This window comes from Armigeres subalbatus, chromosome 2 (assembly GCF_024139115.2).
Source record: "Armigeres subalbatus isolate Guangzhou_Male chromosome 2, GZ_Asu_2, whole genome shotgun sequence".
Taxonomy (NCBI): domain Eukaryota; kingdom Metazoa; phylum Arthropoda; class Insecta; order Diptera; family Culicidae; genus Armigeres; species Armigeres subalbatus.
The window spans coordinates 253864737-253927364 of NC_085140.1; the positions used below are offsets into that span (position 1 = coordinate 253864737).

A 62628-nucleotide genomic window follows, 5' to 3' on the forward strand; every position below is an offset into this window, starting at 1 on the left:
GAAGTTACGTATTGCTTGCTACATAACGCTCTTGTAAAAGACTCCTTCGAAAGGTGTATGATCACGAAAAAGATCGCGTTCAAGGTTCAGGAGATGGAGCTGGGATTTGAACGACTCAGGATGTTAACTCCGGTAGAATTAAGCGAATTGTCATCCAGAGTATTGAGAATATTCCAAGGTCCTTACGACGAGCGGATCAATGAGTTAATCAAAACAAGCAATTTTACAAGCATGTTCAAATGGATAATCCGAAACATTCGGACTGCTACAGACACGGGGTCAAAGGTAATTGTAGCACTAAAATCAGCAGACCTAAACAAAGAACAATCCAATCATCACAATTTGCTGTTGATTTTGGGTCATTACTTGAAATATAACGGAGTGAATACTGACGAAGTGAAGGTCTTTCTGGATCAATTAGATCTCAATGTAGACAACAGTTTAGATTTGTATCACATCTTTGGACTTTGCAAGGTTTTAGTGAAGCAGCGTTCGACTTTCTTCTGTGCCGAATGGATTCTCACCTATATCAAAGACATTTGTCGGACTCATCATACTAACAACGCCATAACCGAAGCGATTGTCGAGCTCTATTCAGATATGGTTGTTTTCGTCAGTCCGCATGATGCGTTGTTCAACGATACCAATACCGTGCTACTGTCTTTCATTCGAAAAGCCAACAAACGAAGTTACTCCGTCGCATTGCAACGGAAGATTTACGATCAAGTTAAATACCTTATCAAGGCGTATCCAGATTACTACGAATCGTTCGAAGCAATCTATTCCAGGATGGTCAGTTTAATTGATGGCCCACACTTTGCCATCAAGATGAGTGCCGTGGAAAGTTTGCTCTATTTGTTCGACGACAAGTGGGCTTTCACAGTGGATACGGTATCGGCTGATTTCTATCGCTTTCAACTGAAATTATACAAATGTGTGACGTTTGCAATAGATGTTAGTATGGTTTAAAATAATCTGATTTCAATAATATCTCATAAATATCATCTCTTATTTTAGAACACCTTGTGCAAGGATGAGAAAGAGAATCTAATTTCTGCCTACATGCAGTTGATTTGTGGAACCATTTGTAAAAGCTACTGCCTCAGAAAGAATGCGACCTTGCATTTGGTGGAACAGGCTTGTTTGAACCAACTGACGCAGCGTAAGTTCCTTTGACGACCCATTTTAAACAATTTATTATCAACGGTAGTGATTCGTGTTCAAGACACACATTTGTGATCATACGTTATTTTTTACAGATAAAATCCACTCCATTGCAAAACTATTGAAATGTGCTATGGGTATCGACCCGGCTGCCTTGATCCAAGATTCCATGGAAGATATTCTGGACATGTGGATTTCCAAGGGACACAAACTTGCAGCGTAAGTGTTCATGGATTGGGGTATTTAACATTTTGTGTCAATTTGATAAATTATTTTTAAAGATTTCCTTGGTATTTTACAACCTGCGAATCACTGGATGAGTTCATCAAAAAGCATCAGTATGACATTGCCTTTGCAATCCTATCAAACAGACCAGCGGATTTGGCACAGTACTGTGATATTATAAAGCGGACGCATGGTGACGTTATCAAGGTGAGTTGATTACCTTTGGAAGTGACTACCTATAAGACAGAAAGATGATTCCATCTTGTCCACAACACAATCACTGTTTAATAGGCAAATAGAAATGAATTTTAAACCAGTCTAATGCGCAACATACATTGATAACCTCAGTGTAACAAAAACAGAAGAGTGAATAGAGTAGTGTAGGTAGGTAGAAGTTCTTGGCCAGCACAGCAGAGTTTGTTTACACCAGTTGCCCAATAGGGTGGCTCAAAAACACTTTTCAGATGGGCGCCTTTCATATTTATTTGATGCCCTGATGCTTGGTACTTCAGAAATCATGGGTTACTGTTTATATGGAAATGTGCAGAACATCGTGATTTGCAGTGACGGTAATTTACGATAAAGAACAATGATACTATTCAGTTCTTGTAGAATTAAATACAGAAAATGCTGAAAACCGCGAGAAGATTAGAGTTTATTAGGCAAAGATATTACATTTTACTGAGTGTTGTAGGGTGAATTTATTTCTTTTCAAAGGTAAAAGAAACGGGAAAACTCTAATCTTCTCGGGTTTCTGCATAACATTCTGTATTAAATTCTTCAAGATCTGGATGAGTATCATAGTTCTTCTTCCTAAGTTGTGCTGTCCAACTGCAAATCACTGTTTTGGATGTTTCGCATACATTTTTCCATATAAACTTCCGACGAGTTTAGCAAGCCAAACGTTGACCGATTTTGCTGAAATTTTGTCCAGAGCATCAGGGCATCAAATAGAACAAATAAGAGGGCGGCCCATCAAAAAATTGAAAAAGTTTTTCCCATACTAATTTGAGCCACCCTATTGCCCATATACAGCTTAGAGCGGGCGCTCGTACAACTGCTGCTGGTATGGAAGTTGTGGGTTTGAGTAAGAATGCTGTCCAATGAGCATCCGAAGTAGCTCGAAGTGGTTCCCATCCGGTTGGTTTTGTCAGCAAATGGACATGATAGGGATGGAATAACTTCGAGCTGCTGATTGGACAGACTAGTAACCATCAGCGTGTGATTGTACATTAACACCTCAGCGTGTCGCACCCACGGAGAGCTGCTGTCGTTGCATTTCGCTCCGGCATTTGGAGTTACACATTTTTCCAATCCTTCAGATATTCGTTTAGAAATTTTTGTCATAAATCTATTCAGGTAGTTCTTCGGAAATTCTTCCTGAAATACATTTGGGAATTCCTCTAGGAGTTCCTTCTAAAATTTCTCCAGTAAATCCTTCAAAAATTCTTTCGGGAACCCCTCCAGAAATAATTTATAAAATTCCCTTTGTAGTTCATTTGGATATTCCTGTAGGATTTTTTTCGTAAGCCTCCCGAAAGGCCTTTGTAAATTTCTCCAGAAATTTCAATGTATGATTCCATGCAGAATTCATGCAGGAATTATTTCGAAAACATTCTTGAAAAAAAATCATGCAAAAAATTATGAAAGAATGAAATAAGAAATCCTACAGGAATGTTTGGAGGAGTTTCTAACGGAAATTTCAAAGGATATCCTGAAGAAACTTCTTAATGAATTTTTAAAGAATTCTCGAAGAAATTCTCAAAACGAAAAAAAGAAATTACGAAGGATTTTCTGAAGAGATTCCTGAAAGAATGCGCAAAGGAAATTACGAAGGTCTAAAGAATTTATGTAACAATTGCTCAATAAATCCGAAAGAATAACTGAAGGAATACTTAAAAGAATTCTTCGGAAGAAATTCCTGAAGAAAATTTCGAAGGAATTTTAAAGAAATTTCCTACTGTTTTCAAAGGGATTTCTGGTGGAGAGATAGTACTGGTGGAGTTCTTGAAATTTATTCCGAAGAAATTCTTAAAGCTAATCCTAAAACAATTTCCGTAGGTGTTGTAGGTACTGAAAAAAAAGAAGGATCGTTCGAAATTTTCTTATAATCTCTTCTTTGAATTTTTTGAATTATTATGAAATATTATGAGGTAAATCTAAAGACATTCCTGAACTTAAGTCTCCGATGCAATTTCTGGAGCATTTTCAGATGAAACCCCAAGACATTCCAAAAGAGTTATTGAAGCAATGTCCAAAGAAATTTTTGCAGAAATTTACGAATGTCGGAAATTCCTACAGAATTTCATTTGAAAATTCCGTTTAGAATTTTCTTTTCGAATTTGTTTTATAAATTCGTTTGAACATTCCCCTAATTCTTCGGAATTACGTATGGAAAATCCTTCAAGAATTCTATCAGGATTACCTATGGAATTTGTTTTATCAGCAATCCCTCAGATATTACTTCAGGAAATCCTTGGAAAGTTCAAATTATTTTCGGAAATACCTTGCGAAATTTGACCGAAAATTCCTCAAGAAATTTCTTCGGAAATGCTTCTAGAGATTCCTTCGAGAATTCCTTCGCAAATTCTTTCAATTTTGTTATCCGAAATTCTTTTTACTTGTGTGGGGGGTGTCTATTGACCGATACGACCGGTTACGGGATCGGTTAGCGCGTCGTCAGGTCAACCGGAGAGAACGACGCCGGGTTTACGTTGGTGGCTCGTACCGGACGCCCGCATGCGTCGAATAAATTCGGTTTACCAGTTTGTTTTCTGGATGTTCCTCTGCAGTGGAAGTGGGGTGCTGATCAAGACTGGACAGTAACCATGGACATTGTTTCCCAGGCATGAGTCTGGGCAATCACTCTGGCAATGGCAAACTTTCACTTTGCAGATACTACTCACTGTCTCAGAAACCACGTGTTGACGGATGGTGCTAGTGAAATTGAGATCTTTTCTCGATGACATGCACTCTGTGTAGGCCCCTTAGTAGCGCGTAGCTACGAGGCAAAAGGCACACAGGGGAGCACCCCTTCAGTCCGATCTGTAGTCGACGTGTTGACTTTACTGGCTACTGTATGCATAGCAGGCTCGAAAATGCCGCTCCTTACAGGATACACTGCTCTGTCCTTCCCCACTTCACCAATCTTCCACCCAACGGTGGAACGTGGTCACGATGGTGACTGTAACATAGAACGAATTAGCACCCAAATATCACCACAAACCAATAATTTAGCTTTTACCTCACGTTTGACTTATTTTCTTGCACAGTTTTTCTTCGGTGTTAAGTTTTAGTTTAAGACTCATTTTCCTAGTATTAACAATTACAATTAATTACATGTTTGCTTTAATATTTTCTTATTGCTTGCTTTGTACTAGTGTTTTGCACAACACGACTCACTATTTGTTGCAACTCCAGAACCAATTTCTGTACTCAGAAAATAGTTTTAAGATAGAATAGATTAATTTCAAGTTAACTTTTCAAGATTTAATTTCAATTACTTTTAAATAGGCTTTACTTTTCACTAAATTGGATCTGAATTCACTGCTAGGATTTTTTTCTTTAAAATAGACTTTACTACTCGGGGACCGACACGGAAAAGAACGAGTATCCACTGGTTCATACCCGAGAGACCCAGAATTTTCTTTTTTTCTTTCATTTCCGGTTTCTAGATTTCTTGAAAAAAATATTCTTCTGAATTTGCTTTGATCACCCGATCAGATAACCCAGCTTTTTGTTTAACGCCCATCCTCACTTAAATCTAATTGATTGGAGCACTTTTTCGTAGACTAACTAACAGGCGCAAAATTCCGAGAAACTAGAGTTGTTTATGAAACGAATGCAGGGCCGTTTCAGTTGTGTCGCAGTCTTGCAAAATGTCTTGACCATCACCAGATGATCAGATATGAAAACAAAAACCACCACGCTTTTAAACGATGTTCTTTACTGACAATCACTGCAAGCGCATCGTGACATGTAGAAGCTGACACGTGAGTACCTTCGGTAAGCGTGACACCCAGATTGACAACCACAAGCTGAGAGCCATACGCTAAGAGAAGAATGAATTCTGTCATCAAAAGAAAAAGTAGAATCATGAAAAAAAATTCACAGCGAGGTATGGGATGCAGCTCTCAAAATAATTTTCAAAATTTCAAAATGATTTTTATTTACAAATAATTTATAGCATGAGGTTAGAATTTTGATTATCTACATTATACATATATTAATTTGATTGTTAATGACACTGAATTTTTTTCTTGAGATGATTCCGGAGATGGTATTACTTTTAATGTTTATTGAATTTCTAATCCAGCCTAATAAATCATTTTCAAAAAAATCTCTGTTTGTAATTTTTAAAATTATTTTCAATTCCATTGGCTATACCTTGCCGTGTTAAATTTCAGTGATTCTACTTTTCCTCTGATGACAGGGTTCATCCACTTCTCCTCGCGTATAAAGAGCATCAGGTCGGTCAGCTGTCAAAAGTGCAGGTGAGCACCGTTATTGATTGATTTTGTTGTCGTTTGATTGGACTGACGTCGTTTTTAATTGATAAATTGGATAAATCAATGTTCATTCACAAATTACATAACGCTAAAATGGACCTGGGGCTGAAAGCCCACCCTCTCGTAACGTATTTTTGGTTCTGAAATTGTATTTGAATGGCTCTAACTAAGTTTTTTACCAATTTGATCCAGACTATCTTTGAAAAAAGGCCAAATTTTTTATTGATTTTTTTCAAATGGATACAATCAAAAAATGACGCATCCTACAAAAAAATGTTATATATGGGTGACTATCGCAAAAATCAGTCAAAGTTTCTAATAAAGATATCGGAAACAATTCAAATTGAGCCCTACACTGAAAAAAAAATCAGTTTCAACAATTTCAAAATTAAAACTCGATTTGCGAAAAAACGCTTTTTTTGTTTGTATGAAATTGTGTCTCAAGATAGGTGATTATAGTTCCCTACCAACCGTCCATACATCGCAAGCTGGGCACTTTTGAAGGAAAAAAGTTTTTCTAACAAATTTTTTCTTGCCGAAATTATTTTCGGTGTATTTTTATCCGGTTGGGTGATTAGTTACGACCTAAATATTGTTACTCTGCTTGACTGTACAGGAATATTTAAATATATGTATGTATGTATATGTTAAATCCACTGGCACTCCTTGACACTGAGAAAAAAAATCAATTCCGACAAGAAAAATTTTTTGTTAGAAAAACTTTTCTCCCTTAAAAGTGTCAAGCTTGCGATGTATGGACGGTTGGTAGGAACATAATCACCTATCTTGAGACACAATTTCATACAAATCAAAAGCGTTTTTCGCAAATCGAGTTTTAATTTTGAAACTGTTGAAACTGATTTTTTTCAATGTAGGGCCTAATTTGAATTATTGTTTCCGATATCTTTATTAGAAACTTTGACTGATTTTATGATAGTCACCTGTACAACAACATTTTTTGTAGGATGCGTCGTTTTAATTGTATCCATTTGAAAAAATCAATAAAAAAATTTGGCCTTTTTCAAAAGATAGTCTGGATCAAATTTGGAAAAACTATGTATGTACTTTTCTTTTAATAGCACCTCTTAAAATATTGCACAAAAAGTCAATATCAATACAAAATTTTCAAAACGACTTATCTGCTTTTGTAAACAAAGATTCAAACGACGATTTGACGAATCTGATAGCTCTCCCATGCAAACCAACACCATCAATAGGTAGATGAAGGATTCCGCTACCTGTTGATGGTGTTGGTTTGCGTGGGAGAGCTATCAGATTCGTCAAATCGTCGTTTGAATCTTTGTTTACAAAAGCAGATAAGTCGTTTTGAAAATTTTGTATTGATATAAACAATAAGAACACTTAAATGTTCCCAAAAATTCTATTTTGGCTTCATGGCTTCGCTAAGTGGATTATTCCATTGCTGTCGAGCGTTGATTTCGAACCAAACACCGCATAGGTCAAGTGATCATCACGATAGTCAAGATGACATGGATATGACAACCACAACATCAGGAAAGTTTTTCCTATCATTCATGCTGGTGATCACAGGCAGAAGAAGTGAAGACACGGTGAGTGACCAAGCGCTAGTTGCTAAATGTCACTTACATGGTGATCGTTACACCAAGCATGTGAGATCCACATTGAGCATCACAATTGAGTACTTGACACATGACCTGGATTTTGTTATTGTCACGCTTTGCGTGACTTGTACGGTGACACTTTGCAGCACTGGTTGTGTGTATAGCGTTTGTTCAAAGGTTACAATGTAAGTCTTGATGTCTAGTCTAGTCTAGTCTAGTCTACACATAGACTAGACTAGACTAGACATCAAGACTTACATTGTAACCTTCGAACAATGTAAGTCTTGATGTAATGTTACAATGTAAGTCTTGATGTAAGAATAAATGGTGCATATGCCATAGGGTAATGAGCCACAAACAAGCCACAACAACTCATGACTTAAGAAGGATAGATTTTGTTTCTGGTGGGCTTGAGCACTAAAGGAATTATTATGCATCTCGAGAAAATATAGAATACTGCGGCGTCCTGCTGGCTGCTTCTCAGGTAATCGCAACAGTCACTAAACACGACAGAGTCAATAAAAATCTTACCCACCGTATGCACTTGTCATGATAAACACTCTCCGTGTACTCAGTGGACCTGGTTGCCTCACTAATACAATCGAGTACTGCTGTCATTTGGCGAAAAGCACGTGGTTTTGTTTTGAGAGGGAAAATTTTCCCTATCTTTTAACCCGGCGGCTATTTTGACGTCTACCTTCGCAGTCGAGCCGCGAAAGTCTAGAAAAAGTTAAGCGCGACAATAAACTGGTGCACGATGTGTCATGCGACTCATCAAATAGAACATTTGAATATATACGTCAATATTTCTGTGAATTTTCAATTACATTAATTTCTGTACTAATTTTCGAGGAAGTTCTTGTAAGAATTGCCGAAGAAGTTCCTGAAGGTATTTAGTAATTTCATCGGAAATTCTGATAGGAATCGCTTCACGAGTTTTGTTTTTAATTCTTTTTGAAAACCCCACGAGCTCCTCCAGAAAATTCATTTAGAAATAATTTACAAAATTTCTTCAACGAATCCGATATAAAACCCTCCGGAATTTTTTTCAGAAATTCATTCGAGTTGTCTCCTCTAGGTATTCCTTCAGAATTTTCTTACGGACCTTTTTCGATATTCCTTCAGGAGTTCCGTGAAAAATTCCTTTAAAAAATCCTAAAAAATATGTATTCCAAAACTTTTTAATTTTTAATTTCTTTCGAGAATTTCTTCCGAAAACATCATCAAAGAGATTCCTAAAACAATTTTCAAAGGAATTCCGGAACTAATTATTGGAAAATATTCCGAAGGAAATCCTAAAGGAATATTCAAATGAATGCATAATAGAATTTTCGATATGATTTTTGAAGAAATTTCCAGAAGATTTCTTAAAAGGATTTCCGAAGGAATTTCTAAAGAAGTTATGGAAGGAATTTTTAAAAGAATTTTCGATGGAACTATTGAAGGCATATTCGATGGAATTCCTGGAGGAATCTCCGCAAGAATTACTGGAAAAAAAATTAAGAATGTCATAATTTCTAGTGAAATTCTGAAATTATTCGAAAATTCATTAAGGATTTTTTTGGAAGATCCTAGAATTTGATCTTAGAATGATCTTACAAATAATCTGCGCCATGTATAACTTTCTTTTTTTTTTTTTTTTTAATTAATTTTTTTTGTTAATTATCTAATACATGCATATCCTTATTTGCTATGTTATATTTTAAGTTATTATTAATACATTTCAATTGCCTCTGGCAGTTAGAATTTTTCCTCTGGTTGAATTAAACCATGTAGGAATTACAATGTTTTCTACTTAAACTAAACCTAACCTAATTTATACTAAGGGTAAGGAGCTAATCGTTGCAATAGAAGATTGCAACGATTTTTGTCTAAAATTGAAATTATTTTTTTGGGCATTTGTTGCAATGTCTCAATATTAGAAATTCTATGGAGTTCATTGGTACTATACAACGAAGGCAATTCCAGAATCATTTTCAGAATTTTATTTTGAATCCTCTGAAGTGCCTTCTTTTCTGGTATTGCAGCAACTAGTCCATATTGGCACAGCATACAACATGGCAGGTCTAAAATTTGTTTGTAAATCAAAGTTTGTTCTTAAGACACAGTTTTGATTTTCTGTTTATAAGTGGATATAGACACTTAATATATTTGTTACATTTGGCTTGAAGGCCTTCAATGTGATTTTTAAAGTTAATTTTTGATCTAGCAGAAGTCCTAAATATTTAGCTTCGCTAGACCAATTAATTGGAACCCCATTCATAGTGACAATATGTCTGCTAGAAGGTTTCAAATAAGAAGCTCGGCTTATGTGGGAAAATTATAAGCTGAGTTTTGGAAGCATTTCGGGAAATTTTCCATTTTGCAAGTAAGTGGAGAAAATATCCAAACTTTTTTGCAATCTACTACAATGACACGAAGGCTTCGCCCTTTGGCTGAGAGACCTGTGTCATCTGCGAACAAAGATTTTGACACCCTGAGTGGTAAATCAGGTAAGTCAGAAGTAAAAATGTTATACAAAATGGGCCCCAGTATGCTGCCTTGGGGAACACTAGTTTTACAGGTAATCCTATCAGATTTAGAATTCTGATAGTTTACCTGCAGCAGTGAGCGATCTGATAAATAATTTTGGATCAGTTTAATAATGTACAGAGGAAAATTAAAATTCATCAATTTTACAATCAAACCTTCATGCCAAACACTGTCAAATGCTTTCTCTATATCAAGTAGAGCAACTCCAGTCGAATATCCTTCAGATTTGTTGAGCCGAATTAAATTCGTAACTCTTAATAACTGATGAGTGGTTGAATGCCCATGGCGAAAACCAAATTGCTCATCAGCAAAAATAGAATTGTCATTAATATGAAACATCATTCTATTTAAAATAATCTTTTCAAACAGTTTGCTTATTGAAGAAAGCAAACTGATTGGGCGATAACTTCAGAAGCCTCAGCTGATTTTTGTCCGGCTTCAAAATTGTAACAACGTTGGCGTTTTTCCCTTCATCTGGGAAGTATGCTAATTGAAAACATTTTGTTAAAATAAATTAACCAAAAGGATAAAGAGCTCTCAGGAAGTTTTTGATAAGTATGTAGAAAATACTCATCATTGGTGCTTTCATATTTTTAAATTTTCTAGTAATAGATCTCACTTCATCCAAATTAGTTCCCAACGAAAGGTCAAAAACATTTTCTTGGTTGAGAATGTCTTCGAAGCTTCGTGTAACCTGATCCTCAATTGGACTAGTGAGACCTAGACTAAAATTATGGGCACTCTCGAACTGCTGAGCAAGTTTTTGAGCCTTTTCGCCATTTGTTAATAAAATTTTATTTCCCTCTTTAAGCGCTGGAATTGGCTTTTGAAGTTTTTTAAGAATTTTCGTTAATTTCCAAAAGGGTTTCGAACTGGGATCCAACTTCGAGACATTATTCTCAAAGTTGGTATTTCTCAGAATAGCGAAACGTTTTTTAATTTCATTTTGCAAATCTCGCCAACAACTTTCAACGCGGGATCGCGAGTTCTTTTGGTATTGCCTTTCGCCTCACATTTTAAGACGGATCAGTAGCTGAAGATCGTCGTCAATAATAATGGAGTTGAATTTAATTTCACATTTTAGGAATTGCAATGCCTCTAGCTTTGACAATTAAATTTGTCAAAGATACAAGAGCATTATCAATATCACTTTTGGTATCGAGAGGAATATCAACATCAAAATTCCTATCGATATACGTTTTATATAAATCCCAATCAGCTCTATGATAATTAAAATTAGAGCTGATTGGATTATAAATGGCTTCTTGTGAGATTTCAAACGTCACAGGAAGGTGATCAAAGTCAGCATGAGTTACCAATTGGCCACACAGCTGACTTGAATCCGTTAAAACCAAATCAATTGTCGAAGGATTTCGAGTGGATGAAAAACAAGTTGGGCCATTGGGATATTGAATAGTATAATATTCCGCAGAACAAACTTCAAATAAAATTTTGCCGTTGGAATTGCTTTGAGCATTATTCCATGAACGGTGTTTGGCATTGAAGTCACCAATTACGAAGAATTTTGATTTGTTGCGAGTCAGAATTTGAAGATCAGCTTTCAACAAATTCTTTTGCTGCCCATTGCATTGAAAAGGCAAGTAGGCTGCAATGAAGGAAAATTGTCCAAAATTTGTTTCAACAGAAACTCCCAAGGTTTCAAAAACTTTGGTTTCAAAACGAAGAAAATAATTTATGTTTGATACGTCTATTAATGAGCAATGGCGACCCCACCACAGGCGCTGTCAAGACGATCATTTCTGTAGATGAAATAATTTGATCTCGTTTAATGGAGAGTCCTGGTTTTAAATAGGTTTCAGTTATAATGGCAATATGCACATTATGAACTGTTAGGAAGTTGAATAATTCATCTTCCTTACCCTTTAGAGAGCGGGCATTCCAATTTAGAACTTTCACACAATTATTTAGATCCATTAAACGGAGTCCGTTAACATTTTTTTGTATGTACTTTATACCAACCTGAACAGCTTCTGGTATGATGAGCTTTGGAAACATTGCATCAATCATGTGATGCAATTTGTTCAGTTAAAAATCAAAATCTGGAAGCAGTCATGCTACCTGAATCGGAATATGACCATTATTTTCCGTTGGGACATGGGTATAAACCCCATTTTGAGAAGAGAAATTTTGTCTACCAGCAGCGATGTTTGCATACGTAGGTACATTGGAAAATTGGAATTTACTGGAAGCGTTTGCTACCCGTTGACGAGCGGCAAAATTTGTTTGTGAATTGTGGTGAGTATGAATTGCTCGACCGGTAACCGGTTTCGAAATTTGAGCGTTTGAAAATTTCTACCCGTCGAATCTGGGATCCGATTGGAATTTCCGTCATCACCTTTTGCACGGGAATTCAAAACTTTTTGCGTGAAGGGCATTCCCAGAAATTGGATTTATGATTGCCCCACAATTTGCACATTTAAATTTATTGGAATCTTCTCTCACAGGACATGCGTCCTTGGCGTGAGAGGTTCCACCACAAATCATGCATTTAGCATCCATGTGACAATGTTTGGTTCCATGACCCCACTTTTGGCACTTACGGCACTGGGTGGGGTTTTGAAATTTCCCCAGGCCTGCGTGAAATGTTCCTATGTAACACGGACATGGGACATAATACAGGCCTTTTCCAAGCTTTTTCATATTATTTAGTTCACTTTTGTTACAAATGAACTAAATAAAATTCTTGAGAAATGCCTCTGGGAAGTACCAGAGTGGGATTTTTTATCTTAATTACTTGGACCGGTGAAAATCCAAGCAATTGAGAAATTTCAATTTTAATCTCATCCAGTGATTTATCATCACTGGGGAGACCTTTCAGGACGACTTTGAACAATCGCCCAGTTTTGTCGTCGTATGTGAAGAATTTATGGCGCTTCTCAGTTAAATACTGAAGAAGACGTTTGCGATCGTCAAAGGATCCCGGCAAAACGCGGCAGTCACCCTTCTAGCAATCTGAAATGAAACCTTGATCCCCTGAAGGTTACTTCAAAATCTCATTCCGAAGCCAGAAAACTCGGCAACAGATACCACAATTGGCGGAATCTCTTGCTTTTTCGCATGAATCGAATCACCTGGGCTAGAGGTATATTCGATTTGCTCAATTTCAATTTCATTGAATCAAATCGAACTGATTGCTCAGTTCGATTGGAGAAGACTTATTTGATACTAGAGTTAGAAGGAATATCTGAACATCTTCCTTTTATTTTTTTCCGCGCTTTGGCAGGACGGTCTTGAAACCTTGTTTCTTTTGAAGGAAGTGGAGAATTCAGAGACTCCTTCCTCTTGTTTTTATTAATACTCATTGCTGAGCGTGGAGGACGTGACCTTCTTAAGAGGTTTTTTTCCCAGAACGGTGTCCCTGCAGGATTACCACCGCTTGTCGGAATTTTACTTCCGCAAACGGGTCCAACGTAAAACGAAGGCACGGGTCCTTGCAAAGATCGTAACGGGATCAGTGGGTACAAATAGCGCTAAGAAGCACCGTTGAAATTAAACTAGCTTCGGGTAGTATTAAAAACTTCCTTCCGCAAAGAGAGAAAGAACCGCACAGCACGAAAGCACGATGCGGTCTGCCATGTATAACTAAAAACCGTGACAGCTGCTCCTATTCGTTATGTGTGTATTTGATGTATTTTTTTATAATTCTTAATAAAGCAAAACCTTGAGGATTTTGCAAAAAAAAAAATCTAAAGGAATTGATAAAATTATTTCCGAAAGAATTCTTACAGGAATTGAATAGAATTTTATAAGAAATACCTATCAGAATTTCCAAAGAAATTCCAAGATTTATCCAAAAAATCTTTCTTAAATAACCATCAGAAATTCTAGGAAAATCAGTTTTTTTCATAGCAATTTTGGCATATAAACATAATAACAGCTTAGCTCCGCCAGTTTATGCAGCACAAATTCTGCTGGGTTAACTAGTGTTCAATAAATTTCTAAAAGGATCCAATAGTTCTTTCGTTACGCGACCTTAAGGCCTGTATTCCAACTCTCGGAGTTCTTGGATTACCTGTAATGAAACATATGTTGGAGGCATGTCCAATTTGATTAAATAATCGCTAAGAAATTTGATGTGCGGACCGCTGCAAAGTGTGCAAATTCGAGCCAAAAAACGGACGCAATTCAACCACGGTATGTACATATCTGGAGATTACCTTAAAAAATCACAAAAATCCAAAGAATCTGATGGTGCCGACCCCTTTGCCGTTAGAATACTGGAAGTGTCCCATTTTGTCCAATTTCCCATACAAATAAAGGATTTTGCTAATGCATATGTTCACATCAATCGAAAAGACAGGGAAAACCTTGACTTGTGTTTTGGAAATATCATAATAGGCCTCCCATATATTTTTGAACACGGATAAGTGTCTCATTTTGTCTAATACCCCCTATACAATGCTTCAGATGATACACATTTAAGATTCGAAGAGATCATCAAACGAATTACTGTCAGTTATGGAATTCAGGACGATGAAATAGTGTTATCCTCGGACAATTCACTGGGAATCTGTTTTTGTCTGATTTAAAAATATTTTCAAAAGTATAACATCAAATCAATTTTCATTTTAGGAAAACGTACTAAGATCTTCGAAGACTGTTGTAGACATATCAAAAGGCTATTCCTTTTTTGCAGGGTCCCTTCAGTGTCTCTTTTTGTCCAATATCCCTTATACGTTGAATCTTTTTTTTTCAATTTATCAGAACGCACAAATTGAAAGCTCGAGAAAATTTTGTGAAAATCGGCGAGTTATCTGGACAAAGAAATGTTACTTTTCCTAGGGGGTTGAATAGTGTCTGATTTTGCAAAATATCCCTTATTGTTAAATAAAATTTTAAAATCAGATAGAGCAAATCAATTAATAACTATGAAAATTATATTAGCATCCTTGCTTACTTAGTGGACATATTAAAGAGAGGTTTTTTTTTCTTTTTTAGAGTGCATCGTCCAGTGTCTCATTCTGTCTAATACCCCTATATTGGAAATTCTTTTAATGCACAAAAACATCAATTAAAGCTCGAAAGAATTTTGTGAATTTTGCTTAGCAAATCACTTGAATAATAAAATAAAGCCTTAGCCTCGGCCTTAGCTAATTAACAGGGAGCTGGGTAATGTCTGATTTTGGTCAATATCCCCTATATTTAAATGAAGTTCCAATATATAGTAGAGCAAATCAATAAATAACTTAAAAACTATATCAAGATCGTTGCATATTATTGTGGACATGTTAAAGAAAGGTTGATTTTCTTAGTGCACCGTCCAGTGTCCCATCCCGACAAATATCCTTCTAGGAAATATTTTAATGCATACGAACACACAAATCAAAATAACTAAAGAATTTTGTGAAAATCAGCTTAGATCTTGATATAGTTTTCTAAGTTATTTATTGATTTGCTCTACTATATATTGGAACTTCATTTAAATATAGGGGATATTGACCAAAATCAGACATTACCCAGCTCCCTGTTACTTAGCTAAGGCCGAGGCTAAGTCCTTATTTTATTATTCAAGTGATTTGCTAAAATTAGCACAATTCACAAAATTCTCTCGAGCTTGATGTTTTTTTTGCATTAAAAGAATTTCAATGTATAGGGGGTATTGGACAGGATGAGACACTGGACGATGCACTCTGAAAAAGAAAAAAAACCCCTCTTTAATATGTCCACTAAGTAAGCAAGTATGCTACTATAATTTTCATAGTTATTAATTGATTTGCTCTATCTGATTTTAAAATTTCATTCAACTATAGGGGATATTTGGCAAAATCAGACACTATTCAACCCCCTAGGAAAAGTCACATTTCTTTGTCCAGATAATTCGCCGATTTTCACAAAATTTTCTCGAGCTAATTTGTGTGTTCTGATAAATTGAAAAAAGGTTCAACGTATAAGGGATATTGGACAAAATGAGACACTGAAGGGACCCTGTAAAAAGGAATAGCCTTTGATATGCCTACAATAGTCTTCAAGGATCTTAGTACATTTTCCTAAATGAAAATTGATTTGATGTTATACTTTTGAAAAATATTTTTAAATTATAGGCATCAGACAAAAAACAGACACTAAACAGATTCCCAGTGAATTGTCCGAGGATAACACTATTTCATCGTCCTGAATTCCATAACTGACAGTAATTCATTTAATGATCTCCTCGAATCTTAAATGTGTATCATCTGGAAGCATTTTATAGGGATATTAGACAAAATGAGACACTTATCCGTGTTCAAAATATATGGGAGGCCTATTATGATATTTCCATAACACAAGTCAAGGTTTTCCCTGTCTTTTCGATTGATGTGAACATATGTATTAGCAAAATCCTTTATTTGTAGGGGAAATTGGACAAAATAGGACACTTCCAGTATTCTAACGGCAAAGGGGTCGGCACCATCAGATTCTTTGGATTTTTGTGATTTTTTTTTTTTTTTTTTTAAGGTAATCTCCAGATATGTACATACCGTGGTTGAATTGCGTCCGTTTTTTGGCTCGAATTTGCACACTGTGCGCTGGGAGCATGTTTCATATCAAAAAGGCCTTAACTCCATGGTTTTTTTTCAAGAAGATATTCAATTTTGGTTTTATTATGATTGTGTCGTATGTCAAAGTGTCCAAAGATCGATAAATCAGTCAAAAACTAGTAATTTATGCAAACATTATTTTTACGTCCCCCTAATAAGTGACGTGGCACGGCAAATGCTGGGTAAAGCGTACCATTGGTACTTCGCGTACCTGAAGGAATAAAATAGACCCCATCTCGCGGTCCTTAGCCTCTTACCCAGCAACTCCTATCCCTACCTCCCCGCGGTGCTGGCCGGGATACGAGCAACCTTAGGGAAGATCGGGTAACCAACCCCGGTGGGAACTATGGTCGTATGCTGACAGGGAAGGGGGTTTGCTCCTTCCGGAGGTGCAAATCTTATTGAGCGTCTGTTCTCCATGTCAGGATCGGCTCACAACAGCGTCTGTTCTCCATGTTAGGGCGGCTGGATCATCGTCCGAGTGCCAGCGAGGGACTCTAAGGAAACTGTGCACCATGGTCCACCGGAAATAAGGAGGAATGGTCCTCCGGAAATTTAGGGGTTTTGGTGTCAGGCCCTGCAAGCCAGCCTTTAAAAAATCATAAGCAACGAACAATCAACAAGAGAGTACGGACCGGAACCATCGGCGAAGACCACTGCGACGAAAAGGGACTAGCGATTGGAAACTCGGTTCGTGGAACTGCAAATCTCTCAACTTCATCGGGAGCACACGCATACTCGCCGATGTGCTCAAGGACCGTGGATTCGGCATCGTAGCGCTGCAGGAGGTTTGTTGGAAGGGATCAATGGTGCGAACGTTTAGAGGTAATCATGCCATCTATCAGAGCTGCGGCAACACACACGAGCTGGGAACAGCTTTCATAGTGATGGGCGATATGCAAAGGCGCGTGATCGGGTGGTGGCCGATCAATGAAAGAATGTGCAAGTTGAGGATCAAAGGCCGGTTCTTCGACTTCAGCATAATCAACGTCCATAGCCCACACTCCGGAAGCACTGATGATGATAAGGACGCATTCTACGCGCAGCTGGAACGTGAGTACGACAGCTGCCCAAGCCACGACGTCAAAATCATCATAGGAGATTTGAACGCTCAGGTTGGCCAAGAGGAGGAGTTTAGACCGATTATTGGAAAGTTCAGCGCTCACCGGCTGACGAACGAAAACGGCCTACGACTAATTGATTTCGCCGCCTCCAAGAATATGGCCATTCGCAGCACCTACTTCCAACACAGCCTCCCGTATCGGTACACCTGGAGATCACCACTGCAGACTGAATCACAAATCGACCACGTTCTGATTGATGGACGGCACTTCTCCGACATTATCGACGTCAGGACATATCGTGGCGCTAACATCGACTCTGACCACTATCTGGTGATGGTTAAACTGCGCCCAAAACTATCCGTCATCAACAATGTTCGGTACCGACGACCGCCGCGGTACGACCCCGTGCAACTGAAGCAACCTGATGTCGCCACTGCATACGCGCAGCATCTCGAGGCAGCGTTGCCGGAAGAGGGTGAGCCTGATGGGGCCCCTCTTGAGGACTGCTGGAATACAGTCAAAGCAGCCATTAACGGCGCAGCGGAAACAACGGCGGTATATGGGTCGAAGTCGACGGAACGATTGGTTCTACGAAGAGTGCAGACGGATTCTGGAGGAGAAGGACGCAGCGCGGGCGGTCGCGCTGCAGCAAGGTACCCGGCAGAACGTGGAACGTTATAGACGGAAGCGGAGACAGCAGATCCGCCTTTTCAGGAGAAGAAACGCCGCCTGGAAGAAGCGGAGTGCCAGGAGATGGAACAGCTGTGCTGTTCTCAAGATACACGCAAGTTCTATCAGAAGCTCAACGCATCCCGCAAAGGCTTCGTGCCGCGAGCCGAAATGTGCCGGGATAAGGATGGGAGCATCTTGACGGACGAACGTGTGGTGATCGAAAGGTGGAAGCAGCACTACGAGGAACATCTGAATGGCGCTGAGAGTACAGGCAGTGAAAGTCAAGGCAGCGGAGGAGATGACTACGTCAGTTCAGCGGACGATGGAAGCCAACCAGCCCCCACCTTGAGGGAAGTTAAGGATGCCATTCAACAGCTAAAGACCAATAAAGCAGCTGGTAAGGATGGTATCGGAGCTGAGCTCATCAAGATGGGCCCGGAAAAGCTGGCCACTTGCCTGCACAAACTGATAGTCAGAATCTGGGAAACCGAACAGCTACCGGAGGAGTGGAAGGAAGGGGTTATATGCCCCATCTACAAGAAAGGCGACAAACTGGAGTGTGAGAACTTTCGAGCGATCACCATCCTTAATGCCGCCTACAAAGTGATATCCCAGATCATCTTCCGTCGTCTGTCACCATTAGTGAACGAGTTCGTGGGAAGTTATCAAGCCGGCTTCGTTGACGGCCGCTCGACAACGGACCAGATCTTTACTGTACGGCAAATCCTTCAAAAATGCCGTGAATACCAGGTCCCAACGCACCATCTGTTCGTTGATTTCAAGGCGGCATACGACAGTATAGACCGCGTAGAGCTATGGAAAATTATGGACGAGAACAGCTTCCCTGGGAAGCTTACCAGACTGATCAAAGCAACGGTGGATGGTGTGCAAAACTGTGTGAAGATTTCGGGCGAACACTCCAGTTCGTTCGAATCGCGCCGGGGACTAAGACAAGGTGACGGACTTTCGTGCCTGTTGTTCAACATTGCGCTAGAAGGTGTCATGCGGAGAGCCGGGTGTAACAGCCGGGGTACGATTTTCAACAGATCCAGTCAATTTATTTGCTTCGCGGATGACATGGACATTGTCGGCCGAACATTTGCAAAGGTGGCAGAACTGTACACCCGCCTGAAACGTGAAGCAACAAAAGTTGGACTGGTGGTGAATGCGTCAAAGACAAAGTACATGCTTGTGGGCGGAACCGAGCGCGACAGGGCCCGCCTGGGAAGCAGTGTTACGATAGACGGGGATACCTTCGAGGTGGTCGAGGAATTCGTCTACCTCGGATCCTTGCTAACGGCTGACAACAACGTTAGTCGTGAAATACGAAGGCGCATCATCTGTGGAAGTCGGGCCTACTACGGGCTCCAGAAGAAACTGCGGTCGAAAAAGATTCGCCACCGCACCAAATGTGTCATGTACAAGACGTTAATAAGACCGGTAGTCCTCTACGGACATGAAACATGGACAATGCTCGAGGAGGACTTGCAAGCACTCGGAGTATTCGAGAGACGGGTGCTTAGGACCATCTTTGGCGGTGTGCAAGAAGACGGTTTGTGGCGGCGAAGAATGAACCATGAGCTCGCCCAACTCTACGGCGAACCCAGTATCCAGAAGGTAGCTAAAGCCGGAAGGGTACGATGGGCAGGACATGTTGCAAGAATGCTGGACAGCAACCCTGCAAAGATGGTGTTCGCTTCCGATCCGGCAGGTACGAGACGGCGTGGAGCGCAGCGAGCGAGATGGGCAGACCAGGTGCAGAACGACTTGGCGAGCGTGGGGCGTATCCGAGGATGGAGAGATGCGGCCTCGAACCGTGTATTGTGGCGTCAAATTGTTGATTCAGTGTTATCTGTTTAGATGTTAACTAAATAAATGAAAATGAGGAAATATTTGATTTCGTGTTGCCATTATTGGTTGGGAAGATTCTTTTGAGGGTTGTCTGATGGAACATAAATGGGTTTCTTAATTTCAATTGTGTTTTTATTAGCTTTTGCTTCCCATTGAATATCTTTTTTCTCTTTAGATCTTGGTGTTGTTGCATGATATTTCTTTCGATGTCTTCTACCGATTGCATCATCGGGACATGCGAGCCAGAACCAATCCCAAATTGATTAGACATTTGATTTTGGCATTTCGATTCATTTGAAAACTATGAGGTGCGAGTACTTCCACCCGGGTTTGCTCATAGAATTGTCCCAAATGCTTGATCTAGCCCAAGACGGTTAGAAATTCATCATTCAAACTTAAATCTTCTCCACTACTACACAGGCGCTCATCACAATCTTCTAAATTAAAACAAGATCAAATTCATCATCGTTCAACAGATCAGCCGTGATTTCGTGGCATTGTAATTTCCATGATGCATAAATGGTCGCTCGTTTCCATTCGAACCAGTTCTTCTGCTTCTCCAGTCTCCTTGTCCAAGTACGAACGTTTCATCATTAAATGATCGTTGCCTTCGAGCCGAACCACCATTGGTCGACGTTTGCTGTTACTCCTACCGGGGACGATGTCGAAAAACGAGCCCATTTGTTGCAAAACCTTTGCTAAACGTTTGTCAGGAAAGTTCAAACCATTTGAGAATATTTTAATTTTCACCTGCTATAAATGGGAAACTATTTAATCGAATATCACTAAGTCTTTCCGATAACAATATTCGGCTTATTTTTGAGTTCTACAAACAACAAAATTGACTTTTGCTCGACTATAACATTATTATCGAAATACTATAAATGATTCTGATCTAGTACTATTGTCTGTAAACTATAGATCATTTAATACTATAGCTTGGTCATGCACAGCATCTGAAAAAACAAGTTTACCTAAAAGTCATCATACACGCAACCCATCTCCCCACACTAATAAAAATCCACTCATTTTTATTGGCAAAAATCTAAAGAAAATTTACAAATAAACTTTGTGTGTAATAAAGCGTAAAATTTACCCATAATTGAAAAAAAAAAGTTTCTCGAACAATGAGTAAAAATTAATGAGTTCGTTAATGAGTTAACGGTGTTTACTCTTTTAATGAGTTGAACTAGTTAACTTCATAATGGGTACTTTTTCCATTGAGTACTTGCTGCTATAGAGACAGCTGATAGATAAGGTATCATATTAGAAGTAGATACATGTAGATATAGAATAGTGGAATATAGAGATGACAGAAGATAAACCTCTGTTCCAAACGAACTGTCAAACGTTCCAAACGAGCATGACGTCAGATTTCAATGGAAACGTTAGGGCTGTGACGTCATATGTGTACAAAAAATCGACTCAGCCATGATTCGCTCATCTATAGATTCTACTATCTATAGTTATTAGTCAACAAGGGTTATGTGTGTTTCCACATATCGGGACCGATTTGCGATTTTGTTTGTTTATTGTCGTCAATCATGTTTGTAGACCGTTTGATACAGATTTAGTCTTATAATATAGTTCTCGATTTAAATTACTAAACATTTTATCCGATATGAAATTCACACCAAGCATTTACTGAGTACGCAAGTATTGTTTCAATTTAGTCTTAGATGTTGAAATCAATTAGCATCATGTTTATTATAAGTAGCCATCATTTGATTTATGGGTCCGAATTTCGCATAGTTTGTATGATGACTACTACAGGCAAAAAGTTCGATTTCGCAAAGGTTTGGGATATAAAAAATTTAGATAATACTTCTGAGTCGACCTTGTTCGAGATAACATCAATGAAAGAAGCATCGCATTCCGTCGTTCCTTCAATGTTTGTATACTAATTAGCATGCATCGTGCTTTATAAGAGGAGTGGAAGTTGATGGCGTAACTTATTTTGTAAACAAACATTTAAAGGCGAATTCCTGCTAAAGAAGCATTTCTAAGAAACCACGGTATACCAATAGAATAGGTCTATCAGGTAAGGGAATTAGTTGAGAAAATCGCCAATCTACGCAATCATAGAACAATGTTTGTTTACAAAATAAGTTGCCCAAATCGCAAATTTCCTGATATGCTATTAACGCATTTGCCCAAAAATACACGCGGCGCTCCTCAAAGGAATCGACGCACTGCGCTTTTTGCTGCCCGTATACTCGATTCTTATGGGGAGATAACATTGGGCGTTCTAGGGTGCGGTTGTTCCTTCAAATGAGAAAACACGCGTGGAATTCAGTATGCAGATAGTTATTTATATTAGATAAAGATTGTCGCTTCGGTTCCCTTTGTTCTGCTGTCCGAAACATGTGGTACATACCGTCAAATCGTATGGATTTTTCCTTTGACATTTAGCTCCCCTATCCTCGCCAGCAAAAGATGTTCCGGACAGCGACGACAGCGACAATCTTTATCTAGTAACTAAAATATCTTTTAAATGTGCTTTTGGAAACATTACAACAGCCGCGCGGTGTATCGTTTTGACAGCACCCTACAATATATGAATTCACAAAGCCATTATAAGGGAAATACTACAGTCAAAATTTATGTTCGCCACATATAAATATGCTAGAATTATTGCCAGTGCAGATTTTTCATGACATCTCCATTAACACTGCACGATGTCTCGCACACTAATAATAATTTATATATGTACAATGAATTTCTATTCATTTTTCGTAAAAGGTGGAACTACTCAAATTTTGCAAAATAGTGAGATTTCCGTGAGAAAAAAGAAACGACAATACAATTTCCAAGACAATTTCACTCAGTTCTCTGAGTAGTTTGAAACGGGCGTGGATACAGAAAAGTCATGTTTACTCAAATTTCTGTTTTTAACCCAAAGTACGATTTTGTTGAGTGAAACAACCCACGATTGGGTACTTTTGGTTTTTAGTTTATATATTTTGTTGATATTTTTTGTACTTACTTGCTACCAATTTTAAGTTACACGATCTATAGACCAGCTGAACATTGATCGTCTTGGATGCTCTAATGTGAAATAAGAACTTTTTACATAGCTGAACATCTTTTCTTTATATTTATATTTTTGAACTGAAAAACGTCTTTACTTTTTGTTTAATACTTTCGCACTCGAGCTTGCCGGCGTAAACAAAACAAAGACGTGATGACGACGTTCTTGACGTTGACGGTTGAACCTTCGTTCGAGGGGGTTCCCAATTTGCGTTCGCGCCAAAAGCCGAAAACTATTTATGAAGGGAGCGTTCACAAATGATAGCTTTTATAGCAGACCCCAGATCTCGTCGACGAGATATATTCCGTGTATAGTAGAAAATCGGAAATTTGTTTTCAATAAAATGAAATATCTGCAGTTATCAGACGTCGCAACTCATTTCTGATTAGTGCGCATGATAGTACATCCATGGAAAAGTTGAAGAAGTCCAAATACATCCTCAACTACCGATTTGGTGAAATCCAACTAAGGAAGATTACAGATCAACCGACTGCCGCTACCGCCAATCCGACTGGAAGGCGACCCAAGAGCAATCTGAGGAGGCTTCCGTTCGGGAGGTTCAAACTGGAAGGCGACCAAGAGAAATCTGAGGAAGCCTCGGTTCAAGAGGTTAGTAAATCTCACCCAGCCACCATAAAGGCTGTCTGTCCGCCTCTAAAGGAAAAGCTCGAAGCTACATGCGACCCCTGCTCTAGTGGTACCAAACCAAAGGTATCTAAAAGGGCAAGTAAAAGCGACAGTTTGACCACAGAGGCGAAACTGGCGGGCCAGGTTGCTACAGGAAGAGAGAAAACCCAGACTGTAATACCAAACGACATCCTGATGATCCGCAACATTCAAAGCCGGACAGTCGTCGTCCGGAAAAAAGCGGAACCCGGAAATGGCGACTAAAGCTGCAAGTGAACCTCCACCATGCGAGAGCGCCACGGGTGTGCTCTGTCGGAGGTTCACCAAAGAGAATTTAACGTGGCCCTCATTCAAGAGCCATGGGTCAAAAATCCAGTACAAGGTATTCCACAACACTCATGTAAGTTGGTATATGATGACAGCAGCTTTCTCCTAGAGGCTATTTATTCATAACAATTACTTTCCAATTTCAGAATTCATAGGGACATCGTAGCGGTCAGGATGGAGGTACCTTCCGCCAGAGGGAGTAGAGAGATCTGGTGGTTCCTGCATACTTCCCAGAGGACGTGGACGAAACCTCCTCCAGAAATAGCTGCGCTCGTAGCCCACAGCCACCGACACAACATCCCCTTCGTCATAGGGTGCGACGCAAATGCCACTACAATCATGGGGAAGTACTAAAAAACACCAGAGGTGAGTACCTGTTACAGTTTTCTTCCAAGAACATTGACATTTGTAATGTTGGTGACAAGCCACGTTTGAAAACTCTCTGTCAGGAAGTTTTGGACTTGACTTATGTAGTCGGTCTATCTCTGATAAAAAAAAACTGGCATGTTTCTGAAGAAATATCAATGTCAGACCATAAATACATCATCTTCGAATGGGAAGGGTCATCGATGGAAAAATGTTTAAAGATCCTAAGAAAACTGATTGGGAAACCTACCAGCTATCCTACGATCCGAAGAGTACATCATAGAAAGTCACATCAAGTCCATAACACAATTGAAGATGCGTCCAAATCCATTAAAAACAAACTTAACGCCTACCAAGAGAGCTGTCCAACCAAATCAACTAGTTCGAGTAGAGACGTTCCAAGGAATAAAACTTGAGAAGCTTAGGAAAACTGCGTAGGGAGTGCAATCGCAAGGAACGGCGATTGAGCCTATACAGAAAGGCCCTGACGAACTACAACAAAGAAATAAGGTCAGCCAAACGGAAATCGTGGATTCCAATGTGAAAGCATGAGAATACACCCGCAGTGGCCAGACTCCAAAAACTTTTCAAAAGACCATTCCAATGGTGTGGGTAGCCTGAAAGATGGATTGTCTGCTCACTCGTAGAGCCTAGCGATACACTGAGCGAATTGTTAAAGATCCACTTCCTGATTCAATCCCTGAGTCGACCATCGGCGACCAAGGATAATTGCTGTCTAGATCCACAAGAGATCCAATTGCGGTTTCTGGGCTAAAAAGACGCAATAAAGGTTGCAAGGAAGCTTTCACTGGGCCAGGGTTGAGAGGGCTGTGAGATCTTCGAGCCATTTAAGTCTCCTGGCATGGATGGAATATTTCAGCGTTGATCCAAAAAAGAGAAAACACTGGTTCCACCTTGTTGAGATTTTTAAGGCGAGTCTGATTTGGGGAATATACCAAGATTATGTCAAATCCGGGCTGTCTTCATTCCGAAGGCAAGAGAGATAAAACCAACCCCAGTTCAGGCGATAAGTTTATCCTCTGTAATGCTCAAAATTATGGAAAAGGTAATATGAGTACATAAATCAAAATTTATGAAAGCAATGCCTTTGTCAAAAAACCAATTCGTTATCAAAGTGGAAAATCTACGATCCGGACTACATACGGTAGTTCAAAAATCGAAAAACATTAATGCAAAAGAAATTGCTCTTGTAGCATTTCTTGATATTGAGGGCGATTCGATAACGCTTCTTATTCGTATAGGGTCAGCAATGTTGAGGAGAAAATTGACCCATGCATTGTTACTGGTACATGCTATGCTAGCTAATCGGAAAATCTCCTCTGAGCTTAGCGGTTCACATATCACTGTTAAAGCAAAACAAGGGTGTCTCAAGGCGGAGTGCTTTTCCTTTGTTGTGGTCACTGGTGGTGGATGAGCTCTAGACAGCTAGAGAGAAGAGGCTTCGAAGTGGTTGGATATGCGATGACGTTGCGCTATTGTACGAGGCAAATTGAAAGTTATCGTGGAAAGAATGCAATCTGCCTAAATCACATTTTCCTGGTGTCAAAAGTATCAATAGGCATAATCCTACAAAACTTCCATTATCCCTTTCACCAAACGGAGAAAGGTACAACTGAAACCCCTTTTCTTGAATCAAACACAATTAGTTTATTCAAGTGGAGTATCTAGGTGTCTCACGACGCTTAATTGAACTCTCATCTCCAATCAGTTGTGCAGAAAGGTCTCAATACACTTTGGTTTGTTCAAAACCCTTGAAAAGATGAGGCCTAAAACCAGAATGATCATGTGGATATAAAACCTATGTCCGTCCCAGGACAACTTACGCTTCCCTTGTCTGGGCCTAAAAACAGAGGCTGCTGCAAGGGCTAAGTCCATCAAAATCCAACGCACCGCTTGATAGCCATCACTGGTGCAGTTCGTAGTACACCCATGCCCTACCGACGCAATGCTTCACCTGCCCCGGTTAGATCAATTCATAAAGCCAGCGGAAAAAGTGCTCTAAGGTTAAAGAGAATAAAACACTGCTGTCGGGAGACCTTACGGGTCACCTCAGCATATTAAATGAATTTGCACAAATCCCGCAATAGGAATTTGTAGTGACTGGATGGAAACGGTAGTCAATTATGACTTACCTTACGATGTCATTCCTTCCGCCAGGAGTGGGAAGGAGGTGGACCCACGTTCAACAGGCTCTATAAATTTCTTCACAGATGGTCGAAATGAATAATCTGACAGGATCCGGAATCTATGGCCCTAACAAAAAATTCTGTCCACTTAGGACAGTGGCCCAGTATTTCAGGCGGAAATATGCAATATTAGAATGCGTTATTATGCCTGAGGAGAAAGTATAGATTTGCAAAATAATATTTCTCTGACAGCCAAGCGGCACTTAAGTCGCTTAATAACTACACTTGTAACTCAAAGCTAGTGGGAATGCATTCTGGCTTTGAAAACTTATCCATACGCAATCGAGTCTACCATATTGGATCCCAGGACATACGGGCTAGAGGGAAACGAGATTGCTATGAGCTAGCCAGGAATGGATCTAATGAAAGTTCATTGGCCCTGAGCCCTTCTGGGATCTCAGACTGTTTAAAATGGAACTGAACAAATATATGGTCAGTCAATCACATCAAACTGAATGTACTTCCCATACGAGCAATCCAAAAGGCTCGTAAGATTAACCCCAAGAAAACCCAACAACTATTAGGTCTCAAATAAAAGGGATCTCAACATCTACACCGGTCTAATAACTGACACTGCCCCTGCAGATACCATCTACAAAAGATCGGAGCAATCCAAACCTCAAATTGCTCTTGTGACGAGGAGAGAGAACATCAGAACACATCCTCTGCTATTGCAGTGCACTCACCCAACGTAGGTTCAGTTCTCAGCAAGCCCTTTTAGGCCTGCTGACATATGATCTTATCCCCAAGGACGTGGTTGGCTTCATAAAGCTTGTCTCAGAATGGGGAGTCAACAATGTAACTCAGGATCTTCATTCATCTAATAGATGGTCTTGAGTTCAGTCGATACCAAGGTATCTCAGTGACAAACATGTTACTGAGATAACTTGCGTATTTCACAGTAAAAGGGTATATCACAATAGTCCTAAAATCTGGACGCAGTGATCTTCACCCGACAAACGAGGGAACGAGGGATAGTACATCCATGCGTGCATGATGCGCACTACTAATGAAATATTTCAAATTGTCGCGACTCGCGTCGCAGCGCGAGTGCTCAATCGCGCGGTCCGGTTTGGTGGCGGCCCGATAATATTGACAATACTTTTCTCATCAAACCTTTCATCGAACTTTTCTTCAATATTTTCACTGATTAACCGACGTGGCCGTAGCTGAAGAAAAATTCAATTTTTCTTAACTACTTGAATCAAAGAAAGGTATAACCCTGAGATGTATAAACCACAAAACACGCACACACTCAACTGTCATCGGCTCCTGTGGGCAAACAGCGGGGGAGATGAGGAGAAATATTGAAAAGAATATCAAACTTTTCTGATTTCCATCAATATTTACGTCAATATATTCGGATCGCACTCACACCATCAATCTTTTTCTTCAATATTCAAGAGTTGGACAAACTTTTCCTGTCCTCTGAGGTCTGCTTAAGAGAGAGGGCGTGTTTGCGATTTCGGGGCATCGACCAAAATTTTGTCTATCCGGAACAAAGTTAGAACGCTATTCATACCGAAGGTGGATTTTTCTGCAGATACAAGCAACTTTCGAAACTTCGGAAGTAGTGCGCTGGATTCGCCTAAAGATGCGCTAAACAACGTATCAATTAGTTTGACAGATAAAACTTCGCGGAAGAAAGTTCGGTTCTGAAAGTCCTGACTTCCAATTTAAGTTGGTGCTACACCGAAAAATGCTACGTTTTGACAGGATGGAATTGGAACAGGGATGCCGATTGAAGTACAGTTTCAATTTAAGACACTTGAATTCTGTGAAGACATTTATTTCAAGAGACTTTGAAGACTTTTCAAAATATTTGAAGACTTACCTCTTATTTAAAGATACTTGAAGACAATATTAAATATTAAAAGTTATACATATAGATTAATGTTTCGGCTTTAAATTTCTAACGTAAAAACACATTTACACTAGGCGGTTGATAATGTTAATGCATACATATTTAGAGTCAAACGTACATTTTTTAGTTATGTGCTGTTAAAATTCTGATGGAGTATTCGTTTAAATTTTCTGGGAGCAGGCGTTTTCGAAGTGTCTGGTTAAAAGGTATATCGATCATTGTATCAGAACGCAAAACTGATCTAATTTATTTCAAACGGCAAGAAAAACAGAATTCATTATGAGTATTTTGGCAGAACCAATTTTTTTAAATTTCTTTATAATTCATCTGATCTTTTCGGTATTTCCAGAGAGAATTAACCATAAAATTCTGAGAAATTTTTCATGAAAATCAAGAGAATTGAAATTGAAATTTCTTCTAAAATTATTCTGGAAATTTATAACAATTTCAGTATGGGCAAATAAAGGGTTCCCCCAAAATTGAAACGGAAATTCATCTTTATTTCCACAAACAAATTTCTAAGTTCTTGTGGGAAAATCATCTGAACCCACAAACTATTCATTTTCCTTTTCACAAGAAATTTGTCTTGAATTTCAAAGTGATGTACCGGATTTGTATTTGAAATTTTAGGATGTCTCTTCGGAATTTCCATGTACCACATTTTACGAAAGTTCTAAATTTCCAAAGGAAATTATTTTCACTTCAGAAAATTTTCAAGTTTCCATAGAGAAATTTTACGAATGTCGACAAAAATTGAAATTGTTTTAAAAAATCATTTAAAAAATAGAAGAATCTCATAAACAACTGCCAGAGATTTTATTAAAGACTTAGAAGAAACTCGTTAACTTTCTTATGAATTCTTCCTTGAATTTTTATTTTTTCAAGAAATACTTTCATTCTTCTCAGCATTTTAACTGAAATTCCTCCATGAATTCTCCAGTAAATCCATTCTGGAATTCTTTTTGAAATCTCTTGAAGTTCCTCCAGGAATTCGTCCAGCAATTCCACAGAGATTTTCAGAAAATTTCTCCAGAATTTCCTTGAAGTACTTTAGAGCTCCTCCAAGCTCGTCCAGAAATTCTCTGAGATCCTTCAATATTTCCATCAAAGTCCTCCAGAAATTCCTTAGTTTGTTTCTTTTCAGACTTTCTCCAGAGTTCTTCCAGAATTCCTCTCGAAGCTCCTAGGCATTCGTTGGAATTTCCTCCAAGAACCTTCGGAAGTTTCTCCAGGAATCCTCTTGATGACGCCCAAGAATGTTGCCGAAAGATTCTCCAATACCGTGGAATTATGCTCTGAATTGCTCTTATATTTCCTCCAGGAATTCTTCGAAATTCCAGAAATACTTGGAAGTTCCTCCAAAGTTATCCGAAGTTCCTTCGGAAGTTTCTTCAGGAACTTACTGAAACTCTTTCAGAAATTGCTCAGAAAACCTCCAGGAATTTTCAGGAAAACCTTCAGAAAACCCTCAGGAATTCTCTTCCTGTAATTCCTCCGAAGTTTTAAGCATTTCACCTGAAGTTCCTCCAGAAATTTATCTGAAAGTCTTCAGAAAATCTGGATGTTCAACAACAATCTCTCCTAAAATGCATTAGAAATTTATCCTGGTTTCGTTGAAAATCTTGTGGAAGCTTCCAGGTATATATTCAGGTATATTCCGAATCCCATAGGCAATTCTTTAAAATAAATTCAGAAGACTTCCACAAAGAAATTAGTTAGAAAAGTCCGTTGAATATATTAGAGACTCATTAAAAAATCCAAGGAAAGTGATTGCTTGCTCATGAAGAATAAAAATATTCTTTTGAATTCTAACAATTTGAGTGTAAAAAAAACGATAAACAAGGAGATGATTGAAATTATAAGCCTATTGGATTTTGAATTTTCTCTAAGATAACTATAATTTTGATACTGAAGACATTTGAAGAAATTTTTACTCGGTGTGAAGAATTTGAAAATATCCTCTGACATCCCTGATTGAAAACCTGTTGAATCTAATTGACGAATTCAGAGGAAAAAGAAGAAGAAGGATGGTGAAAAACAAAATCGTTCATGGCAGAGTATACGGCGGTAATTTTAAAATGCATGTATTTACAAAATTCAAAACAAGTTCTAATTAATAACTAATTAATGCAAAGTGCGAGAAAAACCAAAAACTTTATTTTAGGTGCATCATACGAAAAAAAATTTGAAATCAACGAACAGATGATGCGTTGGAACCTGGTATTCACGGCATTTTTGAAGGATTTGCTGCACAGTAAAGATCTGGTCCTTGTCGAGCGGTCTCAACGAAGCCGGCTTGATAACTCCCAGAACTCATTCACCAATGGTGACAGACGAGGAAGATGATCTGGGATATCACTTTGTTGGCACGGCAGAATGCTGGTAGCACCATTGGTACTTCGCGTACCTGAAGGATAAAATAGACCCCATCTTGCGGTCCCAGCCTCTTACCAGCAAATCCTATCCCTACCTCCCGGGTGCTGTCCGGAACGAGCAACCTTAGGGAAGATCGGTAACCAACCCCAGTGGGAACTATCGTATGCTGACAGGGAGGGGGGTTTGCTCTTCCGGAGGTGCAAATCTTATGAGCGTCTGTTCTCCATGCAGGATCGGCTCACACAGCGTCTGTTCTCCATGTTAGGGGCTGATCATCGTCCGAGTGCCAGGAGGGACTCTAAGGAACTTGCACCATGGTCCACCGGAATAAGGGAAATGGTCCTCCGGAAATTTAGGTGGTGTCAGGCCCTGCAAGCCAGCCTTTAAAAAACATAGCAACGAACAATCAACAAGAAGTACGGACCGGAACCATCGGCGAAGACCACTGCGACAAAAGGACTAGCGATTGGAAACTCGGTTCGTGGAACCGCAAATCTCAACTCATCGGAGCACACGTACCACTGATGCTGAAGGACGTGGATTCGGCATCGTAGCGCCGTAGGTTTGTTGGAAGGATCAATGGTGCGAAAGTTTAGAGGAATCATCATTACAGAGCTGCGGCAACACACAGACTGGGAACAGCTTATAGTATGTATGATACAAAGGCGCGTGATCGGGTGGTGGCGATCAATGAAAGAATGCAGTTGAGGATCAAAGGCCGGTTCTTCAATCCATAATCAACGCATAGCCCAACCGGAAGCATGATGATGATAAGGACGATTCCACGCGCAGCTTGAACGTGAGTACGAAACCGCCTGCCACGACGTCAAAATCATCATAGGAGATTTGAACGCAGGTTGGCAAGAGGAGGATTTAGACCGACTATTGGAAAGTTCAGCGCTCACCGCTGACGAACGAAAACGGCCTACGACCAATTGATTTCGCCGCTCCAAGATATGGCCATTCGCAGACCTACTTCCAACACAGCCCGTATCGGTACACCTGAGATCACCACCGCAGACAGAATCACAATCGACCACGTTCTGATGACGGCACTTCTCCGACATTATCGACGTCAGGATACATCGGCGCTAACATCGACTCTGACCACTATCTGGTGATGGTTAAACTGCGCCCAAACCATCCTCATCAACAATGTTCGGCTCGACGACCGCCGCGGTACGACCCAGAGCGACTGAAGCAACCGAGTCGCCAATGCACGCGCAGCATCTCGAGGCAGCGTTGCCGAAGAGGTGAGCTCGATGGGGCTCTCTGAGGGCTGAGATACAGTTAAAGCAGCCATTAACGACGCAGCGGAGAACAAGTCAGGTGGGACGAAGTCGAGAACGATTGGTTCGACGAAGAGTGCAGACAGATTCTGAGAAGGACGAGCGCGGGCGGTCGCGCGCAGCAAGGTACCCGGCAGAACGTGAACGTTATGACAAGCGGAGACAGCAGACCCGCCTTTTCAGGAAAAAAAGCCGCCTGGAAGAAGCGGAGTGCGAGAGATGGAAAGCCGTGCCTTCAAGAAACACAAGTTCTATCAGAAGCTCAACGCATCCCGCAAAGGCTTCGTGCCGCGAGCCGGGATAAGGATGGAGCATCGACGGACGAACGTGGTGATCGAAAGGTGAAGCAGCACTAGAGGAACATTTGAATGGCGCTGAAGTACAGGTAAAGAAAGTGGCAGCGAGAGATGACTACGCGTTCAACGGACGAAGCCAACCAGCCCACTTGAGGGAAGTTAAGGAGCCATCCAACAGCTAAAGACCAAAATCAGCTGGTAAGGATGGTATCGGAGCTGAGCTCATCAAGATGGCCCGGAAAGCAGCCGCCTTGCCCGCACAAATGATAGTCAGAATCGGGAAACCGAACAGTACCGGAGGGTGGAAGGGTTATATGGAAGACAGTTGAGGTGAGAACTTTCGAGGACCATTCCTTAATGCCGCCTACAAAGCGAAAAAGCATGGAATACATACGGTGAATATGGAAATTGTAACAAGCACCAATGCATTCATGAGCCAACTGATAAGCTGGTAGCTAACGACAGAGCTGTTTATGACCATATGAAAGCTGCATAAACGATAAAACATGAAATATATCGTGCAAAACTGATTAGCTGATAGATATTTGGGTAATAGTCGAGCTTGTAGTTTAAGGGATTATTTGGATTATTCGATCTGAATTTCCACGGACTTTGCGGACTCTTCATTTAATTTGAACGGCGGAAAATATAGATCAGCGGCGTGACAATTTTAAAGGGGCGCGCGATGCAAAATGTCGGCAGCGGCGGCGTGCCAAAAACAATCGGTGGCGGCGGTGCGGCGCGGCACACCCTTACCGCGACCCATCTATAGTGGTGCAAATGGCGGACGGTGGAGGATTTCGGATTATTTATGTAGATAAATAAAGTAAGATATATTACTGTTTAATATATGTATATAATATAAAATTCATTGCAGCAATCGCAACTATTGACATGTAACCAGCATGCATGATTTTGTAAAGATTATTTAAGGATAGTGCAAAACTAACAACCACACTGTGCGAACGTTCATTGTTTCATTCTATCCACGGAATGAAATTATGATTACAATATTGATTGAACAGGAAGTAAATATGCGTGCTGTCAATCAAACAAACAGAACTGAATAACAGGACTTGTTTGGCAACAGCGAAATTACTGGTTTAGTTTTAAATTTTAGAAATCAGGCAGCGAGTGGTCCATTTTGCCTCAATAAATGATGTTGACAGTTTTCCATCATGACATCGTAGATAATCGTTGGTATTACCGTCAAGGTGATGATTTGACCATCGCCGCAATCAATTGGGAAATTTCATCCTTCATTCCGATTACATTTTGGCCATTAATTTCCAGCAACTGATGCTCAATCAAAAGTCCGTTACGGCAGCGGAGGAATCTTTACAATGGCAGTGATCTTACCATTGTGAACTGGAATCCAACGGATCCGGCAGAGCTTTATGCAAGAACAGCGCGTTCGAACGGACGATCACGAACAACTAACGAAATATTGTTTTGTCGCTCTTTTTCAACAATTTATGGACATCATCGACCGAGTAACCAGCTACCATGTCCGTTCACCTGCAGGATCTGATCTCCAACCGAAGTCCCGCCAATGCAGCGGGGCCATTTTTTACCACCACACAAAAAAGACCCTTTATTGATGGCTTGTGCGCAGTCCAACCTTCTTATCAGCACCTTGCAGAGAATCAACTGTAATAAATATAAAACGAATCTCATGATAATCTTCGGAGTAGACAACATTCAAGCAGTTCTAAGAAGTGCTATGCAAGATTCTCAACAATTGAAAATTGAATGTAAACACCTCGGGATCAAGTCTGATGAGTCAGGTTATTGACCAAATCAAACTTGTATTTGTTTTTTAGACCTTGCTGCGCCCATCACTTTTGTTCCCTTTATAATAATTATAAAATGTTCTGTTGAACTTGAACTTGAACTTGATTGACTGCTCGTAGTTGCTACTCCATTATGACCAGACCAGCTGTTCTTGCTCAGAGAACCAACAGATGTTTGCTTGGGACTTATTCCTTAATGTGCAGTCATGGTGATCTCATTTGTTAGGTCACATGCACCTGACGTCAGAATGCAAGTCAATGTGGGATGGGGAAATGATGATGCAATCACTGCCCCACTGCAAGCCGAATATACTCTGCACTTGCCACGAGTTCATGCGGAATTTATTGGAATTTTTTAGGTTCGAGGGCAGATGTTCGTCTGGTTGTCGCAGAGGAGATAGAGAAAGCAATTGAGTAATTTTCTAATTGGATGTTGGAAACGAACTTTTTTTTTGTTCATTTCCACTAGCAGTTAATATAGAATAGCAATTTTAAGGTTTTGGATAGGGAAACAGAACGGTGTAGAAGCTCATTTCCAGTTCTAGCGATTGCTGGAACATGAAATATAGAAAGATACAAAGTAGGAGAAATGAAACGGACCTGAGATTAAACCCTACGACTCCTGCGTATGAGGCAGAAGCAGTGGTCATATGACTCCAAGCCGATTTATTATATAAAATATTCTGTTACACAAAAATTGAATGTCCTCATCAACGGAAGTCATTCTGATCACTCTAAACACAACTCATAAGTGTGGATATTGTCAGTGACTGAGTGGTCATTGAATGTGCCTGACTCCCACTCCATCAGGCCCAATATCCTATTCAGATTACGCCATTTGTTAAGATAATCATCGAGTTAAATATTAGAAAGAAAATTGAACGTATGAGGAATGGAATTACTCTATACCATCATATTTATTAACATAACTGGCGTAATCTAAATAGGCTATAACGTCTCGTTGAATTATCTCAGATGACGTAATATTTACGCCCTCCATCGTGTAGGAAAGTAAGTCTATACCTCAGGTGAGTACGATAGCCTACACAAAGCTGCATAGAAATAATGTCTCTCATCACAACAGAGCTGTTACTGTTTATTTTGCAGGATAACTAGTTTAAGCTCGTTCAGCGAAGAGAGGGGTATATCCGAGGTGCGATGTAAATGGGTCCTTTTCTCGAACTAATCCTGTTGAATCTGATGATTGTTTTAAAATTTAAATTAATATTTACCTCACGAATTCCGTTGGTAACCTGCCCGCGCTTCAATCCTACAGATCCCCCTGAAACAGGTGCAACCATGTTAGAATTGTTCACCGTCACTACGGCAGGCACTCTGATAGGCGTCATCCGGGTGTCGCTTCAAATATTCAGGCATGTTGGCGGCTATGACCTCGCGACTAAGCCCAAGCCCAGATAGTCTGCCAGATCTGGGTAAAATTCATTTTGCCATTCTGTCCGCATCACCACCGGAGCCAGGCAGAAGCCGAGCGCTGATTTGCTGGAGTAGGCTTGGAGGATCATGGAACGGGGCACTTTGCTGTTGAGCGACGGCATTCAGATGCATGATTCTGGATTGCAGAATTTTTTCCAATGCATGTCTCGAGTGATGGATACAGCGAATGATGAGATCTGGCTAGAAATATAAAAAATAAGAATTAATTAGGTACTACACTGGAGTCGGTTTACGGGCTCTGTTTTTCGAGTTTTCCAACATTAAAAACCATGTAAAAAGATTTTTAATCTGGATTGCGAAACGCAAATTTCAAACCACATAAGAAATCTTCGTAAAAAATAACCCCAGTGTATATCTCTTGACCAATCATGCACGATGGCGAGAATGGAGAACGTGGAAAGAGAATGGAAAGCAAGAGAAAGATAAAATACAGATCAAGGGTAGATGGAAAAAGAGAATTTGAAAATGGAGACAGAGAGAAAAGAAAAGAATACAAAGAAAGTGAAATAGAAAGTAGAGGAAGTGGAATGAGAGAATGAGAGAAATGAAAAAGAATCCAGAGAGGAGAGTACAGACATCAAAGAAAGAAGAAATGAAAACAAGAATGCAGAGAAGGAATGAAGGAATAAAGAAAATTGAGAGAAGAATAATAAAGGAAAATAGAGTTGAAAAACGAACGAGAAAGTTGAAAGATAATGCAGATGCAGAAAGAAGAAATGGATAAATAGAGAAGTAGAGAGAGAGAGAATACAGAGAATGTGGAAATGCAAGAGAAAATGAAAAATAGAGGTACAGAAGTGAGAATGCAAGAAAGTGGAAATAGAAGGTTATGGAGAAAATGGAAAAATGTAGAGCAAGAAGAGAGAATGCTGAGAACGATGAGAAAAGAATTTAGAGAAATGGAAAGAGAGAATTCAGGAATCAGTGAAATAGACAGTAAGAAAGCAAAGAAATTGTAGAAAGGAGTAGAAAGAAGATAAGAGAAAGTGGAAAGAGAGAATGTAGAGAAAGTGGACAAAGTGTAAAAAGAGAATTTCAGAAAAAGTGGAAATAAGAGAGAATATGAGAAAGTAAGAAAATCCAAAAAATGAAAAGAAAGTATATAACGAAGGAAATAGAGAATACAGAGCAAGTGGGAAAGGAATGAGATAAATTGAAAGAAAGAATGCAAAGTGAAAAAGAGAATTCAAAGAAGATGGAGAAAGTAGAGGAATTAGGAAATGAAAGAAAATGCAGAGAAAGTGAAAAGAAGAGAAAGTAGACAGCGAGAATGCAGAGAAAGTAAAAAGAAGAAAAGAAAAGAAAATGGAGAAAGCGGAAAAAGAGAATGCAAGAACGTGAGAAATGCAAAGAAATGGAGAGTTAAAAAAAATTGAAAGTAAAAAGAGAGAATGCCGAAAAAGTGAGAAGAGAGAATCTAGATAAAATGGAAAGGGAGAATTCAGTGAAATTGGAGAAAAAGTAAAGAAGCAGAGAATTACAAGAAAATGAAGAACGTGGAAAAAGAGAATGCAGAGAACGTGGAAAAGCAAAAAGAGAGAATGTAGGAAAAGTGGACAAGTTGGAAAGATAGAATGCAGAAAAAGTGAAGAAAGTAGAGAGAATGTAGAGAGAAGGTAGAAATTTAGAAAAGAATGAGAGATCGTGGAGAATGAACAAATAGCATACACAACCTCACTTGATCAGTACAGTTGCTGATGAAGAATGTATAGCCGCCAGACATTCTAGTGAAAGTACTATACGTATGTGGGAAGTGTTGGTTGAGAAATGGATTGCAAGTGATTTGATTATGCGTCCAATTTGGGAATCTCGAGCTCGTTCAGTGTGCTGCTAGGTTGCGAAGGCCGAAGGTCCTTCGTAGCTTAGTTGGTTAAGCACCGTCTAGCGTACTGTAGGGCATACACAGACAAACAGATACAATACTCGTGAAATTATTATCGTTCACTGATTTAGGTCATTTTAAATAATGCATTAGTTGGCCAAGATCACCGTGGCAGCGCATCGGATTTGCCTGAGTTTGAGTTTGTCACTAACGCCATCTGCTGTGATTTTCCCAACTTAGAAAAACTACATGTCGTTAGTGTGTACGACATGAATTGATGAGTGAATGCAATGTTATGTCGTTTGTTGTGGTCATGGGTTCGAGTCCATCGAAGGAAAGTGGTTACCTCAATACATTTTCCTAATCAATATCTTCCAATAATGTACATATCATATGAGCTACATTGTAAATAAATGCCCTAGTAACATTTTGGTTTTATGCTGGTTTTATCGTAAAATATGGACTTCAAGAGCGTTATAAATAAAATGTTACTTGATTGGAAGAATAAGACCTTTTAATAGAATATCGTATATTTATTTGATAAAGTCGTTGAAAATGTAAAGTTTAGGATTTTTTTGGTTTTCCAAACCTGGTGGAGCAATCCTATAAATATGTTTTGGGAAAATATTGATTCAACATTCTGATTGGAATGAAAAAGCCCGGTCAGAATTGCGCCTCATGCAGCGTGGAAAGAGAAATTCGAAGAGCGGGAAATGTTTCGAGCCAGCTAACTGCAAATTAATTTTGTTTATGGGAGTGATTTCAAAATATCCTCTCTCGCTTGGGCGCAGAAAAGCGTCCCAATTAGCAGCACCTGTTTTTCAAAAGTTATTTAAATTGATTTTTTATCAGCCTGTAGTGCTAAGGATCTTAGAACTTTTCAACAGACGATTGTTCTCAAATACATAAAGTGAGGTTTGAGCACAGAAATTAAAAATGTCACGAATGTCGCAGACAATAATGCTATTTACACTAATTGATTCTCGCGCCTAATTTCAGATTAGAGCAACATATTAGAAGAAGTTTTAGGATCCTTTGGGCCGATGTCTCACGTAGCGGTTTTCAGCTGTGCTGACGCAGCGTTACTCGGCGGTTGAATCAGCTGGGAAATGGCACGACAAGCTGGTAATTTACGCAAAACTTTACCGTCAAACCATCTGTCACCCCTAAATGTCATCCGTCTGCAGCTGTTGTCAGTCTGTCATTTCCATTTTCTCCAATATGAATACAGTTATCATTATCGAAGACATCAAACGAAATATTTAAAGAGGAAAGGAGCTTTAGAGTTTTATTCTATTATTGCAGGGGGTTTTGTTGACTGAATTTTAGGAAATGCCACAATATTCTTTTTATGCAAAGAATGTTTAGCCAAATTTGAGCATAATCAATTGGCAAAAAGCCCCTGAATTTAGAACAAAACCTGCTAGCTCGTCATTCCCCTTATTACAAATATAAAAGTTGATTTGATTTGTAGAAGCTCATTGCCCCTGAACAAGAATGAATAGGCAATGCTATTAAAACAGTCATGAGTTTTACATACCTATGATGTATTATCCCAAAATAAGTTCATTGATGCTATTTAGTAGAGAGTAGAAAATCATCTCACTGTGGATTTAAAAGTTCCTATTACTTAAAATGAAAGTTGAACTTTGAAATTAATTATAGATCTGTAAATTAAAATCATAGCCACATACGATGTTGTTTAAAACACGTTCTCAATATAAGACAGAGAGGGCAGAATGTATATGCTTTGCTTAATCCTAATATATTTTTTATCAATAATAAATAAATATTGCTAAATGTCATAATGTTCTTTATTTCCAACATAAATTTATTACTTCATATGGGGAGAAATCTTGAAAAATAGTGATCCAAGCATTTAGTTGTCTTGTCTTTGATATACGAGGTACGATGATTTTCATTAGTTTCATAACAAATAAATAGGGACGAATCATTTATTCTAATAAAAAGTCTAAACAGGTCTGATACCAGCAGTGCTCTACATATTTGGTACTCTAAATAAATTTTCACTCCACCGCACACACGGACTGATCGCTCCGTTGCCACAACACTAGAAGAGTCGCACTGATAGGGGTCTTACTGTGGCTCGCCACAATCTCACATCTCGGTCTCTTTTTAAAATTGCAATCCACATTGTTTGACGACATGCTTCCGCTGACATTCCTAAAAACATGTACATCTATCAGCAATAGAAAAGCTAAGATATAGGTCATTGCGCGCGGCAAACCTAACCTCACTATTTTGACAGGTACTGGTCCTGTTGTTTACGTTTCGGACTTAGAATTTTTTGATCCAAAAATCTGCATATTTCACGATGTTGAGACATTCCAGCATTCCTGCATTCAAATATTGGTAATCATCGATAAGCTTAGGTAATTAACGATCAGAAAATCAAAGAATGATAGAAGTATCTCAAAATTAAAATAAAATCGTCTGTAAGCCAGGACCAGTACCTGTCAAAAGTCGTGTGATGTCACTGTGCAATGGGAATGGTATCAAACTACATTTTATAACTTTTCTCCATGGCGGAACTGCATATCGCCTGCCTCTGTGTATACAGGGCTCCACGAAATGCGCTTTTTGGTTGAATTCTGCTCCCATTATTCAGTCCAAAACTGTCACATCGCTATTTGTTCGGAAATTAATTTTTTTCTGGTAAAGTTGGTAATAATAATACAATCAACGTCACCACACTCATCGCGCACATATTTCCGTTGACTTTAACTCTATTCGCCCTGGGATGTTTGCTTGTCAGTTCTTTCCAAAGGTGTTTGACGACTGGTAACATAGGAACGGAAGAAACACTTGCTGTCTGAATATCACTCACTATTATTTAAAGAAGTTAGATTTGAAATTTTGTTATTTGCAAACCAACGAAACCAAATGAACTGATTTGAAGTATTTTTGTTTGTTTTGATTTCGCCTGACAGATCTCCTTCGCAGATGTTTCCATTAGAAATCTTGTTGGAAAGAAAGAATAGAGAAATGTCAAAAATACTGCGGCACGCTGCGTTCCTGTGGGAATTGCGGTGACTTGTGGTAGCTCGCCGCTACATGAGACGCGTGTCGACGCTGCGTTAACGCAAGTGCGTGTGCATGATTCTATTTGATGTTGGGTACTGTACCGCAATTTATGACGCCGCGCACGCAAGTTCAAAACCGCTACGTGGATCATCGCCGTACTCGGTACATGTTTAATATATAAACACAATCAAAATCTGGGAAAAAGTTAGTAACAATTAGCCATGACATCAAAATGACATTTCTCGTCACTGGATATAATTATAGTATCTTCTCATCTCATGATTTCAATTTAATTACTATTAATTGCATCGATTGCATATTATTCGGCAACTTGGCCGTACAAAAATCTTTTTTTTTTTTTTGACGTAAATACGCTCTAAGGGTCTGTTCCTCATTTGAGAATTAAAATTAAAAGCGACAGTTCGAAAATTAGCAAATAACCTGGTCATAAGAATATTGGGCTACCTAACCAATAAGACATCGATGAAAATGATTCGATATCTGTCAAAAGTAATCTGGTCTGTGAGCAGAATTATTCGATACATTGAAATGTCACTTTTAAGTTTATTTTCAGTTTAATTATCCAAATGAGACAGACCCTAAGGGTAGGTACCCCCCGGTTAGATCAATTCATAAAGCTGGAAGTGGAAAAAGTGCTCTAAGGTTAAAGAGAACAAAAACCTTGCGGGAGACCTTACGGGTCACCTCAGACATATTAAATGAATTTGCCATAAATCCCAATAGGAATTTGTAGTGATCGGATGGAAACGGTAGTCAATTATGACTTACCTTACGATGTGTTCATTCCTTCCCGCCAGGAGTGGGGGAGATGGACCACGTTCCAACAGGCTCTAAATTTCTTCACAGATGGTCTGAAAAAGAATAATCTGACAGGATCCGGAATCTGCACTTCAAAAAATTTCTGTCCACTTAGGACAGTGGCCCAGTATTTCAGGCGGAAAATGCAATATTAGAATGTTATTATGCCTGAGGAGAAAGTATAGATCTAAAATATGTATTTTCTCTGACAGCCAAGCGGACTTTCCTAAGTCGCTTAATAACTACACTTGTAACTCAAAGCTAGTGTAATGCATTCTGGCTTTGAAAACTTATCCATACGCAATCGAGTCTACCTATATTGGATCCAGGACATGCGGTCTAGAGGAAACGAGATTGCTGATGAGCAGCCAGAATGGATCTAATGAAAGGTTCATTGGCCCTGAGTTCTTCGGATCTCAGACTGTCTGTAAAAATGGAACTGAACAAATATATGGTCAACAAATCACATCAAACTGAATGCATCTTCCCCATACGAGCCAATCCAAAAGGCTCGTAAGCATTAACCCCAAGAAAACCCAACAACCATTAGGTCTCAACAAAAGGGATCTCAACGACCATACGGTCTAATAACCGACACTGCCCTGCAGATACCATCTACAAAAGATCGGAGCAATCCAAACCTCAAATCTGCCGCTTCTGTGACGAGAGAAAACATCAGAACACATCCTCGTTGGCTGCAGTGCACTCACCAACGTAGGTTCAGTTCTCGCAAGCCCTTTAGGGCCTGCTAAGGACATATGGATTTTATCCCCAGACGTGGTTGGCTTCAAAAGCTAGTCTGCCGAATGGGAGTCAGATACTGTAACTCAGGATCTCTATTCATCAATAATAGATGGTCTTAGTTCAGTCGATACCAAGGTATCCAGTGACAAACAAGTTACCTAGGATAATCAGTATTTCACAAAAAGGGTATATCACAATAGTCCTAAATCTGGACGCAGTGATCTTCACCGACAAACGAGGAAAAAAAAGGAAGGCTCGGATAATAGGGTGACAAATGAAAATTTCCAAATTGAGACCGTCACGAAATCACAAGATTTCGAACTTATATACGCCTTTGTTCTCCGATGATTTTCAGACTTATATCAATCGACCCGGAAATTTCTACAAGGAAGATCCATTAATTATGTAACGCAAAGGAAATTTTCTAACCCCCTCCCCTCTATGTCACACTTCTTTGTAAGGATGGCGTCTGAAATTTGTATAGGGTTGTCACACTTCGCTGGACCCCCCTCAAGCGTTACGTAATTTGTGGACGTTCCCCAATTTTCAGTTATATTAAACTTTGCATTATGAACGAAAATAGGTATTGGATCATTTTGGCAGCACCTCTTCTTGTCCGGAAGAGTCTCGTTTCAGCCGTCGCCTTAAAGCGCGGTTGGCTTTTTGACTCTACGTAAAAAAATTCAATTATTTAATTTATTCAATTCCATTAACGCAACAATCAGACGTAAATGATTTTCATTTTTCATATATACCGTCGCGAATCTGAAACAAATTCATTTAGTGTGTGTATATTGAATATTACCTTTTAGAATGAAAGTAGGTGCTCGCTCATGGCAAAATGTATTGAGCAAAATCATACTTTTGATGTTGATTATGATGAAAAAACCATCAAGCTCGGAAACCCTGCAGAAAAGTTGCAAATGTTTCATCAATTCTTATTATAACCTTAGGTAACGGTTAATGTTTTAATCAGCTCTGCAAAAAAAAGCTACAAGGTAATGGTAATATCCAAGGTACATTGTCATTTGACGCATCAAATGAGAATTTGTTTATTTCTAATCCGGAACCGATCCCATGAGGTTTTGTCAGAAGCGATTGCGTTGCGTGGACTACATCGGTGGCGTTGTCAGTCCACGAGAATGCAATACAATGCTGGAAATGAGAACTGGATCCAGATTTGCAAGGATCAAAGCAGCGTCTTGTCGTTTCGGATACACTGACCAGTTCGCTGGACGAAAGACCATCTAGTAGTACGGGGACACACAGCTGTGAGTTTCATCACTCAATATACGACTAGTGGCGGACTTGCGCGCGTGTCTCGACTAATGAACCGAGTGGGCCGAGCTATCGATCCGGATGATTGAGTTGGAATACAACTGGGTCACTCCGAGGTCACTCCTCCTAACCACTGCACGATCTTCGATGCTAGCACAGCACTTGGTTACTTGGCTGGTTTGTATATTTCAAAGAGGAACATCATAGCCAACCGGAAGCTGTGGAAATTTTGTTTGATTCAATACCAATAAAAAATATTAAAAATTTCTGCGGTTTCATAGGTTTCAAGATTTTAAATAAAAGAATATACTAAGATGGAATGAAATATATTAATAAACGTAATGATTTATTGTTATTTTTTATAATAAAATCATGCATCGACCTTTATAAAGACTATATGAAATTTAATCATGTATATGAGTATCTGACATAAATGTATAAGTTTCATGTTAAGATTACCTTATGAAATGCTGCATAGCATATATATAAATTAGGTATATATTACGAAAACCACAAGGCAAAAATATATGTAGTCCGAAATATATTCATTGTGTACAAATTCTTTTGTGTGCTTTTTGTGCAGTGTTTCGCACAAAAGTAGAAACATAGAGTCAGACTACCAGACCGGTCAGAAACAAATGTATTGCGATAAATCCTAAAATTTTTATTCAACCTTTGGGTTTTTCCCAAAGGAGACTCAGCGCCAGGGATGCCAGGGATATTTTATAGATGTCTTCACAGTCGAGTAAAATGTCTCAAATGTCTTCAATATCAAATGTACGATTATCAGTGAAAATTTAAAATCCTATAGGTTTGTAACATCATCTCATTGATTTCATGTATCGTTTATTTTTGATCCTCAAATTGTTAGAATTCAAAGAATACTTTTTAAATCTTCATGGTAAGATTTCTAATGAGTTCTTTAAATAAATTCCAATACGATTTTTTTAAACTGATTTTCCTTGTTGAATCTATTTCGAGATTTATTTTAAAGACTTCTTACCTTCCACAGATTTTCGAAGATATTTCGAAGAATTTCTGGAGAAACTTCTGGATAAATTCCTGATGATTTATCGAAGATTCTAAAGGAACTCCTGAAGGATTTCCTGAGAGAATTACTGTTAGGTCATCCAAAAGATTTTCGGAAATTTCCCAGATAAATTTCTGAAGGAATCCGATGAAATGCTAATGGAACTTCGGAGGAACTACAGGGAGGAATTCCAAGGGATTTTCGGGAGAATTTGGGGGGATTTTCGGAGGAATAACCAAGCGATTTTCCTGAGAATAACTGAGAGTTTGCAGTGAAGTTCGAAGAAATTTCCAAGATCTTCAGGGATGAACTTCTGATGAACATCTTTGGAGGAACTTCCCTGGGGTATATAAATTTCCGAAAGAATTCTGGATGAGATAACGAGAAATTCAGAGCTACTTTCAGAGGCATTATTGGAGAATCTTTTCGGCTATTGCTGGAGCACCATCAGGAGCAATTCCTGGAGCACAGATTCAAGGTTCTTGGCGAATTTCTCGAACGCCTGCAGGAAGCTTCGAGGGAATTCCCTGGACAGAATGCCTAGAAAAGTCAGAAAGAAACAAAACTAAGAATTTCTGAAGGAACAACTGGAGGACTTTCTCGACGGAATTTTGGGATCCTACGGAGGAAGCATCTGGACGAATTTATGGAGGAGCTCTAGAGGTACTTTCAGGAAATTTGGAAATTTGAAAGATTCTAAGAATCATGACGAATCCCTGAAGGGCTTAATGTGGAATTTCAGAAAGAATTCCAGAGATGGATTTTCCTGGAAAAATTCTCCTTAAAGGGATTTCCAGTTAAAATACTGGCAGAGTGCCTTAAAAGATATTTATTGAAAAATACGGAATTCAAGGAAGAATTCAAGAAAAGTGTAGCGAGTTAACCCTTGAACTTTCTCGAGTCTTAATAAAAGCTCTGGTGATTTTATTATGAAATTCCTCTGATTATTTTCAAAAGATTCTCCGTACAAATTAAAAATAATTTAATTGGCTATTTGTCGACATTCAAGAATTTTCTATGGAAACTAAGAAAATTTTCTGAGAAGATTGAAAAATTTCTTTAGAAATTTAGAACTTTCCGTAAAATGTGGTACATGGAATCCGAGCAACCCTGAAATTTTAAATACACATCTGGAGTACATCCACGAAAACATATAGACAAATTTCTTGTGGAAATGAAAATGAGATTCTTTGGGAGTTTAGAAGATTTTCCCGCCATTTGCCCATACTGAAATTATTATATATTTCAAGATAATTTGAAAGAATTTTCAATTTCAATTCTTGATTTTCAAGGAGAAATTCTCAGAATTTGCATGTTAATTCTTTTTTATTTTCACGAATAATATTAAAAAACGAATTTTTCATTTTATTTTTGTTCAAAGAAAATTCATCAAGTTCTTTAAAATATTCTTATTCTCGACGGATTGGAACACTGAAAAGATCAGATGAATTATAAAGAAATTTAAAAAAAATGTTTCTAGCCTCAAAAAGTCATAATAGAATTTATCTTTCTTGCCGTTTGAAATAAATTAGATCGGTCATTGCGTTCTGATACCGATCGCATCTTTTAACAGACAGTGGACGCCACTGCTACCAAGAAAATTTAAACGAGATGACTTGCCATCGGGATTTTTTTAACCAGCACATAACAAAAGTACGTTTGAGTCTACAATGCACTTGAATCATGAGACGAGTTTGTACCATTCATTTAATCTCACACTTTGATTGTGAGTCTTGACTGATACGTATTTCGACCCAACAGTAAGGTCGAAATACGTATCTGTCCAGGTACAATCAAGTGGTGGAATACATCAGATTATACAAACTGTCTTATATCAAGATAAAGCATTCACTAAAAGCTCAAAAATAATTTTCTTAACAAAGTCTAAATGCGTTGCAATTAACTCTTATCAACCGACTGAGTGTCAAATGAATTTTTTGTTTGGAATTTTAAGCCTAGAGGCATTAGTCATTAGGTATCTGTTCTATATTAATAACAGCCCATATTAAATCCTAACCGTTGATAACCAAATAAAAAAATCAATTTAATTACACCCCTTTACATCGGATGGATAATAATAATGGATGGAATACCTCGAATGTTTGAATATTATTCAAGATTTTGTTTAAATAATGTTTTAATTACAAGAATCAAATTATTAAAAGATAAAAATATAAAGCATTTTCTTTTCATTTCACTGAACTGGATGGTTTGATGACCGTTTGATTGTTACCAGATTCATCTGTTTTTGCCGTTGTTTTCCACCAATTTCAAGCTAAACAATTCTATCCCTTCAAACTCACTTCACAGTACATAGCATATCACATTTTTAACTACGAATATAATTATATTTTAAAACAATGGATTTTGTATAGTTTGATATATAGGTTTATTTCGAATAACGTTCAATTATCCTTGTCCGTACCCAACTGTTTACATGGCTTGCAGTACTCAAGGTTGCCGACCGTGATTTTATTCCAAAAGCGCTTGAATGAATCACTGTGAATTAACCTTATGTTTGTAAAATAAATTTAATGAAAGATAAATTCATGACAAATACAGAATTGAACTGATAAGATGGAAATCAAATAAAAAACAGCAATTTGTAATTATATTTCAACTCAAATAAAACATTGAAGAATTCGCATCACTGCAATCATAAGCCATGTATACACACAGCAATAGTGTGCGTATTTTATGTTGGAAACAGTATTGATATAGGTACATGGCTAGGATTAACTGTTTTGAAATGTTATTGAAATAGGCATGGCGGTGATGATGTTTTAGCCAAATACTAATAAAGTGATGAAATTTATTTTGGTTACTAAATTGTTTTCAATTAAAATTATACGAGCTGAGCATAATTATTCCTATGTTTTGTGATTATTGGGTGAGAAACAATGCATTTCATAGCATTGCCTTATTGTTATTGATATAGAACAGATACCCTGGTGTAGAACTTTGTTTTATCTGCATTTACGTTCAGCCAAACTGCACCAAGCGGCTTCTGGAAACTGACTTGAAAAATTTTATTCGCACGAGAGGAAAACGGAATCATTCTACATCAGTGCATACGTATATTTGATGAATGATGTCCAGTTATGAGGTTGGGGGATGTTCGATAACTTCAGATCAATTAAATCCACTAAACGAAAGCTTGGGGCAGAAAAATAGTTGAATTTTTTGTTTATAATAGTATTTTGACAGAACCCCGACCATTTAGAAGTCGCAAAATTTATAAGTTAGTAATCAAATTATATTTTCTATTCGCTGTCTTATTGATTGTCTACAAGTATTTTTAAGTAAGTCTTCAAAGTCTTCAAAATGTCTTTATGAACAATGTTTCACAGAGATTCAAATGTCTTCAAATCGAAGACATGTTCCTCAACTGGCATCCCTGCTCAGCAAGATCATGACAAGGGGAAAGTTATAAAGTTGAACCTGATTTTGACAATTGTCGCTCCATTGTTTGTGGAGAAACTGACAAAAAAATAGAGCTTTTATTGAATTTTTCATTGTCAAATGCAAGTTTTGACAGTATTATTCATGTATGATAAAAAACATGTATAAAAGGTCTATTTGGAGTTAGCTGAAGACAAATGTCATTGTCTTCAATGATGAACGAGCCTTAATGCAACAATAAAATGTAATGTAGTATGGTGATGCATATAGGGGCATGTTTGTGCAGGCATGAGAAGATTGGTTTCAGATAATTAGCTTATTCGCTTTGTCTGATAGTTCCACGCAAATCATCATCAGGCAGCTGAATGTTTCGCCACCTGCTGATGGTGTTGGCTCTGCGCGAGAGCTACTGGACTGTCAAATCGTCGTTTGGAATCTATGTTTCAAAAAAGCAGATAAGTCAGTTTTAAAATTTTGTCTTGAATCGTAGAGGCTTTTGAAAATAGGTCATGTGCAAAAAGAGAATCTTCGATCTATTCTTTCAATTATTATGAAACTATGCCAAAATTTATTTCTGAATATCTTACAGATATCCAGACAAATTTGTCTATCCTGTTGAAGTGAAATGTACCAAACATGCAAAACTAAACGATATATTAGCTAAAGAAGCGTGATCAGAATCTCTTGCTGGTACATATCGACCTATTCTCAGCACCAATTGTTATTACCAATGCCTCATAATGTGCAATTAGCGTAATGCAATTCGTACAAATATATTTATATTAAACTCAGTATTGGTGTGCCTTTCTCGCGCATTAAAAATAAGAAAAACAAAGAGAGGTCATAGCAATTTAGAGGATTTACTTTTTCCATTCAATTTATGTATTTTACTACAATAGTTGAAAAAAACCAAAAATTTCATTTTTTTTTTTCTTTTTGGCAGAAAACAATGTTTTTTAATAACTTTAGCGACGACCGATGGTCCAATTTATAGGAAACAACTAGACGCAATCCACGTCGACTGCAACTTGTTGATGAGCATATACCAAAAAGTGTGTCTCTTTTGTACACACACACACACATACATATTACACAGAACATCACCTCAATTCGTCGAACTGAGTCGATTGGTAATAACATTCGTTGGTCTCCGAGCCTCTATCTAAAAAGTCTGGTTTTGAGTGATCCTATACTTATGTAATACTTTGTATTACGAGAAAGGCAAAAACGAAAACGGAAAATGCGAGCTTTTTTTTTGCCAACCTAAAACTAATATGCTGTTACATATTTATTAAAAATTATTGTCAAGGGGAGGGGTAATCTTCTGCTTCTACTGAATCGAGCGGTAAAATTGAACGCAGAGGTTTTGTGCTGGGAAGGTTCTAAGATATTGAGACCTTTCCTTTGAAATCTGGTTCTATACAAATGAAACACCACTCATCATAATCACCAACTAAGTATATTTCAACCGTTTGTAATTGTCGGCAGATTTCCAAGCTCCGCAACATCAAGTTTCACGAGAAGAGACATTTTTAAAATTTTAATGTTTGACACCGTAACTGAATGATTTTCTGATACATGTTCAGCTACCTTAGACCTAAACTCATTTTGAACTTTACTTCGCCTTCTTAACCTTACTTCTGCAATATGTTCTTTGGAACTCTTGCATCTAACGATGAGATCTTTTGTTTGACCTTCCATACATACTTTTATCACACTGTGAACAATTAATTTGATAAACTCCCGGCCTTATTTAACATTTCCCACTCTATCCTTGTGGAGAGTGGTTTCAACAGTTCTAGTTGATTGCTTCGTTGAGAATAAATCGATGCCGAATTTCAGTCGATGGCGTAGCTGGTAAGGATGTGTTGATCATAGGGACCGATACCTCTTCAGCGGTTCATCGATCGGTGCCGTATCACGTCTGTTTTTCCGTAGGTTCCTCCTGCTTCTGTTGGATCTTGCAAGCTTGAGATACATTCATTTTCCTCGCCATGTCAATCTGTCCGTTCTAGTACAACTTCCAAATGGTTCGTTAATCTCACTGGAACGTTTGGGAACAATGCCACATGTCGAATGACTCTGTCTTAAGGGACAAGTGAAGACATCCACCAAGCTCAAAATAATTTTCAGTATTTATTCTAAAATTCCTCCAAAATCCTTTTGAAGATTACCGAATTCCTTCGCTATTCTCAAGGAGGATTTTAAACATCTTCCAGAATGAATCCAGTAATTTTTTCAAAAATTATCTAGTGGGAATTCTCGAAATTTCCTCTTAGACATAAGGTCCACATCGAATTATTTCTTCAATTCTTTCTAAGATATCCTAAGACTCTGGAAATTCCTGCAAGAATTTTCGAAAGCCCCTTTGAGTAATAATTTTGAAATATTCAGAGTTTTTCAAAATTTCTAGGATAAAATTTAAAGAAACACCTGGGGAATTCTAACGAATTTGTAAGTGCTGGTTGTTAGGTGATGGCTGTTGAGGAAACTGCGTAAATGTAGCCCCAATGCGTGAACTATTTGTGAATAGTAGATAAAACTCAATTTTATGGACACTTCTACGGAATCTTAAAACTCAAAGGAAAACGCGTTTGGCGGCACGTTAATAATACCAAAGCAATGGACAACATTTCATTTATGATTTTGCTTAAGGTATCGCAGCATGCATATATTTATTACAAGCATCTTAGATTTCTCCAAGAATTGTTTTGGACATTGTTTACATCTTCAGAAATTCTGGATTTCTTTAAAAAGCATCCGAAAAACAACTTTAGGAAATAAATTTAAAAATAATTTTCAAATTCTCAATGTTTCTTCGAAAATTGAGAATGAATTTTAAGAATTACTTCAGTATCCTGAGGTAGAGTTCTCTTAAATTCAAAGATTCTGGAATCTTTCCAAATCATCTATTTGATTTTTAAACCATCTCCGAAACTCCTTAGAAATATCTACGAAAACATTTTGGTAATTGGATATACCTTCGAAAAATTCCTTTGGGGATTTGTTTGAATTGCTTTTACAAATTCCTTTTCGAAAATTATTATTAAGGTTGAAATTTGCGTTGAATTTCATTTTTTATTTATTTAGGATTCATTTAGAGTTCCTTCAGGAATTTCACTGAAATCCCTTTAAGATACTCACAACAATTTAAAATCAAAAATTCTTCTATAAATTCGTTAATGCTGAACTCATTTCTTAATTAAAAGGACGTTAATAAAATTTCAAAAATCAAGATTTTCTAGAAAGTCTTCAAGAAATTCCTGAACTTTCAAAGCAAATCTTCGGAACTTTCAGGGGAAATTGTTTAGGATATTCATGGGTTGTTTCAGTAAATTCTTTCATAGAAATTTCTTGAAATTCCTCTGGAATTTCTCTGAATTTTGAATTTCTTTAAATATGTTAAAGATCATTATTCTTCTGAGCCTACTCACTATTCACTTTTATGTATCAACAAACAGATACGTATTTCCTGTTTCCTCACTGAAATCTTTTCAGTGTTTGTTATCGACAACAACCGATAACAAACCTAAAATCGATAATAAATACTGAAAAGTTTTAAGTAGGAAACGAAATACGTAAGCCTGTTTGTTATATAAAAAGTGATAGTATAAACGAAGAATAATAGTCTTCTAACCTTGCATTTCTAAGACGCCTTAAAATAATTAATCATTCTTTAAACATCAAGGATCAAGCTTCCGATCAGAGCTTGGGTACAAGACGAGGTGAGCTGACCAGGGTACACCAGAATGACACTTGCAACGAACGTGGGGCGCAAGGGTGGAGAAATGGATGGAGAGATGCGGCCTCGAACCGTGTATTGTGGCGTCAAATTGTTGATTCAGTGTTATCTATTTAGATGTAAGATAAATAAATGAATGAAACATTATTTTTAGATGATTTTATACAAACGAATTCCCGCTTTCGGTTGAAAATGAACTTTACGTGTTTGTTGTTAACATGCGTCTTGATTTGCTTGGGCGAATACAATATGAATTCCATTATTTTGGATTTCAAAAATGGTATAGACCTATTGGAATAGTTTATACAACAGCAGCAGCAGTGTTGCGCATTCAGAGTTGCCTGTTGATTTATTTATTCAGAGGTCAGATTTCGCGTCTTTTTATATAGTGTCCTTAAGGTGATTATACAATTGGTACCGTGGAGAATTTCAGATTTTTTAACTTTCACTTTAAACTTTAATTTAATTTAATAGAGTCTAAATAGATCAAAGAATCGACTGAGACAATAAAACGAGATAAAATTTTAGACGCTGCAGGAAAAATGCTGACAGGCATATCTGCTCCGTATGTCCCGATACTAATTACCTAGGATGTAGTACATGACATAACTTTAAATACTAAAAACGAACTGAGTGTATATTGCCTCAGAATGTACAGCTTATGTTTAATATGTCAGCACTTCCGCTCTTCAACGTTCCATTTATTAAACTTAAAAATCTGTCACCACATTTACCTGTTGACTTACATACCTCTGAGATCACTTATCCTGCACGCCGACAACCGCATCGTTTCCTTGATCACTCGAAACACTCTCGTCCGTGATAAAGGCAAGGAATTCATTTCCATTGACATGTCGTGGCAAACGTTCCAAGTGTGCGCAAACAGTACGTACAATATTATTGTCACGCTCGATCTTTATTGTGTGCCGTTCGTCTGGTATTGATGTGCCTTCCTGCAGTAACTTACTTGCTGTATTCACAATGAGACACAAACACTGGATCCACTTATCGAAACCCTCCGAAGTGATGTTGGAGGGCTTCTTGGAGATAAACACTTCCATCTGGAATATGATGGTAATGATCGAGGAAAGCAGAAACTTGCAACAGGTCAGGTAACGGATAACCTTATCCGTTACTATCATTTGAGCCACATTCAACAAATCCGAAAATCTACTGTACTGCACATGGCGCTCAAATTCGGTGTATAGATCGAAAATGATTCCATCTCGATCATCTCGGTCCTTCTTCGACATGAATGGAATCGCCGAAAAAATAGTATTCCACAGTTCCCATCGACATGGATGATCGCTCAACATGACACATATACGGCGCAGTAGGGTTTTGCCTTTACGCACAGCCAACATCGATATAACTCTATCCTGGGCGAGACCGTTCATTAAGACCGTAATTAAATCCTCAAATGTCTCTTGTTCTACATCAGTAGGTTGGTCAAATATCTGATCAGGATTTCGCTGATGAAGAGAAAGCTCTTTCTCCCGCTTTTCTTTGGCAATCAGAGCAGCTTCCATTGCTAAAGGATTTTTCATGTCTTCCATCTTCAGCAAACATTTGTAAAGAGTTTCGATGTGCAGCAGAATATGGCGAGATTTGCGTTGCATGGACAGCTCTAGTCCCACACAGTTGGACTGCGCAGTTGATTCGTTCCCAACGACGTCCATATCGATAAGTTTTCTCGGGGCTTTGACACTGCCGCATTGTAGCTTTCCGAGAGAGTTTTCAAACTGAATGGGTGTGTATGATCGGTGTTGCTGCTGATCAATCGGCTCGTTGTTGTTTGTCTCGGAATGCTTTCGCTCGTGCCCACTGTTTCTTGTCAACGAGGACATCAATAAAAGTTGGGCATTTCCTCTTGGTTGCATAAACGGGTGATTCAACTGATTATCCTTGTACGCTTTGCTCTCATTCAATGATGATCCTCTGGAGGCGGCTAAGCGTTCCTTGTAGATGGTGAAGTAGTAATCGTTGATATATGGAGTATCCACATTCAGCTGAGTTAGTTGAATCCCAATAAGCCATTGTTTTTCGCGATTGGACATCATGTTGTCGTACTCGTCAAATCCTGTGTTCCTCGAAATAGTGCTAATGTTCCGTTGTCTGTGTTTATTGCAACTTTGCTGACGATAAAAAGAAAGCATTGGATGATTTTGTTGAATTTCCTGCACCAACTTCTTATTAAACTGATTATTTGGTATGTTTTGAATTTGATTTAGCTGAGGAATGTGTGGGACTAAACCCAACTGATGGCTGAAACCAACAGAAAAAGCTGGGTGCATCCTAAAGTTATTCATTGGTGGTAAATATTGAGCCGGCAAAAAATTGTACGGTAAGAACCCCACTGGAATACGTGATTGATGATTTAGTAGGGGTGGCGGAGGGAACATTTGATTTCGTGTTGCCATTATTGGTTGGGAAGATTCTTCGGGTTGAGGGTTGTTCGATGGAACATAAATGGGTTTCTTAATTTCAATGTGTTTTTTATTAGCTTTCTGTGCTTCCCATTGAATATCTTTTTTTCTCTTTAGATCTTGGTGTTGCTGCATGATATTTCTTTCGATGTCTTCTACCGATTGCATCATCGGGACATGCGAGCCAGAACCAATCCCAAATTGATTAGACATTTGATTTTGGACAACATTTGGCGATTCATTTGCACTATGAGGTAACGGCAGTACTTCCACTCCGGGTTTGCTCATAGAATTGTCCCAAATGCTTGGATCTAGCCTAAGACGGTTAGAAATGTCATCATTCAAACTTAAATCTTCTCCACTACTACACAGGCGCTCATCACAATCTTCTAAATTAAAACACAGATCAAATTCATCATCGTTCAACAGATCAGCCCGTGATTTCGTGGCATTGTAATTTTCCATGATGCATAAATGGTCGCTCGTTTCCATTCGAACCAGTTCTTCATGCATATTCTCCCAGTCTCCCTTGTCCAAGTTACCGAACGTTTCATCATTAAATGCATCGTAGTCGCCTTCGGAGCCCGAACCACCATTGGTCGCACCGTTTGCCGGTGGCTTACTCCTACCGGGGACGATGTCGAAAAACGAGCCCATTTGTTGCAAAACCTTTGCTAAACGTTTGTCAGGAAAGTTCAAACCATTTGAGAATATTTTTGCGAATTTTCACCTGCTATAACTGGGAAACTATTTAATAGCACGAATATCACTAAGTCTTTCCGATAACTTATTTTTGAGTTCTCTTTCTCTAAACAAAAAATTGACTTTTGCTCGACTATACACGGAAGCTTTCATTTACCCATTAATAGGTACTTTTCGTACCCATTTCAAACAAAAGCAGCATAACTCATTTAATGGGTAAATCGCATTTACCCATTAATGGCTACTCCCATTGAACTTCAGAAAATGGTAAATTTCATCCCCTGTTTTGCTATTGAAAATGTATAAATTTACCCATTTTTCCAAATAATTTTTGGATTTTCAATTCATTGCAATATCTTGGAGATAATTTGAAGAAAATACCAAACACCAAGGTTTGTCGGAACATCAATGTTTATTTTATATAAATATAAGATTGATTGTCGATTTCCCGTGTTAAATTGTGTATCTCCTTGGTGGACCTTGACTTGCAGAAGGTGAAGTGTCCCGATCGGCCACTTTTTGCTTCATCCATACTGGGTTTCTGTAATGGAAACATATGTGCTCTTTTCTTCAACTATTCCAGTTGCCAATAAGAACCACTTACCTTGTCCTGAAAGTCCAGCGTTGTAATTGTTCCGTAATTGTATTTTAAATTAGTTTTTTGTAGAATTTAATTCTGCCGCAGAAAACAGGCAAAATGGCTGCCTTTATTTTTCAACTTTTGGAAGGGTACGATTTACCCATTATTTATTATTAGAAGACATTCTGTATAATGGGGTGAAAGTACACTATTCGAGGTGAAAAAAAATTACCCAATATTTGACATATCAGTATTGATGCAAAAAATGGGTATATGAAACCCTTTAAATGGGTATTCGCAAATGTCCGTGTAGACATTCAATAAAATAGTTTGGCGCACAGCGTACACTGAACGAAAACGTCCGCCTTAATCTGAATGATTTGTCATCCAACTGCCTTCAAACTTATATATATATACAATCTCTTATCATATGATGCAATGGAATGGATGATTTTCCATCCGGAATCGGACTATAATCATTCAAATTTCGGAAGAATAAAGTTTTAAATTTGAAGTTATTTCTTACAAGCATAATAAAAGAAATAAACTGAATATTTATCATTTCAATAAGTATTGATCCAAAAATCATTCAAACTTGACTGACTATAACCATTAGGGTCTCGCCGACATTTCTCACCAACACGAACGCAGGTTCGTGGTTGCAAACAATCCCATTTGATTTTGCCGTGACAGCTGCTCGTGGTTGCAAACAAACCGAGTAAAAGTGTGAGTGAAACGTGCGTGTACGTACACGACCGCTGAAAGCCTAATTGACGAATACATAGACCGAAATGTCCGGTACAAAGCCATCAGAAAATCGGGCACCATGTCTTCTTCTTCATTTTGAAGAAAATACCCCTCGTGGGTGACGAATTACATAAATATTTTACGACCGCTGACTTACCCCTCTCAACGTTTTGACAGTTTGTTTGTTTGTTTTTCGTGAGGGAGAATGGCATTGCGTCGTCGTTTCGGTTTTGAATCGACGCATAAATAAATATTAATAAGTATTGCGCAGATTCCGCCTTATTAGACTCCTGCGCGAAATTATTTGCGTGAATATTTTTCCCGTGCAACACACACAAATGAATTGACACTGTTTATTGTTTATTTGAGTAAACAAAAACATGTGTGTTCGATAAATAACAACAACAAAAAAACAATTACGAAGATAGTTTGAATGTATTGGTGTGCACACTAAAAATTCGAAGTAAAACGAAATTGCGCCAGAGTCTAAAAAATGATGCAACGGGCAATATTTATCAAAATTAATATGTTTTTTGTGCGGGGTGTAGTAAATAAGAGCCGCTTCTATTAAAAAAAACCGGAGAGGATTTAGTTGGCCGGAACCTGGTTCGCTGTTCGCTCTTGTCATCGTCACCGAAAAATTGGCAAAAAATGTGTGGTGCACGGCTGCGGAAGCCGAACCGGAGATACGGTTTCTTTTTACGGATTTCCGAACGATCCTGGCACGTAATTGAATATGTATCTGAGGGCACCAAATATTAAGCAGATAAGAAAATTTGAGGAAAGATTAAGTTAAGAAAACGTCATGGAAAGATACGACATTGTTGTTTCATAGGGTTTCAAACGTAAACATTGACTTTTTCCGCTGATTCCATTTTTCTCGTTATTTATACTAAGGACATACCTGTGGTACTTGTACGATTCAACTCTATTTGTGGTTGTATCAACCAAAAATATTGTTATTCATAAATCAATATAAAAATATTGTTGATTTGAAGCGGAATCAGGTTGATTCTACCACATATTTTTCTCCGTGTATGGGAGAATCCACATAAAGGTTATAGCCGTTATGTGGGAAATGCCATAGTCAAAATTTAATGGATATGATTCGATTTTTGTCAGTGATAGTAATCCTCATGCTTTTGTTATTTTTATTAGATTGAAATCAAGGACCACACCTACCTTGATTTCTGATAGCAATCTGATTTCAAAAGAAAAACATGAGTATCACTTGTGTCCAATCTACGAAGTAACTACCGTAACTACCGGAATAGAAAATACAATAGACACAGAGAAACAGACGTCTCACTTAGAACAAAATACAATCAAAATCATCGTCACAGAAACATTGTCGCCCAATGCTAATATTTGTTTGTGTTTGGTTAAGCGGCAACCAGATGGCGGTAGTGCGCAAACGTCAAACACAAGCAAAATCGATGGAAGCGCCATCGGTGGCCGATTGACCACCTACAAAACTTTAAATCAACCGTTAAAAAGGTGAACGATGCAACATGTGTTGAGTGAGACGTCTGTTTATCTGTGCAATAGAATTACATTAAAATATCATAAATTTACAATACATTTTATTGATGAACAATCAATTCTATTGTTCTTCTATTGTACCAATTAAATTGCCTTATTGTTGTTCCAATAAAAGAACAATAAAATCTATTGACAGAAAAATTTTGACAATAGAATTACAATAAATTCTATTGTAAAGGCAAACATTTGTTCGAGAAAAAAACTATTTTTTTATTCAGTTCAATCAAAGTTAATTGCCTATTTCCGGGGATTAAACCACCCGACTTGGACGTTAATTTACAATGTTATGGAAACTCATATGTGAATATGTACATTATGTGGAAGATATTGATTTGAAAAATGTATTGTACCAGTTTCCCTTCAATGGGACTCGAACCCACGACTCTACAAGTACGCTAGACTGGTGCTTTAACCAACACTAAGCTACAGAAGGACCTCCGTCGGCCTTCGCAACTAGCGGCTACTAAACGAGCTCAAGATTCCCAAATTGGACGCAAAGTCAAATCACTCGCAATCCATTTCTCAAGCCAATACTTCCACATGTGTATTGTACACGTCCACATTAGAGGAAGCGTGAGTATTTAGAATGTCTGGCGGCTATACACATTCTTCATCAGAAACAGTACTGATCAAGTGAGGTTGTGTAAGCATTTGCCAGTCGGTCGTCAAGCTCAGACCCGGCCGCATTGCTGCGTAAGCAAAGCACGCAACTCAGGTTCAGTTCAATCAAAGTTAATTGCCTATTTCCGGGGATTAAACCACCCGACTTGGACGTTAATTTACAATGTTATGGAAACTCATATGTGAATATGTACGTTATGTGGAAGATATTGATTTGAAAAATGTATTGGAGGTAACCACTTTCCCTTCGATGGGACTCGAACCCATGACCCTACAGTACGCTAGACTGGTGCTTTAACCAACTAAGCTACGAAGGACCTCCGTCGGCCTTCGCAACCCTGGCAGCTACTGAACGAGCTCGAGATTCCCAAATTGGACGCATAGTCAAATCACTCGCAATCCATTTCTCAAGCCAATACTTCCACATGTGTATTGGTACGTCCACATTAGAGGAGCGTGAGTATTTAGAATGTCTGGCGGCTATACACATTCTTCATCAGCAACGGTACTGATCAGAGTGAGGTTGTGTAAGCATTTGCCAGTCGGTCGTCAAGCTCAGACCCGACCGCATTGCGTAGGCAAGAGCACGCAACTCAGGTTCAGTTCAATCAAAGTTAATTGCCTATTTCCGAGAGTTAAACCACCCGACTTGGACGTTAATTTACAATGTTATGGAAACTCGCCATATGTGAATATGTACGTTATGTGGAAGATATTGATTTGAAAAAAATGTATTAGGTAACCACTTTCCCTTCGATGGGACTCGAACCCGCCTTGACCCTACAGTACGCTAGACTGGTTGCTTTAACCAACTAAGCTAGGAAGGACCTCGTCGGCCTTCGCAACCTAGCGGCTGCTGAATGAGCTCGAGATTCCCAAATTGGACGCATAGTCAAATCACTCGCAATCATTTCTCAAGCCAATACTTCCAGCATGTGTATTGTACACGTCCACATTAGAGGAGCGTGAGTATTTAGAATGTCTGGCGGCTATACATTCTTCATCAGCAACAGTACTGATCAAGTGAGGTTGTGTAAGCATTTGCCAGTCGGTCGTCAGCTCAGACCCGACCGCATTGCGTGGGCAAGAGCACGCAACTCAGGTTCAGTTCAATCAAAGTTAATTGCCCTATTTCCGGGATTAAACCACCCGACTTGGACGTTAATTTACAATGTTATGGAAACTCATATAGTGAATATGTACGTTATGTGGAAGATATTGATTTGAAAAATGTATTGGAGGTAACCACTTTCCCTTCGATGGGACTCAAACCCATGACCCTACAGTACGCTAGACTGGTGCTTTAACCAACTAAGCTACGAAGGACTTTCGTCGGCCTTCGCAACCTAGCGGCTACTGAACGAGCTCGAGATTCCCAGATTGGACGCATAGTCAAATCACTCGCAATCCATTTCTCAAGCCAATACTTCCACATGTGTATTGTACGTCCACATTCGAAGAGCGTGAGTATTTAGAATGTCTGGCGGCTATACACATTTCTTCATCAGCAACGGTACTGATCAAGTGAGGTTGTGTAAGCATTTGCCAGTCGGTCGTCAAGCTCCAGACCCGACCGCATTGCGTAGGCAAGAGCACGCAACTCAGGTTCAGTTCAATCAAAGTTAATTGCCTATTTCCGGGGATTAAACCACCCGACTTGGACGTTAATTTACAATGTTATGGAAACTCATATGTGAATATGTACGTTATGTGGAAGATATTGATTTGAAAAATGTATTGGAGGTAACCACTTTCCCTTCGATGGGACTCGAACCCATGACCCTACAGTACGCTAGACTGGTGCTTTAACCAACTAAGCTACAAAGGACCTCCGTCGGCCTTCATAACTTAGCACCTACTGAATGAGCTCGAGATTCCCAAATTGGACGCGTAGTCAAATCACTCGCAATCCATTTGTCAAGCCAACACTTCCACATGTGTATAGTACACGTTCACATTAGAGGAGCGTGAGTATTTGGAATGTCTGGCGGCTACACACATTCTTCATCTGCAACTGTACTGATCAAGTGAGGTTGTGTGAGCATTTTGCCAGTCGGTCGTCAGCTCAGACCCGACCGCATTGCGTAGGCAAGAGCACGCAACTCAGGTTCAGTTCAATCAAAGTTAATTGCCTATTTCCGGGGATTAAACCACCCGACTTGGACGTTAATTTACAATGTTATGGAAACTCATATGTGAATATGTACGTTATGTGGAAGATATTGATTTGAAAAATGTATTGGAGGTAACCACTTTCCCTTCGATGGGACTCAGAACCCATGACCCTACAGTACGCTAGACTGGTGCTTTAACCAACTAAGCTACGAAGGACACTCCGTCGGCCTTCGCAACCCTAGCAACTACTAGACGAGCTCAAGATTCCCAAATTGGACGCATAGTCAAATCACTCGCAATCCATTTCTCAAGCCAATACTTCCACATGTGTATTGTACACGTCCACATTAGAGGAGCGTGAGTATTTAGAATGTCTGGCGGCTATACATTCTTCATCAGCAACAGTACTGATCAAGTGAGGTTGTGTAAGCATTTGCCAGTCGGTCGTCAGCTCAGACCCGACCGCATTGCGTAGGCAAAGGCACGCAACTCAGGTTCAGTTCAATCAAAGTTAATTGCCTATTTCCGAGGGATTAAACCACCCGACTTGGACGTTAATTTACAATGTTATGCGAAACTCATATGTGAATATGTACGTTATGTGGAAGATATTGATTTGAAAAATGTATTGGGTAACCACTTTCCCTTCGATGGGACTCGAACCCATGACCCTACAGTACGCTAGACTGGTGCTTTAACCAACTAAGCTACGAAGGACCTCCGTCGGCCTTCGCAACCTAGCGGCTACTGAACGAGCTCAAGATTCCCAAATTTGACTATGCGTCCAATTTGGAATCTCAGCTTCGTAATAACCGCTTAATTACAAAAAAAATTGAACCTGATGAGCCGATGGCAGATTACGGTAACTAACAACCCCTATTTTCTATTGTAAAACTGTCATTTACAATAGGATTTATGGTGGAAAACAATATTCTTAATTGTTATTCTATTGTGAGCAACAATAGAGTTTATTGTAATTACAATTGAATTTAGGGTTCATTCACAAATTACATAACGCTAAATTAGACCATTTTCAACCCCCACTCACCCCCTCGTAACATGTTTTGTATGGAAAGGTTCTAAAATTTGTATGAGCCGTAATGCTCGGATAGACACCCTCCCACCCCCTAAAGCGTTATGTAATTTGTGAATGGGCCCTTATCGTATTGTTACAATAATTTCCATTGTAATTCTATTGGACTTTTTTATTCGGGTATGCTATGTTAAATAAACGTTGTGTGCGTTAATAACCACCCGCTACACGCTAACCTGAACCTACCCAGAATTATGTCAAAGTGACCCAGATTCAGCGAAACCGTGGTTACTCTAATTTGGGTTCGGGTACCTTAACTCAAATCTGGGTAGCAGTACAAGCGAAAAAATCTGGGTAACCGGTACCCAGCTTTTTTCGCTCTAGAAAATTATTATTGTCTAAAAAAAAGTTAAATAAAACAATTTCCCCAACGCAAAACATTTGTCGGCTGTGCCGACAATGCTTCGCCATGATAGATTCAACTATTCTTACCTGTTTCTTGCTGCATTCCGTTAAAAAACCCAACATTATTTCCAACATGCGACTTTGACGCTGGTCGACGCCATGTTGATATATCCGAAAATGTTTAAGTCCTCGTTTACCCAGATTTCGGGTTCGGCTGACTCATATCCATTTTGTTGACATACCCACAGGGGCGTCTCGTGGACTTTTGCTACACCTGTTCTACCATGCTGATAAAAAAGAATATTCATCAAGCTGAGTGGTTTCGCATGAAAGTTGGGCATTTAATCTAATATTACAACCTTTTCTTGTACAACTTAACCAAATATTAGAAAAACAATTTAAATAGAAAAGATTTACAAAACAATGAATGACTTATTTTTCTCTTTTGTTACAAAAATATTTTAAATTTAGATGCACTTAAAATTTTAGACTCGGAAATCGTCTAAAATCTAACTTGGTAACAGTTGGGCAATAACTGGATATTGCTCAGAATAGATATCTTTCATATCGGCTCATTCCACCATTCAGGGTACACGGGTCCCATCGCCGTTAATATTTAAACTCTCACATATTTTGTTGCTATGAAAGAAATGTTATTAATCACTATTAGTATAATAATTATAATATATAATTAGTATATAATTATACAATTCTCGGGTACTTATTCAAAAGGACGTATGTGATTTTGTAAACAAAGATTCAAACGTCGATTTGTACAATCTGATAGCACTCCCACGCAAACCATC

The 62628-nt window shown here is 38.6% G+C and overlaps 2 protein-coding genes and 1 pseudogene across 2 annotated transcripts; 1 reads left to right on the forward strand and 2 right to left on the reverse strand.

Moving 5' to 3' along the window:
* Nucleotides 1-22: 22 nt before the first annotated feature.
* Nucleotides 23-1697, forward strand: LOC134216189 (uncharacterized). Its single transcript, XM_062695143.1, has 4 exons — nucleotides 23-954; nucleotides 1018-1162; nucleotides 1260-1383; nucleotides 1446-1697. Exons 1-4 carry the CDS (start codon nucleotides 58-60, stop codon nucleotides 1603-1605), a joined length of 1326 nt encoding a protein of 441 aa, XP_062551127.1. The 5' UTR covers nucleotides 23-57; the 3' UTR covers nucleotides 1606-1697.
* Nucleotides 1698-33514: 31817 nt separating this feature from the next.
* On the reverse strand, nucleotides 33515-52253 carry LOC134209696 (syntenin-1-like; annotated as a pseudogene).
* A 128-nt stretch (nucleotides 52254-52381) lies between these two features.
* Nucleotides 52382-54889, reverse strand: LOC134216191 (protein PAT1 homolog 1-like). The gene has a single exon (XM_062695144.1). It carries the CDS (start codon nucleotides 54732-54734, stop codon nucleotides 52410-52412), a length of 2325 nt encoding a protein of 774 aa, XP_062551128.1. The 5' UTR covers nucleotides 54735-54889; the 3' UTR covers nucleotides 52382-52409.
* Nucleotides 54890-62628: the final 7739 nt, after the last annotated feature.

What these genes read in the sequence shown, in the direction of transcription:
- LOC134216189 (XM_062695143.1), top strand. Translation starts at nt 58, where the DNA reads ATGATCACGAAAAAGATCGCGTTCAAGGTTCAGGAGATGGAGCTGGGA. An exon ending in TTTGAACCAACTGACGCAGC is followed by an intron (nt 1,163 to 1,259) that starts GTAAGTTCCTTT and finishes TATTTTTTACAG; the next exon opens with ATAAAATCCACTCCATTGCA. An exon ending in AAGGGACACAAACTTGCAGC is followed by an intron (nt 1,384 to 1,445) that starts GTAAGTGTTCAT and finishes TTATTTTTAAAG; the next exon opens with ATTTCCTTGGTATTTTACAA.
- LOC134216191 (XM_062695144.1), bottom strand. Translation starts at nt 54,734, where the DNA reads ATGGGCTCGTTTTTCGACATCGTCCCCGGTAGGAGTAAGCCACCGGCA.